Source organism: Nyctibius grandis, chromosome 10 (genome assembly GCF_013368605.1).
Source record: "Nyctibius grandis isolate bNycGra1 chromosome 10, bNycGra1.pri, whole genome shotgun sequence".
Taxonomy (NCBI): domain Eukaryota; kingdom Metazoa; phylum Chordata; class Aves; order Nyctibiiformes; family Nyctibiidae; genus Nyctibius; species Nyctibius grandis.
In genome coordinates this window covers 5052473-5123508 of record NC_090667.1, presented here as the reverse complement: position 1 = coordinate 5123508, position 71036 = coordinate 5052473, and the positions used below count along the sequence as shown (strand labels likewise).

The following is a 71036-nucleotide window of genomic DNA, read 5'->3' as shown; positions in this document are numbered from 1 at the left end:
TTCCATGTGCTATCTGTAGAACTGCTCTGGTTTTTTGAAGGTAAAACCGTGTTTTCCTTCAGCTCTGCCTTTTGTTCATAGGCATTGGTGCTTGAGGCAGAGCATTTCATTAAAGATTTATGTAAAGCAGGGGCTGGTCTCTGAGGCAGGAGGGTAAAGCTCTGCTCCAGAATGCTAATGGAGAGCTGGAGCAGTTTGAGGTGTGGATAATGCAGCACCGGTTGGCACGACTCAAGGTTTCATCCAGGAGAGGGAAACTTGCACCATCTTTATCTTTGCCACCGTGTAACTTTGAGGTTCATTCACGCTTTGGTTTATGTGAGGGAACAGAAGCACCCTGCAGGCAGACCTTGCCAGGCACCCTGAGTGTGCATGGGCTGGGAGGAGTGGAGGAGGTTTGGCTCTTGGAGCCGGGGCGGCAGTCAGCAGCCTGGAGCCTGCCAAGTACACTGAGCTGAACTTGTTGGGAGAAAACTGCAGCCATGTGATTTTGTTCTCTCTCTGCCCTATCCTTCCTTTTCCAGCTGGCAGGAGCAGGACATGAACCTCAGGTGATGTTTCCTTCATGGAGATCTCTCTGATAACTTCTGCAGTGGCTGAAATGGATGGAGAATGTGCCTTTTCTCTGTCCCTGGTTCTCCAGTGCTGTCCTGGTAGGATGTCTGGGAATCCAGAGAATCTGTCAAATATGGAGACACTTGTGAAAATCCACAAGTGCATCCGAAAGCATTAGCGCGGGTAGCTTCATTGCGTACCTGACGGTTCCTGCAGCTGCAATGCTGCTGGAAATCTGACTTGTGGGAGAGCACTTGTGTCTGTGCGGAGCTGTGAGCAGGGACTGTCCCAGCCCCACTGGCAGCAGCTTGTGCAGAGCCCAAGCAACCTCTGTCTGACAGTGCTAAGTAGAAATCTAACAGCATATGGAGCTGCCCCTGGGCTTCACAGCTGCGCACAGGAACCCACACGTACTTCTTCAAAATAGTGTGGTTTGTTGTTCATGGCAGGTGCAGCTCCTGGCCTCCGCTTTGCGGGCAAAGCTCCTTCCTGTAAGGATGCATCCAAAGCTCCCAGGGACTTGCTGTCCTTCAGACATGTGCGTTTATGTATCGCTGAGCTGTGTATTTGAATGTAAAGGCACAACAGGAAATGGGGTTTGTATTCATGGAAATGTAATTATGTATGTTGTGTAAACTGACTAGTAAAAGTAATTCTGGAACTCAAAACAGGACAAGATTTGAATACTTATTAACCAAAACAATGGTGGTTGCTGTGTACCTTGGAATAAACACCTCCGTGTCCTATAGGAGAGACTGTAAGTGTTGTCTCTTCCTCTCTATAGCTCTGACAGCTGGAAATGACACCATCCTGCAGACCCAGTGTAGGAGGCTTTGGCAAATGTGGTCTTGAATTCTCTCTGCTGTATGGAGATCCTGCAAGTTACAGGATAAAAGACTGGAACAAGCTTGCCTACGCAGGCAGTACGCTTTCAGCTAATCTCCTGGAGATAGGATCTGTGTGTTCCTTTGAAGTCATTCATGGAGAGCCACGATAATGTTGAAGTCTCCTGGACTATCTCCCTCTGCCCAGCAGCTCCAGCTGGGATCAGCAGCTAAACTACTGCATTGAATATGTTGAGAGGGAAATGCTGCTGTAGGACTCTGGGCATGCAGAGGGTAGTAGGTGGCAAATGACCTTGTCAAGGGATGAACAGAGTAGGGTTTGATTTTGCAAGCTGAAGTATCAGCCAGAGCAGAGTAACAGCATGAGTGTGAAATGGCTTTCTGAGTTGGACAACCCAAAGATAGGTGTGCGTTGCAAATGCTTCTTGTGGTGTGAGCTCCCAGCTTGCACCAGCTGTACGAAGCAATTGCAATCCTTGTCACTAAGGCGTCAGATCCCAGCATTGATCTGGCTTCACTAATTTCACTGTGTACCTGAACTAATAGAGCAGACTGTGACTGTCTCACCTGCAGTTCGTTTTAAGGTAGGGCTCTCCACAAATTGGAAAGTCCAAGTCACCGTCCTCTTAACATCAGTCATCTGCATGGAGGATGCCAGCCACGTGTGTGTATTTTAACAAGTACATACCTGGAGAAACACTCTCAGCTGATTTTTTTGCTCTGTGTTTGCAAGAGGCAGGTAATGCCAAGCTGACAGCTTTTATAAGAGAATGTTCTGAGAAACTTTGAATTCTTCTGGTGCAAGTCAACTTGGTCGCCATGTGAGTAGAGCTATAGAAAAAGATTGGCCAAAATTATTATCCTAAGCAAGGAATAATTCTCTAGTTCTCCTAAACTGTGGAATATGAACTGAAAAAATCCAAATCTATTTCTGCATTTTTGTGGTCTCTGTTTTTGGCAGCGCAAGGGACGTAGGACAGCTAAATGGCACTTAGCTTATCTATCTGCTGCAACTTCAGCAATGAGTGCAGGCAGCCATCAGCTTCCAGTCACTTTCAGCAGCTCTGCAAACAAGCACTGGAAATGGCTTTTGTGATGCTACAGACAACGTAGGGTCTAGAAATAACAGGTTGGCAGTGATAAGTTGTTGTTTCCCAGCAGCTTTGGAGGACAGGGTATACTTGAAATAAATCTATCAGGTAGGATTTCAAATTGGCCAGGGCTGTAAGCAACAGTTTATTGAGCTTATTTATGATGTTGCACCTAGGAAATGAAATGGAGAAATGTCAAGTGCTTTCAACACCAGCCAGCACGATTTAATGCCCCTTCCCCCTTGCTTGGAAGCTCTGTCTTGGCTTCATGCCGGAGGCATATTATTGTAATAAAACACATTCACATTCTAGGTGGTAAATGGAATTTACCCAATAATTAAAACTACAAATGAAATAAATTCATTCATCATCATCTTCATTCCCAGCGTAGCTTACATTCCTAGCACTATATATGGTATAAAAATGTGCACCTTGGGCTTTTTAGCTGTTCATGGTGTAATGACCAAATCCATCTGTGAGAGTCTTGGGAATCTAAGCTGAAGCAAAACCACACAAAAGCTGGATCTGAGCAGTTCCCTTAAATGATGTTTCCACAGTCTCTTCTCCTGTATTTGGACTTTGGCTTGGTCTGAAGCCCATCTTCTTCCAGACTGCTGGTTGTTACCCTTATACAAAGACAGAATAGCCTCAAGTTCCTCAGCTGAGTGACCATCTGTCTGTCCTCCCACATGGACACCTGAAGATGAGTTAATGTTGAAAAGAAAACGAATCATTTAAAGAATTTTAAAGCCTCAAATGCATCTTTCTACAATCTTGAAAGTTTCCATTGTGTTTTTTTTCATAGGTTAAGAGGATAGTTACATTCTTAGGGGTAAAGTTTGCTTGTTACGTTAAAATTATGGCATTCAGCTTGCTAGAGTTGCTTCATAATTGTGTGAAGGGTGTTCTTGATGCCTCTGTTATAATACATGCAGTGACCCTGGCACATTGACCGTGGGTCACTTGGATATGCACAAATGAATATTAGTTGGATTCTGTCCTGAGGGCCAGCAGCCCTTCTGCAAACCTGGGGCCAGGGAGGAGTGACACGAGATCTGCAGTCTGTTTTGCAAATCATGTCTCTTTGTGCAGTCTTACTGAGTAAAGTCTTAGTAAGCAGTCACATAATCTGGTACAAGTAGCACTACTGAGTGCAGCAGTTTCTTTTCAGAGGAGTGCTTCCTAATATTAGGATAAACTTACACAAAATAGAAAAATTAAAGACAACTTTGAAATAAATCCTGAAATGCAGCTAGAGGGATCTTGGATTAAAAACCTCTTGCGTGCTGCTTTATGAACAAACATCTTTATCCATGATAGATTGTGTGCCCCTAGCGTACATAACAAGGCAATTAAGAGAAAGCACAGTCAATGGAATAGTATTGTATTATCTTTTTGTTTCACATAAGTCCTGTATCTCCTTTCCACTGCCAGTTTGCTGTAAATTGCACCTTGTCATTAATAGGATTATTGATAACTCTGCCAAACACAGCTTCTGCAGCATTTACTGTTTGCTAAAATGCCTCCTTCGTCATTAAAAAGTGTTACTAATATGCTTTAAACATAAATCTTGTACAGTGTTAATGCTCTAGGTTACAGCCAGCAGCAAGTAAAGCTCTGCAGATTGCTAAAGCTGGAAGACAGGGACACATGCCTGCTTTGGGCACATGTCTCAAGCTGTTCGATTTTTTTTTTTTTTTTTTTTTTTCAAGTATGTAAACTATTAAAAGTGAATTTGCTGTTACCCCCGGGGCAAATTCAGGGGTAAATTCCACCCTGGATAAATCAGCTCGTGCCATGATTGAATGTTCACCAGACAACTCATTTTTCTTGCTTTCACCATCTCGCCCCGCTTGTTTGGAGGCAGCAGCCGTGGTGGAGGTGGCCCCAGGTTGCGCTGCTGGTGTTGGCTCTCTGGGGCCCTGTGCCTTGGGAGGTGGCACTGTGGATGGTTTGCACTGGCCTTGGCCGTAGGGACATGGTGATATGCAGGTTCAAAGTCTGATGGCCTTTGGGAAGTCAGCTGAAGGACATGGGTTCACATCCAGTAACAAAAAGCTGTTCATTGCCTGCCAGCAAGGCTGTCAGCAATGTGGCTAGCACGTCACACGCTGTCCCTCAGCCCGGACCTGGGATGGATGACTGCAGGGCTCAGGCTCGTTTTGGGCTAAAAGACAGCATTGTGGCTGGAACTTTCTCCAAACCACTTTTCTCTGCTGAGTAACATCACGTCTCTGAAGTTTGGGTTCAGTTTCAGCCAGCTGCTTCCTGGCCATCCATTGTCCTCCCCTGTGCAGTGCATCATCTTGGTACCTGCAGCATGGCTGTGCAGAGTGAAGGGCGGGCGGTGCTGTGTCTTCTCTGCCCTTTGACAGCTTCCTCCCTGCATGCCCCTTCATGTTGTTGTCCAGGAGGTGCTGAGTGGGATCCCACAGTGGGGCTCAGTAATGGAGGTGCCATTGCCCATTGCTCCAATTTATTTAGAAGAGCTGTGTCACAGGATTATCCTGAACTACTTTGCTTCTGCCAGGCTGTGCTTTATTGTTGACAGGTGTGAAAGCTGCAGAGGAGTCTAGAGGAACGAAAATAGATAACTCTCCCATCTCTGGTGAGACCCAGAGATCATCTGTCACTTCTTTTTCAGTCCCACCTTCACCTTGAATCCAGATTGTTGTCTAGAGCATCAGACGTGTTTAAGTGACCAGTCCTTGTGTGCCCAGTCTCTGTGTAGTGTTCTCTAGTGCTCAGCACAGCTCAGACTTAAATAACACAAGGGATTTAATCAGATCTGTGAGACATGATTTATTGTTATTTGATGGAGCTGTGATATCAATCTGGAGTTGTAACAAGGCACGAACAGACTTGCCTTGGTACCATCCTGATGTTTCAGCACGGTAACCAAATTCAGGCTGAGCAAGGACAGTGCAGAGCAATTCCCTGGGATTTTCACTAGCAACGCGGTGATGTTCAGATGTCTTTGAAGTCCAAGGCCTGCACGGAGTTGGAGTGGTGACCGCTACGCATTCTTGCGGCCCCTTCTCTAGCTCATGTAAAGCAGCGATTTGAGACAGCCTGCCCAGTCACTTAGAAGATGATCGTTCTCTCAAAGCAGCAGTTTGTCAGACTGTAATTTTAAAATTACATTGTGTTTTGCTAGGACTTGGCAGAACTTCTCCTAGGCCTAGACTTTTAAAGCAGTAGCCCCAAAAAAGCTCATTCCTGGTGCAATTAAAAACAAAAACAAAAGGAAGAAGGAAGAGCGATTTGAAATGAACTGTTTGTTTGGGAGGTGTTTTTAAGAGAATGCTGTCTGAAACTCTTGCTTTTGAAGATGTGTTCCCACACTGAGTCACGTCCAAGGTTCACACAGAAGAGCCTGGCTGGCGTTTTAGAGGTCGATATTTGTTGACTGCTTTAGAGTCGTTGCCAGTGCACAGCAGCGGTGTCTCGCAGAGAAGGGCTCCAGGCATGCCCTGAGATAAATTGATTCAAAAGGTAGGCACTGCCTCTTTGCTGCTTTAATTTCCCTCCCCCTGGGTTCGCTGTGCTGGTGTGATTACACCCGGGGCTGGGGTTGCCATCTTTCGCTGGGTGACAAGGGCAAATATTTTTGCCTTCAGAGAGACTGAAGGTTTCTCTATTGTGTGTCACTGCTGTCTGGGGAGCACGTAACTTCATGTCACCTGTGACAAACACAGCATTAGAAATAAGCCTGCTATGGTTTAAGAGCCTCTATCTCGAGGTTATGTGGCTGTTACGCTACTAAATGTCATTTTAACTTAGAGTCTCACTCCAGCCTTATTTCGCAGTGCTTCAGTTGGTGAGTGCGTGGTTTTGTTACTGCTACTCACGGAGTACATAACTCAGCATGAGTAAAGATGCCCATCTGAAATCGTAATGTACGACTACATTAAGCCCCATTAGTTAAGAGTTGGACCGGTTACAAACGAGGGTAAAATGCACTCTCCGTTACTGCATCTGTCTCTTTGTGTGTGTTTAATTTTCTGAACAAAGGGTGGGGAATTAAGAGACACCTCTTTGATACGTTTGCTGCCGTTTTGAGCCAGCCCAGATCTGGGAGAGCAATTGTATTTTAATCAGCTCTGTGAGTCATCACAAAAAACGCCAGCTCAGGTTTGGTTGCTGAGTCCCTATTGTTGCTGATGTGCGAGACATGAAATAGAAAGAACACAACGTGGTATTTAGCTGCAAGACTGAGCTCAAGATGCTGACAATTTGAAAAAGCTCGGTTTTGACTTTGCATGCCAAACAATTTTACCGTAGGAAGAACATGTTTGCCACACACTGATGTCATTTTCATAGAGTCACTTTACAGATAGTGCCCACAGCTCAGCAGAAGGCTTGGTCTGAATACAAAGACCTCTTCAGGATTCTTCTAAGACTCCTGGTTGGAAGAAAGCCAGTACTGATGTGATAGCAAAATGCATGCAGATAGTGAAACTACTCATCCGGTAAAATTCCTGCCTGAACTCACTTGCAAATCAAAAGTGTCCCTGGGCTGCCTAGAGAAGGTGAAAATTATCAAAGATTTGTGGATGTGTGAGAGAGAAAAAAGGATTCTAGAGAGGATGGAGACATGGTGCTGGACCAAAACCTTTCCTTGTGGGAGGGTTGTTTGGAAATTGGAGGCTTTTGTAGAAGTGAGCATTGAATGACAATGGGCTGAGCTCTGGAATAACCTCTTGACTCGGGCTTCTCATAGTGTGCGGTGTGGCAGTGAAGCGGAATGAAGAGCTGATGTAACATGAAAAGGGACGCTTTAAAAGGAGAGGATTTGGGAATTTTGGAATTGAGTTCCCACTGAGAAATGAGTCAGCTACAGTCCTGGAAAATGTTGGTGAATTGTACCATATATAAGATGGAACTTTTTTCTCCCCAGGTAATTATGTGGTAGCCTTCTAAATACTTATTATGTTAGTAAAAATCATAAACACAAAAGCAGTTATATATTTATGAATGACAGGTACACACTTAAAAATGCCCTGGACAATAAAGAAGACTATTCGTCATTAGTGTGGTAAAAGAGACATAATGGGCTAAATAACTTAATTTCCCACACCTTGTGGATTTGGCCAACACAAAAGATTTCACTGAAATGATCACAAAACAGAGTGAGATAATCTTGGCCAATATCCTCCTTTTTGACAAAACAGATTCTAATAATAAAATCCTGCATTTGATTGCTTAGTCTAATGAAAGGCTTCTAGCAGTCCTTCCTTTTCATACTGTTTAATAGGCTGTAGCGATACTGCCAACCAGTCCAGAGCAGGAAGGGAAGGAGAGTTTTGTGCTGGCCTTGGCAGGAAGGTCGGGGCACAGATCTGGCCAAAGTGCAGTGGCACTTGCAGGGACCAGCTGGGGGGATTATTAACGTGCAGAATGGAAGTGAATGGGAGTATTGGTGTGAAGGGGGGGTGTGGAAATCTTCACAGATATCTCTGTTTAGAAGATAATACTCGAACAAAATGCTTATTACAGCATGGGAGGAATTCAGATATGGGCAAACTCCTCATATTTCCCAAAAGGGCTCCCATGCCAGTATCGACAGGGACTCTCAGCCCTGCTGAGAATCAGGGAGGTCTCCAGGTGAGGTGACATGGCTGTGGGCACGCACTGCTTTTGATGTCTGCAGAGTGGGTAAATAGCCATTACAGCTGTGCTCTTGGACACTGCAGCTTCTCTGTAGTTTAATCTGTTAAAACTGCTTGAAGACCTTAAATACCCAGAGCTCTGTCTAAAGCTGAATTGCATCTTATCCCATTCTGGTGTTTTTGAGCAATCTGAGGGTTTTTTTTCTTCACTGACCATTAAAAAGCACCCGATGCCACCATGTTGTTTTAAAGCTTGAGTGTTTCATTTTTGTGGGTATTTTAAGCAGGGATCCTTGAAATCCCTAAAAAAACAGCTTGTTTCTCTGAGTCCCAGGCATGTCTGCTGAAAACACTGTAAATGTCACAAGAGGCAATTTCACTGTACAGGCTGCCCAAAACAGACATATTGATGTTATTTAGCCTTCACTTGCCAAGTTGAGCATTAGGATTGTGTTTTCACATGTGAAGAAGCTATCGGCTTTACAGATAGCCATGTTTCCATAAGCTGCATTTGGCTGTCACGCCTTCTCCTGTAGTCTCTTGATATGCAGACAGTTATATATGCTCCTGGCCTATCAACTGATATCCCTGAAGAATTCCTGATTATCCTTCCATTAACTTTTACTCTCCTCCATCTCCCTCAGGGAGGTAACAAGAAGTCTTTCCTTCATCATGGGTTTCCAGCTGGTTACCTTCCTGGTTCCCTCCTAAATAGATTCTCTCAGTAGTTTTGCATGTCACTAAGGAAATACCAACTGTGAAATTTCAGCACCATCTAAAAGTACAGCAGGGACTGCTGAAATGGGGATTTGAAAATTCGAAATGCAAGGAAAGTATCCTGGATCTTAAAGTGCCCCCCCAAAGAACAGAATAACCGTACACCACGTCGAAAGCGTGGTGTCGTAGTGCAACCAGGAGAAGGAGCATCGCTGTTTGTATACGGTGTTTCAACTCAGCTGTACTGCTGAAAACTTTGACGAAGGCTTGTGTGAGTCTCTGCCATTCTTATATTTTCTGGTCTAATTAGTATTGTTTACAAACCAACATTCAAACCTGTGTCTTGGTTGCATTGAACGCTGCACCCTTCATTACGTTCCTCACTTCCAGGTTTTCCTTTATGGAGTTCAGATTGTTTCTTAATCAGATTCTTATATCCTGTGTCCATTGTAGCTGCAGCTGGGGACATCCCAGCAAAGCATTTAGCAGTGAAATCTTCATCTCTCCTGTATCCAACCTTCAGCAAACTCCTGCAACAGTAAATGATTGTGTGAGTACAACCTGAGTCCTATTCCCAAAGACTGAGTCCGTGCAGGGTGTTTTGACTGGGAACCCATCTGTGCAAGTTTTGGACACACTGATGATGTCTTGACCACTACTATCTGTTATTATTTAAATTCCAAGTAGTACTAAAATAGCCTTTGAGGCCTCTCTCTCCTATCAAATATTCCTACTTGTTTTATATCCAGTTGACAATGGGCTGTATGTTTCTTCTAGATATTGCCTTAAATTGAACATAAACCAGTGTTTGCTCGTTCCTGTCAATATTCTTTGTTTGAAACAGGCTGCTGGCTCAGCTCCTTTAGAATTATTCAAACCAAAATGATTATTTAGCTGAATAAACGTTTCAAGACAAGTTGCATGTTTCTGGTTTTGGTATTAGCACTCCTAGAAAATTTGCAAATACCAGAGGCTGAATTTTTAAATGTGATGTCTAACCTTGTTGCTGTAAATATTTACATGAGCAATCAGTTGTATCTGGGGAACAGAGGTGACTCCCCTTATCTGCATGAAGCAGAAGCATACTTTTTGAATGGTCACACTGATTTCAAGGGCTTGTTGAGTTTGTGGCCACTGGACAGAAATCAGATGGTTGGAATATGGCCCCAGCTATGTGGTGATGCCAGACCTAATTTGAGCATGTGATTCATCCCATTTCCCATGAAGAGTAGAAAGTCAAGGGTTTTCTTCAATTGCATGTATAAATCCACAGGCTTGAGAGATTACAGGTGACATTAGACTCTTCCTTTTGCAAATCCTACATATTTGCATATCTGTACGTGCATAATTTTACCAGAAATTCCCCTACGGTGTTTAAAGCCCTGTTGTGTATGTCTCTGTCTGTGCAGGTCCGGAGTCTTGGAAGATTAAGTAAGGGTGAGACATTTAGCCACAGGGTAACAACTCTGGTGTACATTCAGATTTTGTATCAGGTAGTTGGTTATATTAATAAAATAGTACAATTTCGTAACAGTGGTAGCTGCTGCTTTAAAAAAACTCACTGTTACTCAAGCAATATGCAAAATTAATTAATGAATATAGCTTATTATGTTGGGCCCTATCCATAGACAAAAGCTGGGATTTTCACTGTGTCCCTCTATAGCATGTCCTTTTTCACGCACTACGGAGGGGAGTGTGTGTGTCCCCATCTGCGCTGCTTATACGCTGATCAAGCTGCTACCCCGCAGCCTTGGAGGTTGGGGGGAAGAAAAACCACGTGTGGTGTTTGTGGCTTCTCAAAGCACCAGAATAATGAGTTAAAAAAGCTCTGTGCTTTCTGACAGGTCACATATCTTTCTGATCTATAGGATTTGCACCCTTGACACCATCTTTTGAGGAGCACTTCCAAAAAGTATGGAATGAATGTCGATTACGTGGGAAATATCTCAGTAGTGTGCTCACACAGCTCGAGTCAGCACAGTCTCCCACTGTTAACTGAACGTGTCCTTTATGGAAATTGGCTTTGTAACCCACATTTCAACTGCTGAAGAGTTATGAGGTCAGCAAGTGCAGTTCAGAATTTAGCTCGTTTTGTGTATATCTTGGACCATATTCACCCCTGGGTTTTATACCACAAAAATCAATGGAATGAAGCCAAGAAAAAGTTCATCCCCTAATATTTGAAGTCAGCTCTATCAACACACGTGTATTTCACTCAGCTCCTTACCATAGCTCTAGGAAGGCTTCTGCTTGCTGGTTCGAAGGTTATAATTTTTATATGGGCACTGAGAATAACTAACAATAGCAGATTTTGGATGGATATTAAATCTCATGCTTCAGGGTATGAACTGTAACTACTCAAGAGCAGAAAGAGGCTGCTGTAGTGAGCAAGCCATTGTATTTCTGCCCTCTGCAGTGCTCTTACCCCTTTCTACGATGCATCCAATGGTGGCCAGGGTGAGAGGCAGGCAGGGGAGCTGGGTGGAGCGTGGGCAGCTTGCACGGGCAATTCCCATGTTTCTCTGAGAGCAGATTGTTGATCCCGAAGCCAGAGCACCACATCGCTGGTGCTTTGATAGGAAGCAAAGAACTAATGTCTGCAGTCCCATTCAATGACAGACTTTTAGCAGTGATGACAGAATTGTCTTGCAGAGTTAATTTTGGCTAATGAGCAATTAGTCACCTCGGGGTGACTCCCTCTTACCTACTGGGGAAGAGGTGGTCAGGGCTGAGCATGGTGCTTCCGTGGGGTGCGGGAGCCCCAGCAGGACCCGTGTGGGCCCAGCACCCTCACCTGCAGTGGTGCTTGGGCTGCAGCTGAAATTTCCTCTTTCTGAAGTTGGGGGATTTATTTTCCAGCTACAGACTTGCTGTGTTATCCTAAATGTCAGCAGAGTATCTTCTTTTTTTTTTTAAATACTTAACACAGCCAGAGAAAATCTGTCAGCAGAAGACTCCTTGCCTGCCCCAACAAAGGTTGAACTTGCGTGGGCTGAGCGTATTCCAGCGTGAATGTGTTTAAATTTGGGGACAGCTACAGATGACGTTTCCGCTTTCTCGCCCCGTGTGAGAAGCGGGGTCCAGCGAGCGCCCCAGCACCGGTGCTTGCCCAGCTGCCTTGGGTGATGCCGTGGTAGCGGGTGGTGGGACTGGGAGCGGGCGCAGATGGTGCTTCAGAAGGGGAAATCCAGAAGTTCACGAGCTCGTTTCTTTTAGAGATGCATCCATATGCCATCCATAGAGCACAAGAGCCTGCTCGTCAGTCTGCAGTGCTCCGGGGCTGGTGGAATGAAATAACCCAAATCTACAGCTGAGACCGGAGCCTGATGCTGGCTGCACTGGTGTAGCCCCTGCGCTCTATCCGTCTTCCCTGGTAGGGAGTGAAGTCCTGTGTTCGAGTGTCATCATGAGTGCCTCTCCAGCCCGGGGCTGAGGGGATGTTTGGGAGGAGTTAGCTAAGGAGCCTGCATGGCCAGATCCATCATTGATGTGCTCAGCTCTGACCTCTCAGTTTTCCTGTCCACAATCCTGTGCACAGCTCTCGAAGGCAAGTCGAGGACAGGGGATGTGAGCACCATAAATCGGGTGCTTGGTTGTCCATCCCTTTGGTTGGGCACTGCACACCGAAGCACAGAGGTGCTCACCACAAAGGATGCCTTGCAGTGGGATATAAATCTCAGGGATGCCTGCAGACCGTGGCAGCTAAGAGCAAAAATCTGAGAGACATTCGTGCTAATCTGGTAGCTGAGCATTGCTCAAATGCGTGTAATTAACAGGGGTGACAAATTGACATTGGTGACAGTCAGAGCTGCTCTTCAGAAGGCATTGATGTTTTCCAAGATAAATATTAGACCTTCTTCCGTTTAATATTTTAGTGAATTTGGGAAGGAAAAAAAGTCAAATGAAACGTTGTTCCACCCAAACTGGAGCAGTGATGGGCAAGTTGCTTGAACTGCTGTATTTACATATTGGGGAGGGGGGTGCACATATATAAAAATGTGTGTGCCTCTGTATAACTGCATATATATATATGTAATGCCCAAAATACATCATTATGCATTCATGTTCGCGTGTGGAGTCTGTCTGAGGATGCATGTGTATGTATGAAAACATGATTTATAGGTTTTTCAACCTCCCTGACAGACTTCAGGAGACCAATTTCTAAATGTATGCCAAGATTTTTGACTAAGAGACAGGTAGCAGTAGGTGCTAATAAATGAAAGAACTGCGAGTGAAATGTTGTGACATGCACCTCTCTGAACAACCTGCGGAGCGCTGGCAGAATCATCAAACCGAGCTGAGAGTAATCAGCAGGGACTGATAAAGCTGCTCTTGTAATTATTTGTTTGATATACAGCTTTCCTTCTTCCTTCTGCATAAATAGCAGAATTGCTTTGCTTGGTGTGGGAGGTGTTTTATTCCTGTCGGGGCTTGTTCTCACCAAGATGTCATGAGAGGAGGACTGAGGTCTGCATTTTTGTTTTATTTACAGGCTTTCCATTGTAATTCTGACAGCATGCAATGGAGACAGCATTCATTTAGGTGACGAGAGGTGTCCTTGCTCATGCAAAGCTGTCGGGGTTGCAGGGGCCAGACTCTGCCATGCTGCTTTTAAGCCGCTCTGATTCCTCCAGGTTTGGCCTGGAAGAAGCTGTTGCTGAGAGGAGGCGGCTGCTGAGGTCTGAAGGCACTCGCGATGTCATGCCTGTGTATTTAGATATTAAATAAAATTCCTATGGCAGCTTTCTTGTCTATAAGTGTGAGTTTGGTGATGCCACAGCCCAGACTGCCCTATAGAACCGCACAGCCCTTCAGATTGACAACTGTTATCCTTAAACACCTTCCTCTCCTCCCCAATTCTACTACCTAAGCAAGAAAATCCAAGCGCTGCCTGATTTCCAGGCAGGCACAGTGGTGGCCCGTCAGCAGCGACTGAACTGAGCCAGAAGGCTGCTGTTGATGTCAGTGGTTTCTGGGAAGGCTGCCTGCGTGGGTTTGTTCCGGGATTTCCCTCTCTGTCCGTGCCTGGTTGAGCTCTGACTTCACTGGGGGCGAATGTTGAAATTCCGTGTTTACCAAAAGGTCCAGTAATTCATTCCCACTCTCAGCACTCTCGTTTTCCTTCTTCCATTTACATTCTGTTTATCCTTTTTCTTTTCAGAAAAAGGATAATTTTTTACTAAAAAAAGAAGGAAAAAAGATCCTATACACCAGGGTCGTTTTTATATCACCTAAGGGTTTTATCAGGAACTTGGGAGGAAGGGGGAGGTGTAAGGGGAGAGAGGCACGTTAGAGCAGAAAATAGATTTTCTAGCCTAAAGTGAGAGAAATCCAGGCTGCTGCCTTTAGCATACATTTGAATACTGTCAAGGGCATCTGGAATATATTGGTAGGCATTTTCCTTCTAATGTTACTAAAAATCTGATAATGATGAGGCACAGATACGCCACTGGCCCTGTGCTTCACGTGCACACGTGGTATTTGGCAAGCATCTGACACACCGGAGGCTGCGTTCAGTCTCATGGCAGGGTCAATGCCAACTCGCTCTTACTCAGGAGAAATACCTCAGACTTGAACCAGATTAATGAGAAGAGAAACTGTTCTGAGACTAAGAAAAAACCCTTTTACACCCATTGCAGTTTTATGGGGGGTTGTTCCTGAGTGATTACGGTGTGTCCTTTCAATCCTTTCTGATTCCAGGCAATGATGGCATTTTAAGATAAATAGTGTGTTCGTGGCTCTGCTTGTTATTGAAGGGCTTTTATTATTGCTGATGTTACATGAAAAAGAAAGTTATTAAAAAAATGTGGCACTAACAAATTGAAGCCCCCAGGGAACTGTTGCCTGAATGGGATTTTGATTGGAGTTCAATTTAATTGGCCATAAATCTTCTCATTTCTGATTTACATTCTACTTCAGACCAGTCTACCAAATTCATGATAATCAGGTTTTCATTTTTCTCTATCGAACAAAATACTCCGACATGAGCATAAACAGAAATATTCCTTCAGCAAGGTGACCTTGTTCTTGCTTGCACCGTGCTGGTAATTGATTTAATGCCTCCTTACCTACAAATTGGGCCTCTTTCTGAGGCATGTCCATCAGATTTCGAGGTAATTGGTTAGCGTAGTTGTTTTTTCACTGTAGTATTTTGACTGCAAGGTATTTCTCATAAACCTCTAGTACAAGATTAGCTGTGATCATTCTCACTGACACGATGGAAAAAAATCAGCTGGTAGACGTATGCATGCCTCTCCCGTTGGCTGGCTCTGTAGGCAGGTATGTGTGTATCTCAGAGAATAAAAGCTCTTATTCTAGCCCGGAGTAAATGTGTGAGATGCAGAACCCAGTAATTTCTGTGGGGTTTGAGTTGAATCTTTCTCCTGTCACAGTGCAATGTTTTTAGGGGAAGGAAGTTATACTGCAGGCACCACGCGTGCCAGGCCGTTCTGGTTTGGAGGATTGCTGCAAAGGAAGAAGCTGGGTTCCTTTTTGTGCCTGCCATGAACATTAGCCTTTGCTCCATGACTTGCCCAAGTGCTAACAGGGAGAGGATGGAGGCTTCTCTGTGTGTTCTGGAGCAATGTAAATGCTGTTTTGGAGGTGCTGGGCCCAGTTTCTGGTCTGAATCTTTGGAATTACTCTTTCAGATTAGAATGATTTTTCATGGAGAAGTTGGAAAACCCATCAAGAATCACTTAGTGTGTGGGTTTGTAGCTGCTTTTTACAGCAGAGGTCACTTGAAAAACTGGATGAAGAGGGTTTGTGCTTTAGGTGTTTCCCCAGTGCCCCATGGGAGCTGCGGCTCAGTTGCTCTTGTAGCCTGTTCTCTCCTGGTCAGAGCTTCCCTGAGCAATCCCCTTCCCCACCTTGTGCTGAGGGCTGGGGCTTTGCCATGCCCTGCTTCTCCTCCCCAGGAGTGGGGATGGGCAGCAGCACTCGTCCAAACTTCAGGCTCCAGCAACTCCCAGGACAGTTCGGAGCACTTCAGTTTGGGCCAAACCAGATGTAGAGCAGAATTTTGTCATCCTCAAAAGAAATTTTACAGAAGAAAAAGAAAGAAGTTTTCTGGTACCCTGAGGCTCCTGGCCTGCATCCCTCCCCTGCTCTGGAGTGCTGTGCACCACAACCTGTTGTAGAGCTGTCCTCTCGCTCTCTGCTGCTCTGCTCTCCTTTCCCTTACTTCACCCAAGATTGCTTTTTGCAATTGCTGGTTTAGATTCATCAGGAGTTTTCCTTCCCCTCCTGATCTGCAACACCCAAAGGAGGCTCCACACAAGAGGACTGTGGGGGTGAATTCTTCAGGCAAGTGATTTGGGAGGGGAGATGAGTAAGAGGTGAGAACTAGGTGGGATCAAAGGAAGTAGAATTGTCATCTAATCCTGATTAGGTACCCAAACCCCTTAAATTCACTTGCTGCTCTTGCAATCTCATTCATCTCAGTAAAGTGCCTCCGCTGCTGCAAGGAATGGGTAGTCAAGGGGAGGGAGCCAGCCCACATCGAGATGTAATCGTTGTTATTGAGTTTGGAGAATATTGCAATTAAGTGGTTTTCCCCACATTTCCCGTCCCACAGTTCTTGTCCCTTGTGATTGTTTTGTGTTTCTAAGTTGTGTAGCTTCATTATATTGCTCATTTAACCATTTCCAACGGTGTTGGGATTGACAGGTTGAGTTTTCTGCAATCTCGCAACTTCATGGGCTGTAAATTGAATGTTTTATGACCTGGTGAAAAGAAAGTTACATCTGCTACCAGTTTCCTAATTACATCAGCATCAAATACGTTATGAGTTTGTTAATGGCAGGTACTCTTGCCGGAAAAACATTTATAACCATGGCCTTGACAACTGGAAGCAATTTGCAGTGGTTTTCCTTTTGTTTTCTGAAACATTAGAACTCTCTCTCTCCTCTTTCCTCTGCTTCCCTCCCTAGAAAAGAAATAGAGAAAAGTCTGAATTTTAACTCATTATGGTTATCTTCTGAAGTGTTTTTTTTGTCTGCAAAGATGAATAGCTGGAAAATTACTGAAAGTAAAGTAAAGAAAAACGAGCATCTGTTACTAAAGTTTCTGCTGACCCCCCCAGTATTTAGAGCTTTTATGACAGCGGTGGGCAGGTACCGAGGCAGATGAGACCCAATTGCATCTCATGTTGTCCTGGCTGAGAGCACGGAGCAGGGTTTATTCCCCAGGGACAGGGCAGAAAGGAAGCGCTTTAGGGGGAACGGCTGAAGGAGTCATGCCATGTCTTGACCCGCAGGGAGCGTGTGGCAGAGACAAGAAGAATCATTGATAAGTGTATTCATGCCAAATAATGCATCTACAAACAGCTAAACCCTTCTGGCTCTAGTTTGTGTGTTCAGGCTGTCTGTGAAGTTGTCAGTGGGGAGGGTTCGAAACTCGCCTGCACTGTGCAACCTGCTCCACAGCGCAATTGTTTCTGCTCCATCAGTCATTACCTACTTGAGTCTCAGTTCAGGAGTCGAAGTCTTTTCCAGGCTACCTAGATGGTAACTCTGTTTATGGCTTGGAAGCCAAAGCCCAATGTATAGGACTGGGAGCTGGTTCTTCTCCCACCTGCAGCGTTAAGTGGATCACCTTTGGCTCCAGTTTCCTATCCTACTGTTTGTCTGTCACAGTAGTGACTTTTGTTTGGGACAGGATTCACCTGTATGTGAATTAGAACAAATAGGGCCTTAGTTTTGGTAGTATTGCAACTAAACATTGAAGAAGAGATGTGTATGTCTGCTCTGAGCTGCAGGCCTGTGCGGCCCATTAGATTGTTTGGGCCAACATCCATCTAGAGAAGATGCTGGCTGCTTGTGATTCTCTTTTCCTGCTATTCTGTCCCTTAGTTCCTGATGCTTTTGGAGCAGAGGAAATCCTTCAGCAAAGCTCTTCCAATGTCACACAGAGAGATTCGTGATGGTTGGTTTGGTTATGAAAGCTGGCCAAGAATTCTCCAAGATGTTTTTCCAAAATGTTTTAGTGTGAACCATCTTTAGTTCCTTGAACTGCCTGGTTTTGGTGAAATGGATCGATAATGACTTCTGCAGCATTGAGATGGGATGGGAGTTGTGTCCCACCTCTGTTCCCAGATGGGAGTAAGAACCAGTCCAACTCACTCTAGATTAGGTATATTTGTTAAAGTCTGTGCCTTGCCAAATTATGCTTGACCTTGAATCTCCATACCTTTGATTTATCCCCTCCTTATGCTCACTGAGCACTGACTTGCACGTCCTGAGTTCTTGCGAGGAGGAGCCCACCGTCACAGTCAGGATAGTGAGTGAAACTGGAGCCTTCCCCATAGCACACATCGACAGCCCAGCCTCCACACCTTTCCTTACCATCCTCTCTGGCTCCTGTAATTCTGGTGGGAGATTGACAAAAGCTTGTGCCTTTCAACCCTGAAGTGGGAAGGGTTTTATTTATTTTGTTAATCTGAAAGTTAAGTGGGTGGGAAGATAAGTCTGCAGCCCTGCTCCATTCGTCACATGGTACCAGCTCTTGTTTCCCCTTGAGAGAGGCAGAGCAGATGGAAGGCAGAGATGAAATGAAGATCAAAAGTAAACAGTGTGATTAAGTTTTTGATAAAAGGATAAAACACTTATCACATCAAAGCTGCTGAAAAACACATTAAATGTTTCCTGAACATTTCATGTCCACGTAAGCATTAACTGTACTTGCCATGGGGATGTTTGTAACAGCAGATGGTGGAGTTGGGGAATGCTGGTGGGATATTTACCCTTGTGGCTCTGCCGCAGGTCACCTGGCTGGCACCAGGAAGGCAGAGCTTGGCAGCCTGTTAGCCAGCCTCTAGCGCATCGAACTTCTCTTGCTGCAGACTGATGTTAGGCAGTCCTTTCTTTAAGCCATGCCCAGCTCAGTTTTCCAGGTTTGGGCACTGTTTTTCCAGAGGTTTTAAGGCACTTGCAGTTGTAGATAGGTGCAGTGTTTGTGGGTGGCTTTTCTCCCAAGCATTGGTGATCGTTTGGTCTCATGCTTTGGCTCAGTGAATCAAGTCCTTAAATAATTTTGGGTAAGCAGCATAATTTGTAGTGAGCAGTGTCTATGGATTGCCTGTTTTCATCACTGTGTTGGAATACTTTGCAGTCCTGGCCAGTGGAGAAAGACCAAAAAGCACCACCTACCTTTTCTATCATCCAAACCACCATCAGATAAGACAAATCTCCTTGAGGTTGTTTGCTTGTTTGTTTTCCTCTCTCAGTGCTTCCGTTGTTGTTGTATTCTGCCAGGGATTGACAGCATAACCTCATCTTCTGCCTACTGCAGGCAATCACATATTTGGGCTGTTTCAAAGCAAGATCTTGTTTTTCTTTAGTGCTTTTGAGAAGAGTACTTTGTAAACTGCATGAACAGAAAAAGAAATGAGGTGGTGTGAGCAGAGAAGTCCCTGTCTGCCAAATACTAACGTTAGTTCTTATCAAACTTAGTAGTGCAAGAGTCTCTGTACAGTTGGCCTTCATCCTTCTGTGAGCGTAACAGTATCAGTCAACAGTGAGCAAAATGGCATGAAATTAAAACCTTCAGGTCTTCTTCAGTGGCAAGTAAGGTGGTAACCAGGCACCAGCTCAGATGTGACACAAACCTTGCTGGAAGACTTGAGATTAGACCAGGAACATCACCATAAAAAGTCAAATTTAATTGCGTAATGATACTGAAGACGGATCTCAGTGATACTTGTACAGCTGTTTTTATTCAGTTTAAAAAAAAAATGGTAACTTTTTCTTAAGAAGCATTACTATGTGTTTTGGCAAGATTTCTCATGTAATGAGATGCAAAAGTTCAAGCAATATCCTGTTTAGATACGTTTCTATTTGATAATAAAAATGGCATTGACAGTGAGGGATTGCACTGAATAAATTACTACTTCGAGTTCTGTTTTACACTGAAGCCAGGATGTGTCCTGTAAGTTCACAGCTGTGTTAACTTTTTCTTTTCCTCATGTAGACAGCTATATGTCCATGAGATTTATTTCTTGATCTATATGGACATGGAGTCCTTCTTGGGATTATTGCCATAGAAACAAGATGTAACATGGAGCGTGTTAGAAGTAACAAATAGGATTTGGCAGTCTTTCCCATTTACTACACAGAGTCTGAGCTGTGTACAAAAAGCAGCAATTACTTGCTCTCAGAGCCTTATTAACAGGCACATCTGCACATTCATTAAAACTAGATACTTCAACTTCCATTCTCTCTGGGATGACATTCAGATATTCTGGTCTTTAAACTAAACTGAAATCCCTGACATCTATTTTGTTTTTTAGTCAAGGCAGGAATTTGTTGGGTCTGACAGTTTGGTTCCTTCTTGTTTGATTGCAAATCCCGGAGGCAGCCGCACTCCCAGCCCGTGTGAGCCTCCCAGAAGGAGATAAGATGCAGTAACCGAGCCGCTGGCTCCTGGGGAGCAGTCCCTCTGAAGGATGAAGTCACCCAAGTTTTGCTCGTAAAGCCTGATCTCCCACAGTGCTGGGACTCAGCTCCCAGCCTCTCCCAGGGCTTCACACCCTGCCTGGCTTACAGGCACGCTGCCCTTCTCTTCCTCGGCAGCCTGAGGTTGCTCTGAGTTGGCAAGTTGCAGCAGCCTGAGCTTGGGGGAGTAGATGGGTTGTGCCAGGCAGAAAGGTGCTTTTGCAGGAGTAAGTACAACATCCTGTACGTGTAACTAAAGCTGAGCTGGCTGTCTGAGGTGACAGCACATTTACTGATCTATGTGAGGGGGAAACACAAACTCAAGTTTTTAAGCCAAATCCATGGGGCAGCTTTTGAAGTTGTGTGGGATGGTGAAGAGGCAGCAAACCAGACAGAACAGGGTAAAGACTAGGGCAGAGAAATATATTGGAAAATAAGGCGTATCTACTGCGTGGCAGGAGGAGGCGGCAGGCTGGGGCATAGCGGCAGGTAGGCAATGTCAGCCTGGGGCCCTGTGCCTTCCGACGTGGGAGGTCGGTGCCAGCTCAGCAGGCCGCAGGGTGCAGATCTTGCTCTTCCAGCAGAAGGAGGTTGTGCTCAGAAGGGAGAGCTGGAGTCCTGGGAGATGTTTTGTAGCTGCTCGGGGGAGTAGAGGTTGGCTCTAGGACTCTTCCGTCATCTCTTTCCCATCCTCCATCACACCAAGTAAAATCAAACTTAGAAGCAATTTGTCAGGTCACAGAGGGTTTCCTTTGCTGACCCAGGAATGAGCATGCACCATCCTCTTCCCTGTCCACATCCTACAGTGCTGCCTCTAGTTGAGAGTGGAGCAGCTTCTAGGGGGGAATTCAGAGGCAGCTGGAGATGCTTTAAAGCTCTCAGGGCAAAATCTGTCATCCCCCTGCACCAAGTCAGGAACAAACCAACTTTGCTCAGCAGAAGAAACATTTAAAGCTGATTGTAAGCCACAGAATCGAGAGGGAGCCTAGAATGAAACCCAGAGAGCCCAGAGAACTGACATACAGGGAGCTTGAAACTGAACTACATGCTCCGAGTTTGCGTGGCCTCCTTTTCAAAGCTGCTGAGGACTCTGCATCTCTAGTGAAGTCGATGAGTACTCAGGATCTTTTTGAAACATTTATTTAGTGCCTAAATATAGATCAAGGACTGACTAACTTCAGGCTCCACAAATAGTGCAGGTGTCTGCCTTTTCCCTCTTCCTCATTTCTCTTTTCTTTGCTCTTTAATCTCTTCTTCAGCTCCCATGTTCTCTGTTCCCTCCAACTCCCTTCATTTTTCCATCCTCCTCCAGTTGACTTCGGCTCCTGCTGCTACCCCTCACTCTGATGCCTCTTCTGTCCCGGAGGAGCCACAGAGCATTTCTCAAGGTCCATCCTGAGCAAGCCTGGGGCAGCAGCCCTTTTCTCACCCTCTCTTGCCCTAAATCCTCCCTGCCTCATTCTCAGGGGGACAGAGGTTCAAGCCAACAGCTCTGATCTGCTCAGGAACCTACTGAATTCAAGTCCCAGGTATCTCACCTCTCCTACATGGGACTGACCAGGGCTGGTAACAAAAGGGGATCACCACAGAGCTCTCGATTGGACTGGGAGCCCAGAGCAGCTGCTGTCCCTTTCTGGCCCAAAAGCATAAATGAAAATGTCCCATTTTCCTGTGTGTTTCCCATCACAGGCATGATCTGACAACGGAACAATAGAAGAGGTTATAATGAAGGGAACATGCTAATTTTGTGAACAGGAAGCTCTCATTAGTAGCTTGTGTTTTTCAAATCAACCAGAAGACAGATGTGGCTGTGAATCTGATACTCTTGTCCCTGATGTGAGTTTCTGTCTGTTGTAGGAAGGCATGCCCCAAACGCTGACTTCTACCAGTATGTTTACCCCATGTGGCTTCAGCCCTCATCTACATACTTCGAAAGAAGATGAACAAGGAGGACTGATCTTCCAGGATGGAAACCTTACCTCAGCATCTCTGGATGCTCTAATCCAGCATCTGATACCTACCACTGATTACTACCCTGAAGTAAGCAATTCACAGTATAATAAACAGTTTAATTTTGATGAATTGGGGCAGCACTTTATGCAAAAGTGCAAATGTGTTAAATTTTGAATTAAGAGGGCTAATTTAAAAGCTGCATACAATTAAAGCTTGGTAAATTGATACATTGCTTTAAATGCTGCTTCACTGCTCTATAATTGTTTCCATGAAAAAGCAGATCCCAGAGTTGATACTGCTTTTAAATAAGAGAACGGGGTGGCAGGGGAAAGCTGTGGTGGTGATGAATTAGTGATATAGCAGTCAGAGCACTTCAAAAATAGCAGTGCATCCCAGAGAGGGTTAGATGAAGACTGAAGCAAAAAACTTCAGGTCTGAACTGGCATTAAATTAGCTGAATTTCGGTAACTGCTGAAGTCATCCAGGTTTGCCTGCATGTACAAAGTATTCCCTTAGTGACAACAGAGATGCTTCTTCTGATGGGTTCCTAATTTACCTAGGGTTATATTCGCACCAACTTTCCAGGCACTGGACAGCACAGTCCAGATTCTAATTCTTGCTCCATCAGTGAATATTCAGTGTTTCTTCACCAGCAGTGTGAGGATCTAAACTGGCAGCAGGTTTATGGTCCTGCAAGCCATTGACTTCATTGGATTTTGCACATCCTCGGTGGAATTCAGGACGGAGCTTGACTGGAAGACTTTTAAGTGCTAATATATCTCTGTGGAAAGGCTTGTGTTTCAAAGCACAGAGTAGCATTGACTTCTGGGCAATTTAGAAGCCTACGAAAGTTATCAATGCAGAGCAGACAGCATGTTTTAAATTACCCGCAGCTCAGTTTCTGATCAGCTAAAAATAAGTAATGAAGCAGCATATCAATTAAAAAAAAAAAGAAGAGGAAGGCAATAAAAATAGGTAATGGACAGATTAGGCTGTGAGATTTTCATTAAGCAATGTGTGATATGTAATATTATACCTGCTGCTCAGGAGCATGGCTAGGTCTGGAGGAAAGAAGATAATTCAGGCGCCGGGAGGGGTTAGGATGCAAAGAACTGAGGATTCATGCATATATTTTAAATTCACTGCTGGAATACTTTACATAATCCAAGGATTTATCCAACAGGCCTGCTTCCCACAGCTTCACAGATGTGGGACTGCATATGATATGGCTTGGCTGATAGAAATGAATTTTGGTGAGTCAGTAGAATAAATGAAATATTCCTTAAAACAGGGTGGGTGAGACCTGCAGGGCAACAGCCAGGTGTGACCAATCTGGGGGTGTCTGCAGCTCACAACCCAGTACAACTCAGAGATGCCTGAGTGTCTACGCGTGTAGCTTTCACTGGCCTCCGTGCATCCCTGGTTGTGCTGTCTCCTATACCTGGGCTTGCTCCTGTACAGTGACCTACACACTGCCTTTGCTGGATGTTTGCACAGGGCTGGGCAACCAAAGGCTGGAAGTAGATGCTGTGGAGGAAGGAGATGCCACTGCCTCCTGCGCCCACTGTAACCAGTTCCATTTTCAGGGTCAGGAATCCTTATGTCTTCTAGACATAAAGGTCTGTCCCAGTGGAAATGCAAAAACCGTGGAGTTTGGGGCTTTTATGGCTGATGGTACCCACTGTGCAGCTGCTTACAGCAGGTCTGCTTTTCTTTCTCCTGCAGAAAGCCTATATCTTTACATTCCTGCTGAGTTCCAGACTCTTCATCGAACCCCATGAGCTTTTGTCCCGAGTTTGTCACAAGTGCATTGAGCAGCAGCGGCTGGACGACCCTGTGCTGGACAAGGTTAGTTTATCTTTACAGCAGAAAAATGTGAGATATTTTCAATGGACAGAGGAGAATTCTGGGGCCCTGGTGTGTGTCCTTTGTCTCCTTTTGGACTGAATGAAACTTTCTCATAAAGGATGACAGTTGCCGCTGAGATCTTGACATTGAGGCATCCTAGTATCCATGTCCAAGAGCAGTGGTCCAGGCACTAGTCACTTCAAATCTTCTTCTGATTTTCCCTTTCCCCCTGTCTCAGTCTTCCCAGGTGACTTTCCTTTTTAACTTTAAGGCTCTGATGAAGCTGTGGGATGCAAGGAGGTAGGACGTAAACCTCACACACTGTCAGTTGCAGATGTTGACACACCACTCTCCCATTTTTACTTAATGTGTCTGCCCTTTTGCTTTCTCGCTTCTGGTACAGTAATATTTCCTCTTGGCCTTACCTGTCACTTTGAACGCTACGTAACAGCATGCAGCTACCCACTAGCCTTCCTTTGCCAGCACTGACAGATCGTGCACAGAGCCGTGCTGTGGAGCAGCGCTGTCTGGCACACCAGGAGCGAGCTGCAGCAGTAGTGAGGCTGTGACAAGCTAACAGCATGAGAAAATCCAAGCTGTTACTGCGTCGGCACTCCTCCTGTTTTGCCCTAGGGACCGTGCAGACTGATACAGTGTGTAACAACACGTGCATCCTCTGGCAGTCCCACAGACACTAGGAGAGATGGATCCCACTGGATCCACTGTGGCAATCCCACAGACACTACGGTGGAGATGGATCCCACTGGATCCTATTCAGTGCTGGATTGCACCCAGGCTGTCCTTGATGCATTGATGAAGACCTATCCAGTACATTACCTGGAGCAGGAGATGCATCTTCAGTGCAATGGAGGAAAGAAGAACATGCATTAGTTACAACTTTCCAAAAAACCCCAAATCCTGAAATGATTCTCAAGATCAGCCTTTCCAGCTTTGAAACAGTATTTTTGGCATCAAATACTGAATCACCAACATCTGAACACGTGCTTGCTTTTGCCCAAGCAACAAGGAGGAGCTCTGCCCTCACTGTGGAGAGCAATCAGCCAGACTACATAGAAATCTGATACTTGGGTTGCCTGTACAGTCTCTGTTAATAGTAATATCTGTATGAGGTACAGCATCCAAAACAATTTTTCTGAGGTGTAATGGATTCTGTTCTCCAATGCTATGGCAGATGCAAATTTAGGAGGATTAAAATGTGAGCATTGTGAAGTTTTGCTGCTCATTAAACTTTGCAAGAAATGAGAAACATTATCTTATTATGAAGATCTCCCAACCTACCTGAGGTGAGTCTGCATTTTGGACTAGCCTGTAGTAACGCAGAGTTGGTGGAACACAGCTGATTTTGGGTTCCTGAGAGTGGGGCTGACTTTGAAACTTTGCACACAAGCGACCTCCCGTCCCCTGAGTTGTCCCCTGTGACTTGCACAAAGTCCTCTCCTTCAATTCATAATAGCAGTTTACACAGCTGGAGCAAATGTCTCCCCAGACCTTTGTAGTTTCAATAAAGCTTTCCCTTTAGCAGCCACCTGCTCATCTTTGAGCATGAGCTTAGTGCTAGCTGACAGCGGTTATTTTTAGAGATGTGGTTCACTGAAACCTGTTGTTGGTGGAAAGCTGAAATATGCATTTTAACCACCTTGGTTGAAAAGCAGAGAGCTGCGGAGCTCAAGAGTATAATTTTTCCTGATTACAGGGTACACTTTAGCTACAGTACGTAGGCTGCAGAAGGCGGCTGTTTGTTTTGGTCTGTATTTTCTGTAAATAAAAATGCAGTTTGTTGTTTAACGCAATTTCCTTTTCACGTGCTCTTGGATAACGGAAGATGGAAGCTTTGGATGCATCTTTTTGGCCATCTTTTGAGTTAATACTAATGCACCAGTTGTGCTGTTCCCCACGTTTCCCTCCTTGCCCTGTGTCTTCCTGACTATTCACACTGCTGCATCCTCAGATAAATCTACACCAAGAGTAAAGTGGGCATCAGCTGTGTGTTATATGAGTGGGTGTTCTTGTCCTACCATGATCTCGAGCCCATGTGGGAAGAAAGCAGTATTATGAGTAGCCCGAGTAAAGGTACTAAAATGCTGGTGTTTTATTCGTCTTTTCTTCCTCATCTTATACCTGCCAGTGATCACTAAGCATTTTTTTTCATACAGGCAGAAAGCAAAAGAGTCACCTCTTTGTTGGTCAAGAAATACATTGCAATCAGTTTTTCAGGATAGGATGAAAAGATAGGAGGGTTGTAAGTACAAAAGGGAAGAACATATCGTTCAAATGAGCAAAAAGGCCAGATGTTTTTAAAAAAGCTATAAAGGTTGCACCAACAAAATGTCCATCCAACCATAAACTGGCCAATGACACATGCAGAATATTTAAATCTGCGTGTAAAACACACATTTGTGCATGCATCTAAGTACTGGTATATTTTGCATGATAAAATATATCATTTGTGCACCATGCTATTTGTTTGCATGTGTGCAGATTTTGCAGGTGCAACCATCAATTCCTTCTTTGAAAATCTGGCTCCACTTTCAGTGAGATACATATTTGCTGGGAGACTTCAATGAGTAAACACGTTTCAATCCCTCTCCATCATTCTGGTTTCTATTTCAGGCACGGATCAGAAAATTTGGACCCAAAATCTTACAGTTGCTGACAGAGTGGATGGAGACATTCCCATACGATTTTCAGGAAGAGCGGATGATTGGCCATCTGAAAGACATGATTCACAGGATAGCCCCATGTGATGAGGTGAGGATGTCTGACCTGGGATGTTGTGTGGAGGTGTTATGTTTATTTTCCCACTTGGTTCCTCCTTTTGCCACATTCTGTTCCATGCCTTTTCCTGGGAACTCTTACAGTTTTGTTCTCCTCTAACAGTTAAAACCTGTAGTAGCTTCCCTGAAAGCCTCTTCTCTCAGCTTAAGTACCCCTGTGGCAGTGACATGGGGACACATTGGAGTGATCAGTGGAATTTATCTACTGCACATCAGATTGTAATAGAATAATATTCCGGTTTTACAGATGGAAGATCTGAGGCATAGCATAGCCTGAATGTGGTGGTCACAATTCAAATAGCAACAGAGCTGTGATCTTCCAAGTTATAGTCTAGCAGAGGAGTGAAGTACCATGACCTGAGACCAACCATGCTGGCCAAGCAGTGGCTCAGGGAGCGCTCCAGGATGTTCAGTGAATGAGGACTGGAGCAAGCAGCCAGCCATCAAGCGACTGCATTGAGAAGCTAAAAAAGATCATGTTGCCTGAAGGTACCTGACGAAGGCTTCCTTTCTCTAAGAAAATGAGTGGTTGTGAAAGAGTAACCACCAAAGGGCGTTTATGGCCCTTTTTTGTCTCACCTTCTCCATTTGCTTATGTCTTTGATCACCTGTGCTGAAATCTAATTTTCCATTCCTGACTTTCCATGTCTTCAGTCTGGTAGTTTTTTTTAAAACAATCTTTGCATTTTGTCATCTTTTTCATTAGTGAATCTGACAAGGATTTGGCTCACACCTTCCTGTCCTGTGTAGAAGCGTTCACAGGCCCTATGCTTGAGCTGGTTGATGTTGTAAAGCAGGGACCAGAGAGGAGGCAAGCAGGCACAGAGCAGCAGACTGATCACAGTTTGACTGATGCCACTGGAATCCTCATCAAAGTTCACAGGATTTGCAGGCCAAGAGATAGCTCCTGTTGAACCCAGCCTGTTTGGGTGATATGGTGAGATAGCAAGAGACAGTCCTTACATTTCAAGAAAATACAGGTGCTTATGGATGTGTAGCTTCTCTGGGAGCATGAAAGTGGCAGAAGACAGCAGTGTGTGGCCTGCTGGGCAAAACTGAGTCTAGATGGCTCTATGGTCTTGGTGTTCAAATGCATGAGCGATGTGTGTGGCAGAGTAGGACACAGTGAATGGAGTCTCTGGGAGACCTGCTTGCAAATTCAGGTGGGTAAATCCCATAAAGTAATTCAGAAACATTAAAAATACCACAAAACCCATGAAAATAATAAGGATAAGCGCAAATAGTACATAGAGTCTATAATTACTTCTAGGTTAACCATGGGATGTGGAAGAAATCAATTCCATTGGCTACATCAAGGCCTGGCTTCAGGCCACAGATGGGTGCAATTCAGTAGAACAAAAAGCGCATAGCCATGTGTCCAAGAAAGAGGGGTGGGAAGAAGAGAGGAGGAATTAGCAGGGTTGCAGCACAACGGAAATTAAATTGGACGCTCCCACCCGCATGAAACATGAGAGAGATGGAAACAGCTGCTCTTGGGCTGGACTGGCATCACAGCTGGCACTTTTGGGTGGCTGTAAGTGGCACGGCTTGGCTGGCTGGGCTGGCCAGCCTGTGGGAGAGAAGGGGTGGGAAGGGGAAGCTGCGTGACGCTTTGATGGCGGTGAAGGGAGCGCAAAGGACTTTCAGAAGGAGCCAAGGTGGCCTCAATTCCATTGACCAGAGCAATAGAACTTCTCCCTCAGGAGGAAGAGGCAATGAACTTGCTTCTGCCAACCACCAAGAAGGGTGCCTTGCAGCCCTTCTGCATCTGAAGTGAGAGAAACCCATATAGACCCACCAAACCCATGTCCGCTGGAAAGAAGGAACCAGCCAAAAGGCCAGAGAACAGGGGCTTTAGGGGTGCTCTTTAAAAGCAGTAGCTGCCCTGTTGAAGAGCCATAAATGCTAAACCCCAACTTTTTGCATACAAAGCAATCGTTTATTTGCCTAACCTGAGCAAGTGCTGCACACCTTCTCTCTGGAGTGGGCATAGCTGTGTACCAATGCTTATGGGTGCCCTGGGGGGCAAATCATTGCTTTTCAAATATTACTAGGCGCTATAATTGCAAGTGATTTGCCTGAGCAAAATCAATGATTAATTTAAGAAACAGCTCATATCTTGCAAATGCAAATTTTCTCTTTTAAGGGACAGCACAGAATGGGTGGTGCCCATTAGTTTTTTGGAAGAAAGTTGTTCCTGTTGTGGATCATAGAAATTAAAGATTGAAAGATTTGTGAGGTCACCTAGTCCATGTAGGTTAATGCAGGATTCTCCCCTCCAGTGTATGCTCCTGTCCTTTCTGGAGTCCACTTTCTAAAGGCTCTGTGATGTGCTTATAAAGGTGCCCATGCTGAGAAGCATTTCTTAGTAAGTGCTGTGATTTGCATTTAGAGTTAGAAATTTTAATTAAAATTTGAGCTCCTAAGCCACCTGCTGAGGCCTGCCATCTTCAGAGGAACTTTCCCAGTTAAGAACGAAACATTTTCTTTAAATATTAAACAGCAGTACGCTTCTTTTGACTGTTAATGTGGCAGTGAAGTGAAATCGGTTGATAGAGTCCAGCATGCAGCCCCTGTACAATGGGGGGTCACTTTGTGGCAAGGTAATTACCAGCATGTGTAAGGTAATGAACGATGTTGTTTTCACTTAGTGAACATAGTTTAAAGAAAGCAGGAAATGCTTTTAAAAGGGCAAAAGCAGGATTTTTTGTAATTTGTCCCCCAACACACAGAGAAAAGCTTTCTAGGCAAGGGTGCACCCAACTGATTTTCAGTGAGTCTCTTCAAGAACTCTAATTTCTGAACAATCTTTTTTGTGTCCATTAAGTGTCTCTCTTATTTCATTCTTTATTAGGTGGTTGGCTTACCTGAGTCTTTGTTTACTGTTGTCTATATCTGTAATATTATGCCATATTCCCTACAAAACCAGGTGAAATTAGATCTCTTGATAAAGATTTATCAAAAGACTGGCCAATATGCATGTCTTTCAAGCAACTTTATGCTGCTTTTTGGCTTTTCACCCAAACAGCGAAGAATTTGATACTGCACAGACATGGCTGGTCCAAGATTTCTCATCCAAACTCCTTTTTGAAAGAGAACTGGGTTTTCAGCTAAAAGTTTTTTAGCCAAATGTTTTATGTTCTGTAGAAGACTTGGATTTCAGTGCCGTGCCTGCCCGCCCCCCCGAAATTAATTCCCCTGTTTACAAAATATGTTCACAAATTACCAAATATGTCGCTATTTGAATTTCCACTAAAAAATAACATTCTATTCATAAAGCTTGATAAGCTATGCTGAGATTTGCAAACACACCTGGATGTAAACCAGAGAAATATTTAGATGGTGTTCAGTAGTTTGGGTCCAGGACAGTCTTTGTAAGTCAGAAGTGTGACCATCTGTTTCATGAGGAATTATGTGAATAAGGCCAGTAGTCTCTCTTCCTTGGAGCTAGTATACATCAGGAACAGATAAAAACTGAAAGAATGTTTTTTAATTTTCTAAAAATTATTTAAATTATTTAGTTTTACATCTTCCTCAATTTTCACTCCTCCTGTGTGATTTGCTTCCAAATATAACATGTGTTATCATTCTCCAAGACAAGTCCCTCCTGCCTTCTAGGTACTTGCTTCATTTCACTTATCAGCTCTATTTTGCAAAAAAGCCTGACTACATCCTGCTTATCTGGCCCGTGTTCCAGCCCAGCTCAAGAGAGCATCTTCCTTGAGCGAAATGAGAGGTTCCTCAGCAATGTGAAACCTTCTGCTGGAAAAGCTGTATGAACTTTACAGTGTTGTAGCAGAAGTTGAAGCACTTGTGATGTTCTGAAGGTTTCCAGCCTCACACTGTAATGGAAACAGGGTAGACGTGAGTGTGTTATTCTTCACTGTGAAGTAGTAGGAGATGCTACTTCCAGTGTGCAGATGGGATCCTGTGTAGGTGAGAAGAGCACTGACTCTGGCTTCTGGTACCTCGAACACCTAAAACGTGAGTGCTGTCAATGCCTAACGCTGAAGACTATCCACAGTCTACCAAAGTCTGAAGAAGACAAAGTCTGTATCTAAACCATGAGATTCAGGAGTACTTCCTAAGACTTCCCTTGGGCTGCATCCAGCTTGGGATGCAACACAGGTGTATGCTGGTCTTCACAGGAAGGCACACTCCAGCCAAGTCCCTGTTGTGATGATGAGGACTGTGTGGAGGGTGCCAGGGTGTACATCTGCTGCGCAGTGCAGGTGTAACAGAAGAGGGCTTCGTGCCAGCTCAGGTTTCACACTGACAGATTACAAACTGATGTTACTGGCAACTTGACGTTACTAAATTCTGTTTGGATGGGGAGTGAGGAGTTATTCCACTTCTGAGCAGCCAGAGGATCGCTCCACTGTGTGTCTTTGTGCTGGAAGAGGAGCTGATAGTAGGCCAGCCTGCAAACGGTTTTCCCAAGTGACCGTGCTCTTTGAAATTGAGCGAGCACCCATTGCATCACAGAATCACAGAATGTTAGGGATTGGAAGGGACCTCGAAAGATCATCTAGTCCAATCCTCTGCCGGAGCAGGATTACCTAGATCATATCTATGCCTGATGCTCCTTTTTCTGACTGGAAAAGCCCACGAGGCTGTGTTCCTCAGCAGGGTATACCCTGTGCTCCACGTGAGGCTTTTGCCCAAGGACATTTCCAATTAAGCTTTGTCTCTAGAGCCCATCGACCAGTTCTCTCAGTTATCTCAGTGTTATGATGTCTGCATCTGTCAGTCATGAAGAGTTGAATCCATTTCTTCCTGCTGATCCTCCATGGCCAGCGGCTCCACTCATTGTCTGTAAAGAGCTGCTCCAGCTTGGAGAACAACCTGAGCAACTTAGTAATGATCATCCTGCTGAGCACATGGCTGTGCTTGGAATACGATATGAGCTTCCTTCAGTAGCAGTTAACATTTTGGATGTTAAATACTCAAAGCTACATGATGCTCAGACCGCTCCAACTGGGTAGCAAGTAGCAGCATGCTTCTGCTGCTCTCAGCTCAAAAGGATGAAGAGAATAGTGTTAGCAGCATTGCTTATTCCTAATAAATACGAGTTGACTGGGCACCACTAACAGGTAGAGTTCTCGGCCAACACGTAGCTGTCATAAAGGATAGGTACTGAATGCTGCTGTGCTCCAGAAAGCTGCAATAACTCACATTGTAGCATTACCTCTCCTCTGATCCTGATGTTGGCAGGAATATGCGAGTATCAGTGCCAGACCAAGCCACCAGTGCTGCCTGCCTCTTCTCTTGACTGCAGTCTGTTTCTGTGGTCCAGAGCACAGAACTGTAATTAAGCCAACTGGTTATTCTGAAATAGGCTTGTTGAAAATAAAATGGTAACCTGTTGCTGGCTTAGGAGTATTTTGCAGAAGGGAAAATTCAGCATAAAAACACTCCTTTGTCAAGTTCTGGGGGTGGTTTATGTTTCTTTCTCTCCCTGTCTCTCCAGGCCTACTGGAAAAAGATGAATCAGCTTTTGCAAACCCTGAATCAGAAGCTTGCAACCCTCAGCCATGGGCAAGAAGGGATTGTCAAGATCAGTGCTGCTGTCTCTGATAAGCTGGTTGCCTTTAAAAGTAAACCTCCATCAATTCAGAGAGAAATCCTGAGTGTCTGCAGTGACCCTTACACTCTGGCTCAGCAGCTGACACATGTGGAGCTGGTAAGTGGGAATGGTTCCCAACTTCTGCAGTCAGATATATTATTTCAAGCCATCAGCTGCTATAAGTATTCCAGACACAACCAAAAAATGCCTGCACTGCTGCAGCACATCCCAGAAAGCAGAGTTTGACAGGTTAAGAGATGCTTGGGAAGCAAGCTATGTATTAGCGTGTTCCTGTGCATCTTGGGGTGGGTCACTTTACCTTTTCAGCTTGCTTATTTGTGAAATGCGAGTCATAGTCACAGGAAGGTCAAGGGTTTCCACTTCTGTAAGGTGCTCTGAGCCCCACAACCTGCCAGTGCTATTGAAATGGCTGGTCATTAGCCCTTTTATTAATTTGGAAGAAATTTTAACAGTTCAAATCTGTTCCTACTGATGCACAAAGCATCTGAATTGTCTGATGTGTTTTTCATTCTTCCCTTTGGGACTTTGTGCATGAACATACAAGGGTGTGCAAATACCACCCACACGAAGTCCTGCTGTTTCCCTCCTTGGGCTGCAGTTCACTCTCAAACAGGCTTTTGATGGTAATCACTCCAATTGCAGTACCAAGATGTCGGACAGACTGTTGTGTTGCACACCCTTCTCCCAGGTTCAGGTCCTCCACGTAGACCTCCTGGCTGTTCACAGAAGAACACAAAACATTGCTGCCATCTGCAGATCTCTTGATGCTGTAATGATTCCCTGCTGCCTGTCCTCCTCTAGACAGTGTTCATCCTTGAGAGAGAGGAAGGCTGGAAAAACAAACCAGGAAATGGACTGTGAATTGGAGTGAATATCATGGAATTAGCCTTGGGAATTCTGAAGGTAGTTGATATTCTATTTGTCAAGATGTAGAATAGTTCAGAAACCCCAAATTTAGTATCATCTTCTCACCTTGGTTAGTTTTCAGAACATGCAATTTTGGCTCTCTTTGCTTTATATAACTTAAGCCAGAGAGTAGAAGTCCTTTTGCCTGGAGTTTTTTTTCTTGCTTTTCTTTTCCTCCACAGTACAGCTGTCTTCCACGGGGAGATGCCCTGTAACTGGGGCACTTTTAAAACTGATGCAGCTAGAGGTCTTCATTCCACTTTACTGTAATCCGCGGTCTCTACCTTCTCTTTCACTTACTGCACCCGGTACACCAGCTACTCTGCACTGAAACTATCTGAAGCTTATTTGTTAGTGAGAATTACTTTCCATTTATTTAATAACAGTTATTTGCTAGTGAGAGTCCTATACAGTTATCAGTGGCAAGGTGAGAAGCCGAGAGAAATAGCATAGGAGTAGCCATAAAATTTTCACTTATGCAAAACTACCATTAATTTTATTGTTGCTTGAGTGTTCTAAGTTTGGGCTGTAGGAATTCCAAAATACCTCCTCTGAAATAGCTTTGTGGCCTATAACAAATATTTCTTACCTAATGAACATGTTTAAGGGAATTGAAAAGCCTAATAAGGCGGCGAGTGGTGTGGCTGGAACTGCCAGGTTTGTTCAGGAGCTGGTGGAGGTGGACTGTTCCTTACTAAGATCTAGATGCTTTATTTACTCTTGGTTTGGGTAAGACCTGGGACACTCTACAGTGTAAGCAATGCCTTTAATGTAAGCCTGGGCATCTTCAGTGCCTTCCTTCCCCAGTGCCACAGAGCCACCACCTTGGGGCATCACCTGAGCTTCACTGGGTAGGGAGGTAGGGTCAGGGCACTGCGTGCAGATGAGCAACAGATCGCTACGGTTGCCAGATCACAGCATTACTGCCATTTTAACAGCTGGGAAACAAAGCTATTGAGTCATGCTGGACCACGGCAGGTCTGTGGCAGCGCCAAGCACAGAACTGAGGTCTGCTGGCTCCCAGATGGAGCCTTGCGCATCCAGCACCTTTCTCTCTGCACAGTGGAGAGGGCTCTTACTGTGGTTTGTCAGTAATGAGACATATTTATTCTCATTTTCTTCTTTCTGCTGAAATAACTCTAATTGTTCGTATGAATTTTAATGTCTGGTGCTAGTTGGCTTTCTACCAGTTCAGTAACACCATTCAGAGCTGCCATATAAGGAGGATGTCTTACCAAGAGAAACAGAAGAGATTCTGGGTGCTTTCTTATTTCTTCCTCTCTCTGTTTTTTCCCCCCTCTAATAGGAAAGGCTGAGTCACATTGGACCTGAGGAGTTTGTGCAGGCGTTTGTACATAAAGACCCTCTGGATGGCACCAAGGTATGATTTGTCCACATGCAAAGTGTCTCCTATGATCACTGTTTGTTCTAGATGAACTGATGTGATGAGATCCATAAGAGCAGGGCCTGGGGCATGTGTTGACCATGGCCAGGCCAACTGATGACCTGTGTTCTCATGGCAAGGATGGGACCTGTTGGTAGAGCTTGCACTGGCTATAGACCGGTCAGCCTCACCTCCGTCCCCGGAAAGGTGATGGAACAACTTGTCCTTGGTGCTGTCTCTAGACACATCAAGGATAGGGGGATCATTAGGGGCACTCAGCATGGCTTCACCAAGGGGAAGTCATGCTCAACCAACTTGATAGCCTTTTATGAGGACGTAACCCGGTGGATAGATGATGGTAAAGCTGTGGATGTGGTCTATCTTGATTTCAGTAAAGCGTTTGACACGGTCTCCCACAGCATCCTTGCAGCTAAACTGAGGAAGTGTGGTCTGGATGATCGGGTAGTGAGGTGGATTGTGAACTGGCTGAAGGAAAGAAGCCAGAGAGTAGTGGTCAATGGGACTGAGTCCAGTTGGAGGTCTGTGTCTAGCGGAGTCCCTCAAGGGTCGGTACTGGGACCAGTACTATTCAATATATTCATTAATGACTTGGATGAGGGAATAGAGTGCGCTGTCAGCAAGTTCGCTGATGACACAAAACTGGGAGGAGTGGCTGACACAACGGAAGGCTGCGCAGCCATTCAGAGAGACCTGGACAGGCTGGAGAGTTGGGCAGGGGGTAATTTAATGAAATATAATAAGGGCAAGTGTAGAGTCCTGCATCTGGGCAAGAACAACCCCATGTACCAGTACAAGTTGGGGGCAGAGCTGTTGGAGACCAGCGTAGGGGAAAGGGACCTGGGGTCCTAGTGGACAGCAGGATGACCATGAGCCAGCAGTGTGCCCTTGTGGCCAAGAAGGCCAATGGCATCCTGGGGTGTATTAGAAGGGGTGTGGTCAGCAGGTCAAGAGAGGTTCTCCTCCCCCTCTACTCTGCCCTGGTGAGGCCGCATCTGGAATATTGTGTCCCATTCTGGGCCCCTCAGTTCAAGAAGGACAGGGAACTGCTAGAGAGAGTCCAGCGCAGAGCCACGAAGATGATTAAGGGAGTGGAACATCTCCCTTATGAGGAGAGGCTGAGGGAGCTGGGTCTCTTTAGCTTAGAGAAGAGGAGACTGAGGGGTGACCTCATTAATGTTTATAAATATGTAAAGGGCAAGTGTCATGAGGATGGAGCCAGGCTCTTCTCAGTGACATCCCTTGACAGGACAAGGGGCAATGGGTGCAAGCTGGAACACAGGAGGTTCCACATAAATATGAGGAAAAACTTGTTTACGGTGAGGGTGACTGAACACTGGAACAGGCTGCCCAGAGAGGTTGTGGAGTGTCCTTCTCTGGAGACATTCAAAACCCGCCTGGACGCGTTTCTGTGTGATATGATCTAGGGAATCCTGCTCCGGCAGGGGGATTGGACTAGATGATCTTTCGAGGTCCCTTCCAATCCCTAACATTCTGTGTGATTCTGTGATCATTGCCATTCCTTCCTGGTGACAGTAGGTCCTAGCCTGAGACTGGCGACCACCCTGATGTTCTGCTTTACAGCTTGTTCCTCCTAACCTGCTTTGACCAGGGCAGGTGGCTTGTGGCTGTACACAACCAGGGAATGTCTGTTCCCAGCGTTGAAGGCATAAAGAGTTGGGATGTGATGTAATGCCCCTAGTGTGTGCCCAGACACCACAGTAATGAGTCAGTGCGTCATGAATCAACATACTCTTCCCTCTCTGCACAATAGCTTTTAACCCAAAGCACCACAGGGAATGGAGTGCCTGATCAGGGCTTCATCCAGAGTCCATGGAAGCCAGCTGGAGTCTTCCCACTGATTCCAGTGGGGTTTGAAGCAGCATTTCAGTGAGTGCCTCAATAAGGAAAGAGACTTCCTGGCTGGAGAGGGAGAGTTGGAGATTTCACATACTGCCAGAAGAGAAAGAGGGTGGAAAATTCTTCCCCAGAGCTGCATATGGGCTCCCACTGAGACCATACATCAATGGCAGAATTTCATCATTGGATGCTGAACATAACAGGAAGACCTCTGTTTATAGTGCTGCCCAAAGAGCACCAGAATAGCTTGTAATAGTGAAAAAATGGATGGATAGATAGGTGGATGGATGAATGAAAAGTGCAACATTGGGCTCTTTTCTTCTCTTATTGGAGTTATGGAGATTCAGCAGTTGGTTTCAGGGAGAGGGGAGTGGATAGAGATGGTGTTTCAAGTATTCTGAGCATTGATCACATCCTTTAGGAAGGAACCCCAAGGCAGCAAAGAAGATATGTCAGAATCTTGAAATACCAAACCAGACACAGTGAGATTTCAGGAACCTGCTGCAAACATGAGGGACAAGACTGAGAAAGAACAGTCGTATTATCTGTTGCGAAGGAAAACGAAAGAGATCAAATGAGGGCAGTAAATTTGAGTGCATTTTGGAGGAGTGGGAGGGAGGCAGCAGTGAGTGAAATCAAATTGCATAAAGCCATAGAGGGGAAGGGATGCTAAGAGGAAGAAGGAAATGTTCAGTAATAAACTAGTGTATGCACAACAGCTGTAGCTGTGTCTGGAATTTCAAATGCTGGGCCAGCACAGAGTACCACCAAGATGTGAAGAGAAATTGAGGTTACAATGTAAACATAAGGAAACATCAGCTAAGGTGGACGGGAAGGATTAGAATGAGAGTCAGAGAGCCTGAAAATAATGGTGGGGTGGGAAATCCGAGCAAATCATCTTGACAGACTATGACGACCTATTTGACAGTTATGCATGTTCTTCAGATGCAAATGGGAACACTGAGGTGCTGCCCAGTAACAGTTCTGTGACTTCAATGAAGCGCATAATAACAGAGAAAATAACGGGCGCGGAGCAAGGCTGCACCGCTGCAATTGCCTTTTAACTTCAAGGCAATGACTTCCCCCAGGAGCATCTACTTAGTTAAAGCAAAACTGCCATAACATTTTCACACAAGACACGGCACTAACAAATTATTGGGCTTCAAGTTAGCGAGGCTGATGAAAGAGGTCGTCTGCAACTTCTCTCCACCCTTTCCTGGGCTGCCCAGAGGTCCCAGTGATGATTTAGCAGAGCCCCCGCACCAGGGTAAGGTGTAGCCGAGGGATCGTGTGGGACCTGGCAGAACATTGTACATAACAGCACAAACCTTACGTGGAGTGACATATTGTTCCCCGACCCATGGAGACCACCCCTGTTAACCACAGGGAGTTGGCTCTGGTCTGAATTCCCTCCAGCTGGAGATCATATTAAACATCTTTCTTGCATGAGGGCTTCAAAAGGCTTCACTTATGAATGTTTATCAAGCGCTCTGAGTTGCAGATGGAAGATGCTAGGGAGGTGCTAAATATTGTTGCCATTTATAAAGCTTACCCTTTACAAAGCAGTCTGTTTCAACTTTAACTGTTGCACATTTTTCACAAGTTTTGGAGTATTAGCTCTGGTTCTTGTGCCCTGGCACAGGGCACCAGTGTTGGGATGGAAATGCTATATTCAGAACAAAACCTACATTTCGTGTACTTATGAAGAACGATACCACAGAGCACAAGAAAAGCAACTACTATGGATAGACGGGGGCTGGTTTGGGTTTCCTTTGTTTTGTTCGATATTTACATGCTGCTTGCTGACATTTACTTTTGAAATGCATTTAAAATATATATTTCTATTGTCTATGTAGTCTACTCATAGAGTGGCTAGGAATTTCAGGCTTTTTAAGATTTGCTCCATAGCATGGTACTGTGATTTCTGTTTCAAACATGCCTGCGTACAGAATCACAGGTGAATATTTTCTTACTCTGAATTACCTTGGGAATCATACTAAGCCCCATGTCTGAAGGGGTTTTAGTCACTTGTTTAACTTACATAATATGGGTAATCCCGCTGACATTAATGGATCTGTGTTTATACATTATGGTTTTCTTCTTAGTGGCATGTATTTAGGGCAGCTCTGGGAAATGATCAACTTCATAAACCAAAAAAAAATCCGTGTTCTCTGATACCCTCTAGTGGATGTTAATGCATGTTCAAATAAACCCTGGGAGCTCTAGAGAGCAGTGTGACCTAGACAGACAGTCTAAGAATTTAGGGCTGGGAAAAGGACTTGAATTCTCATAATCCCAAGCAACATCATCAGGCTGTGTGAACTGCCCTATCACTCTGCTGAAGTCAAATTATCTGTTGATGTCAAAGGAACTGCGAGAGTTCAGCCAAGTATCTGCTCCCACAGCCTGTATCAGTTATGGGAATTTATGTTAAGTTTCATACAAAAAAAAGGGAAAAATGTGCTGCTTGTGAAGGCTGTTATCAATGAAGTATCTCTGGCATGTAAGTGACCTGTTCAAGAGCAGCATCAGGACAGAGCTGGTCACTAGAGAGCCCGTTATCCTGAAAACCCAATAAGGGAAACAGTTTTTTCCATAAAGAAGCAACTAGAACTGTGTTTTCTTTTGCTTATCTCTTGTTCACTTCGCTAAGTTATGGTCTCTCCCCTCCGGAAGAGGGCTGTGGGTGATTGCATTTACTGAAGTGAAGGAAGACCTGGAATCAAAGGCACAACCTGAGCGTCCCGTGGCGGACTGTGCTTGTCTTACTTGTTCTGCATATTGTTGTTGCTGTGTGAATCCTGCAATGCCCCGGCTGTTAATATCCCAGTGAACGAGGGTCAGTGCAGACTGTGTTGGTGAACACTTGCTCAGGCAAAACGGGGCTGTTTTCTGTCCTCTAGTGTGAAGTGTGCGGTGTGACACTCAGCCAGACCCTGTGCATCTGCCAGCCACCCACCTACCCAGTGACTTTCTGAACTTAATGCACAGTCTGCCATGTGCATGAGAGAGATGTGGCCAAGTAATTACCTCCCTGTAGTATTTATCGTAGCGATCAGGCAGCTAACTGAAACGCAGTTATATGTCTTTCTGTGCTTTTTTTCTCCCCAGACTTGTTTCAGTGAACAGAAGAAGACGAGTAACCTCGAGGCCTATGTGAAATGGTTCAATAGACTCTGCTATCTTGTAGCAACAGAAATTTGCATGGTAAGTGAAAAGTATGTGGCGTGTTTCACCATGTGCCAAAGTACCACTTTGAGATAGTACATTAACAAGGAAACCTGGGGATTTATTTCTTATGACCTAGCTAAGCATCTGACGGTAAATTTTAGTATAAATATTGCACTTGCAGAAGCGACCTGATAAATGACAAACATAGTGCAAAACAGAGCTGGCGACACACGGGGGATACACTGTTCTCTTGATGTAGTAGGAGCACAGTGTGGAATAATGAACCCTGCAGGGAATAAGAGAGGAAAAAAAGCCTTGAATTATCCTGTGAGATCTCTGCTGGAAAAGGTTCTAGTGGAACAGTATTTGTTATCTGTCACCCTAAAGCTCTCTGAATTCCCATTGCATGGCTCTTTGTCCTGCTGCCCATTACTGTAGTTGTGACTAGTGGTTTTCTAACTTGGTAGTGAGTTTAGTTTGTTTAACTTGGCCCCATCGAAATGAAATGAGTGTTTTCTCCTTTGAAAAGAGTGTGGAAGGGAGGAATAGTAATGACATAAAGAGCCTAGATAGCCCATGACTCAAAGGCATTACCACTTGAAGGTCATCTTTGGAAAAGGTGGGGGGTTTCCAGTCCAGTTAAAATGTGATTTAAAATGCAAGCTCCCATTTGTCCTGGCCATCTTGCTGAAAGGGCCAGAAGAGAGGAAAGGGACTAATGCAGTGAAACAAAGTCTTTCTGGGTCAAAGATGCTGCTGTTATATGAGTGTGAAATCCTGCCCTTAGGAAAGTCTATGCTGATGTACCCACTGACTTGAAGGAGGCCAGGAGGGAGCTGAGCTGCTTCAGGGCTGGTTGGGCTGCCTGTTCCAGTGCTAAGACATTAGCTGAGGCAAGCCTGGGAATTGCCATGAATTTCTTCTGCGTCGCTGCAATGAAAACGTTGATTTTAGAGACTGCCAGTCACCAGCATCCGCTGGATTGCTGGAGCAGAATTAGGGCCAGTGACTGATAGCAGATGGCCCAAGCTGCGCATGGACCCACGCTAGGGATGGGACAAATGCCTAAGATGCCCTCCATGCTGCATGTGCTTATTACGGATATTCATTTATTTTCATTCGCAGCCTGCAAAAAAGAAACAGCGAGCGCAAGTCATTGAATTCTTCATTGACGTTGCCCGAGAGTGCTTTAACATAGGGAATTTTAATTCGCTGATGGCAATCATCTGTAAGTACAGCTTCTAACCAGGTGTCTCCATCAGCTGTCTCAGGTGCAAAAGGAAACCTGCCTCTTACCCATTGCTCTCTTTTCTTCTTTCTCACTCGTAGCTGGAATGAACATGAGTCCAGTTTCCAGGCTAAAGAAGACTTGGTCAAAAGTGAAAACAGCCAAATTTTTCATTCTTGAGGTATAAAAAAAAAAAAAAGATGCTGATACACTGCTTGAATTATATTCTGGATTTTTTTGTTTGTGTATTTTCACATTGTTTTCCACGTATGAGATGTTTGCAGACGTGTTTCACAGGCAGAGGGCCCGATTCTGTCTGAAGTTTCCCAGGTGTAGTGAGGAAGGTGTGAAGCTGCTGATATGTAGAGGGGAATTGGAGCACTGAAATAAATAGGAGGAGGAAGAAAACCAAAAATATGAGCCTATATGCAAGCCATAGTGCTTCCACTGATGCCAGCTTTGTTTGGCCGCAGACACAATGCTGAGTGTAAAGCTCCCAAGCTATAGCTTGGATGTTGAGTGAACAAGGCCCAAAGTTGTTTTTTGTATTGAGGATACCAGGATTTGGCATATATAAAATGTGCAGTCCTTGTTCTTCATGTAAAAGCTCAGTAAGCTGTTACTAGAAAAATCAAAGGTACAAACAGCCGTGATCTGTAGATCTCTCATGGTATATTTGGTTCATGGGGTTTTGTGTGTATATGGATTTTTGAAGGTGTAGGCTAGGCTCTCTTCAGGGTTTGCTACAACTGAAGGTAAAGTTGTCTTCAGAGGACCCAGGTTGCTTTCTAACCAACATGTCTTCTTGTGTATCCAGCACCAGATGGATCCTACTGGTAACTTCTATAACTACAGAACAGCATTGCGGGGAGCTGCTCACAGATCCCTCACCGCACACAGCAACAGGGAGAAGGTAGGTGTGACCACATCCCATTTATCTCCAAATGGATGGTGTGCATTCCTGCTGAGAGTCCATGGCTCAGAGACTTGGTGCAAATGCTCTCCTTCCTTCCATGGGTCACCAGTGCAAGGCTCATGCACTGCTAAATGCAGCTGGAAATGTAAATCTGTGGCTGAAAGGAGCCTGAAATGGAGCACAGGGCTTTCGTGGACTTGCTCTCAGACATTGGGGAGCTAGAGAGGGCAGGACACACAGCACGGAGGACTTTGTTTCAAGCATTTCTGTATCCCTGGAAAATTCACATTGTTTAGATTGATAAACCTGATGTAACAGGTATTCCAGACTAAAATGGTTTTTATTTTGATACGGAGCATCAGCCTGGCAGGCCCAGGTGGAACTGGGCTCTTGTTACAACTATGCCAGGCCTCTGTGCAGACAAGCCCCTGTTGTGTAGTGCGTGATTTGAGATGGAGAGCAAAGGGCACAGCACTCGCAGCTGAGGTGGTTCTCCATTTGCATTAGGGAAAGATGACTTACCACAAGTCCTGCAAAGAAGTCTGGTCTGAATCCATTGCAGCAAATGTGGGGTGAAATTCTGTCCTCATGAATTTTCATCTCATTTGGTTGTTCCTGTCATCTCAGTGAGCAAGAATTTGAAGTATTTTATCAGTGTTTGTGGCAGATACGTAGCTTTCTGAGATGTCACTGACGCTGCAAAAATCAGATTGACAAGATGTTAGGGCAGGATCCTCCTGTTTTGTGCCCCAGTGTGTTTCTTGTTAATTTTCTTATTTCTCCATTCAGTTCTCTTTGTTTCGTTTTATGAAAGAGGGTTTGGTTTTAACATTGCAATTGCACATAGTCATAAATACGTAATCTCCGCGCAGAGCATGGCCAAGGTAAAGTAGATACTGCATGAACAAGCCCAATATGGAATTTAGTATTCATTCACTAGAGGAGCCAGGCCAGACGTTAATCTCACATCCCTGTAAATTTGATGTAAATCTGCTGAAGCTAATGGAATCTCACAGCATTTACAGTGAAATGAGATCAGCATCTGGTCGCGGGCTGACTCAGCTGCAACGGGACTACGCTGAGTTGTTCTGAAAAGCACTTCTCTGTGCAAAGAAGAAACGATGGCTTTGGATGTTTGTGACTGGCACAGAAATTCTTTTAACTCTCACACACCGCAGCGAGGACCTCTCAGTCTGTGATGCTTCTGCAGTTTAGTTCTTCTGCGACCACTATATGTATTAAAACCAGTTGCTTTATTGTTTGACTTAATTTCCTGTGGAAGTTAGCAATCTCTGTCACACCTTTACCTCTAGCTGGTTAAGACTGAGGGCATAGAGGTTATTAGATTGAAAGGAATCTATTTTACATAAGAAAAAACCCATATTCTGTTTCCCTTGTGTAGATAACATTAGTTCAAGAAAATGCTCAAGCATATGATTTGGTAGCTGCTCACACTGGGTATTTTACAGTGTCAGATGCAGCAGATCATGTAATTCTTGCTGTAGGAATTAAGGAACTTTGTTTCTTTTTATAAGCAAGATTATCAGTTATTTGTTTTAATGAGTTTGAATAAAATAGAAAGAACATTATCACTTTTTTGATAGAAAATGTTGTTTCTTAGCAAACTTTTAGCAAAGCTTACTCTGAAGAAAATTTTTATCTTCAAACTGAATTGAGCTTACAAGAGTTTGAGATCCCAGTCCCCTCCGCCCCTCGTTTCGACGAGTGGCCACCCCAGAAGCATAGATGGAGACTTCAGGCCTCAGTCTATCTGCTTGGGAAGGAAGGTGCTCTGGAGGGAGCACTCTTGTCACAGACCAGCAGAATAAGCAGTGGGTTATGGCTCGCAGGAAGAAAAACTGCCTGTAGGCTCAGAGGGGTGATATTTAACTGGCAGCCTCACCAGAAACATTATTCTCTCCTTGGGGCTGGTGTCTTGGCTGCTGAGTTTTGCAGAGCACTTGAACAGAAGCACAGCTCAGGGGCTAAATTACATCCTCAGAGGGAGACAGGGTGAGCCAGCGACCTGGGGCACCCTCCCTCCTCCTACTCTGGGCACGCATCTCGCCCAAATCCCCCCGTGACACCGGCCTTCTGGCACAAAGAGCACTGCCCAATTTCATCACCCCCTCCATCCTCATCCTCAGCGTACTCGTGAGCGACTGCAGCCCAGGTTGAAGGAGAAGGATCTCAACATACCCACGGAGGATCCCCTGACCTCAGTCCGCACTGTTCTGATCCAGCCCTTCTCCCAATGTGTAGACGGCACAGTTATAACTGCTCATTACTTGTTCACGGGCAGGCATGTAAAAAGGCACGGCAAGGCAGCTCTGCGAGCTGAGAGAGGCAATACAGCGGCAGAAATAAACCTGCCAAAGTGCAGGTGAGAGAACTGGTAATGAAGAAGGGCTGATGTTTCCTGCAGAATTCAGAGGGGTGTACTTGTCAGGAACTAAGTCTGGTTTTATCTATGCAGTCAGCTGACCTATGCCATCTCCAAAATTAAGTCGTTCCACTGGGAAACCCTGCCTTGTGCTGGTGACATGTCTCTGGCTTTGAAATGTTGGGAGTGTGTACAGTGCAGTACTGTGTGTTGTTGCTGTCTGATACCATGGAGGAAGAACATGTCTGATCTCATTAGCTTTCTTCTTTCTGCAGGAGGCAATTGTCCTTCAGCATGTGGGTGGGTTGGATGGCACGGGGGGGGGGAAATCAAAAGGGAGTGAAATATGAGTTTCTGGCACTAACCCATATTTTATGCTAGCAAGGTGCCTGGATTGAAGCCAACATTAGAGTGTAACTATATCCACTTCTGTTGCTTTTCCTACAGAAATTTGGAAAACAAAACATACAGGGTAACGTATTTTTATTGGGGAAATGTGACCGAAAGACAGAAATCCCCTGGAAATGTGTAGAGAATTGGTATCCTAGGGTATGTCTTTGACAACTTTTGGATGCAGATGAGAACCAGCACTGCCTGTGCTCTGAGCTGACTGGTGGCTTTGTAGCCGCATTAGCATGGCATTGAGCCCACATGATATACCTTCCCTCTCAGCAAGGCTTTTCGTTTAGGTTTAGTACCCCTAATGATGGTGACCTAGCTCCCAGGCAGTGTGAAACAAGGCAGAACAAGCTCGCATCTGCCTGTAAAAAATACGTAGGCAGAACCTGGCAGTAATTTCTAGCTGGGGATCAGTGTCTGGCTCCAGCTCTCTGTATCTTTCCACCTTATAAGGCCACACTGGTTACAGAGTTATCATCATTTTTGGTAGAAAACAAACCACATAGACTGAATTGTATTCTTTACCTCGGGTTGATTGATCTAGTTTGGATGATCTAAAAATGAATCCTGAAACACATTTAGCTCAGTTTGACTAGAAATTGCTCCGCCTCACCCTGACAGGAGGGCTCAGCGTTTTGGGGGTTAGCCTGTGCTTTGTTCCCATTCCTATATTATATCAGCGGGATGTATCAGGATAATGTCAGTGGCTCTGGGAGTGTCAGTCCAGGGTTTTTATGGCTATTGCACTGACATTACAGAGCGTATCTATGGCTGTCTCATAAAAAAGCCAGCACAGATGCAGATCTTTAGCAGTTTACTGCGTGTGATATTTTAGCTGAAGCGGAAATTGGCTTCCGTTTTCACAGCAAGAGCTGGTAGTGGCTTTTGGACTCCTTGCCTCGGTGTTTTCGCGTCTATGACTTGCTTGTACTCACTGTTGCATCGTGAAGGCTGTAGACAGGAAAATAACAGCTGCCATCCTGCTCTAGGTCCATTTCATATCCCGTTACAGCTGATGTACAGCATGAGATGGAATAACAGTACAACGTTGAATCCTTAACTAAAGGATTGCTTTGTGGTCACCAGCTCCCTTGGCTGGTCTTGCATGCCATGAAGGCACCTTAACTTTGGTGCACACTTAACAAGCTACAGTTCAGTTCACTTACAAATAGGCCAGTGGCAACATTTGGACACTCTACCATGCGTTGTGCTTTCCTTTAAATTCATGGTGATTAAGTTTATCCTTAGTGGCTTAAAACACGGGTGTTGCTGCCACAGGAAAATGCTCACAGAGGTGGCTGCTGACCTTCTCGCTCAAGTGGCCTTTTTTCTGTCACAGTGCCGCTGCTGGAGGGGTGGGTAGACTCAGATTTGAATGTTGAATCCCAGAGCCCTGGGGGTCACCTTTGTCATGGACTGGTCCTTTGTGTTAGCTTTCTTTTCCCTTTGAGTCGTGACACAAGAGGACCCGGAGGGAGTCTGCTGCACTCTGAGACTCTGCTGAAGTGCTGGGGATGTGCTTCAAGAGCACTGTTAATGCTTTCTGCTGTAGAACGTCTGGCATTAAATTTATCCCTGCTGTAATTCCATTAATTTCAAGAGTCTTACCTAGAAGTAGACTTTTTCTGTAGCAAATTATGACCTGAGTCTGATGTCTTAGAGAGAAGGCTTGGATCACTGCTATATGCCACTTTGCCCTGGATGATGCCCAGGGCTTATTTTGAGGGCTACAATGATCTCTTTGGCTACTGTTGACAGTTTCCTGTCAACTAACTTAATATTTTCAATCCTACTGTCTGCAGGTTAATTTGGAGAAGCAGGTTGTACTAATCAGGCACCAGGAAGGAAATTATATGCCTCAAGAGATAGCCATGCATGGAGCTGTTGAAAACAAAACAGCTCCTGATTAACTGTTTGTAGACAAGTCCTTGGTCATCAAATTTTATTCTGTCTTTACTTGTTCAGGGACAATATGGATTCTTTGCTTCCCAGCTGTCTTTAAATTTCTCGATTTGTGTATTCAACATATTTTTTTATAAAGACCCCACAGGGAAAGGAAGAGTTCTGCAATTTTGTTTTGCTCTTTGCTGTCTGATCGTGTCATCAGACAGTGATGCTGTTGATAATAAACCAGGTTATTAGCATTTTCTTAGTCATGTTGTTCTGCTCAGTGAACGCTGGGTTCAGTTCATATTAATTTGGGTGTACGTTCTCCTGATGGCTGAAGGTGTCTCTATACCCTCCTGCCCTTTTGCTTGCCTGTCATCGTACTGCTTTTTAAGTGCACAGCCCACTGAAAAGTTAATATTTCTTTTTTCTCCTCTCTCCTGATTGAGTTCTTCTTTCATGCAGAGAAAATACTGAACTGGAAAGATAATAGTTATGTCATTTCTCTTCACAGATTGTGATCCCCTTCTTCAGCCTGTTGATCAAAGACATTTATTTTTTGAATGAAGGATGTGCTAATCGCCTTCCAAATGGACATGTCAACTTTGAAGTAAGATCTGAAAAATGTTTTTATCTATCCCATTCTGATAGCACTATCAGAGACCGTACGCCTGCAATTTCAGTGCAGACGAACAAAGACTGAAGATGCCAAAAGGGACGATCTCAAGCGAGGTGAAGGTTAAACCAACCCCAAAATGTTTTTTAGAAGAATTAATATGTATATTTTATATAAACATTACAAGCAGATCATCCTAACTTGCTTGATGGCAGTTGGCTGCTAGAAATATAGCATCAGCAGTATAAATGACTATACTTACCGCTTGGAGGGGAAGACGACTTTTTCAGAAAACATGGAAAACTATTTTTCTTACACACACAGAGAAACAAGTCAGTATAAAATGCTTTATACTTTATTTTATCTGCCTTTTTAGCCCTTTCTCATTTTTAATAAAGGAATTTGGCAAAGACAGACATAAATTACTTGTGGTCATTAAAGGAGAGTTAGAATACAAGCAGAATTATGTATAGAGTACAGAGTCACTGTGTCCAGAGGTAAATGTCATGCCGCTGATGTAAGGATTCAATGTATTACCTCCTGCCCTAGGTTTTACACAGAAGAATTTCTATCAAATGCAGTAGAAGGACTTAAATTCCCCCACAGCCCTGGCACCAGGTAGTATTAGTCACGTATCCTGAGTAAGCCCAGTTCTGTGCTGGGGCAGATGGTTTTACACTAGTACAACTTGTTGCTAGTGGCAGTGTGCAGGCACGCAGGTGTTCTGCATTGGGCTCTGCTTTGTGATGGCTGTTCTTGTGTTCTGGTGGAGATCAGGTGCTTCTGAAAGAACTGCCCAGTGTCAATGAGAAAATAGTTGTTCAGCTCTCAAATTCATTGTAAATAATTTCTTCAGCATCACTTTGGTTTGTTGCATTAAATTTCTCCTTCAGTTATTGGCATTGTGAGATAGTGAGTAAAGCATAAAATACTGAGCCTGGCATCCCTTTAAATTATATCAGAGTAGTTTTGCCATGTAAGTTTACTGTTAGGCCTAAAGAGTTGTGAGGCGTTGGAGTTACTCCACTTCGTAATTTATATCTAATTCTGCTCCATCAAAGTTTGTCTTCTAAAGTGTGTGACCCATACCTTTGTTCATGGATACATTTTCATTTAAGTACAAACTGAGACAGCTTGTAAGAAGGAACACAATGCACCTTTCCTCCCTCTTTCCACCGTAAATGAACTGTGAAAATGTACCTGTCTAAAACATAAAAGGCTTTTTTCTCCTAATGTCCTTGTGGTTGGCACGAGGGGTCCTGGATCCCGGCCTTCTGCTTGGATGTGGTTGTTTTAGTGAGCTAATCTTGCTGTATCTGAGTGGAATGGTTTTATGTTTACAGAAATTTCTGGAACTGGCTAAGCAAGTAGGAGAATTTATAACATGGAAGCAAGTGGAATGTCCCTTTGAACAAGACCCTAACATCATCCACTACTTGCATACTGCTCCCATTTTTACTGAAGATGGTAAGACTCTGTACAATCTCTAATCACTGAAAATACGTCTCTATCACTAGTAATTAACACCCTGATCCATGCTTCGGTGATCTCTCTCACTGACCAGTCCTGGTTCTTTCCTAGCTTTCCTATCACGCAGCTTGTTTATCCCCAGTCTATCAATTTGGTTTTGCAAATAAAACCTTCCGGCTCATGAAGCTGCTGCCTGATTGCTTTTCTTTTGTCCATAACTTCTCTATAAGGCACCGTCTAGGAAGCTGCCATTGTGGCCCTATTTTTGTACCAAAGAAAAGAGGCCACACAACCATGAATGGCCTGCTATGAATGTCAGCTGTCCCTTAGCCACTCATTCTGTGATTGATGGAGCCAGAACTAATCTCTTCCACAAACCAACTCTGTCATCTCTTCAGTGAACACAGCCCAGGGCGATGGTCGTCCAGCTGACCTCCTCCACTACAGCAAAGAAATAACGTTAACTACAGAAAAGAATTTTTAAGAAAATATTTTCTATTAATTAATTTAAGCTGTAGCTATGAAAGCCCTGTTCCAAAATTATTTCTCTGATTGTCTTTTTATACTTATCTGTCCTCTTCAATTTGGCATCCAGCGTGTCAGACTGTGTCATTTCATATTGGTTCATGTCAGTTCCCTCTAGGTACATTGTCACGCACAGGACTGGCTATAGCTGTATTCCCATAAGCTTTACTGGTGTTGGGTTTATTTTTTCTTGATTCTATAGGCAGTCTTCTGTAGTAATCCAAGTTAATCACATCAGGCAGTTTTTATTTCACAGACTACTTCAGAACACAAAATACTGCTTTAAAAATCGTGCCTAAATCCTAAGAAGAATGACTGCCAAAATAGAATAATTAATGTGATTAAAGTAATAATGTATCGAAAGGAGACAGGATGGAGGTATTTATTCTGGTTTTAGGCTCTAAACGGACAGAAAGTGGAAGTCAGGGATCAAAGTACAGTTTTTGGGCTGCTGGACCAAAAAAGGGTGACCTCAACCCACTAACAGTTTGCAGATTTTCTCTCTCATGCCCTCCCCTGTATTCATACTGCTTTCACGAGCTGCCCTTTGCAGAAGCCGCAGCAGGCCTCCCTGTTACCCAGGGCAAGTGCAGAGCAGAAAGACCTGCCCTGAGTAAAAGGTGGGAGAATATATGAGAGAGATGCAGCGGTGGTATGTGAAAGGCAGCTGTGCTGTGCTTGTGGCAGCGTGGCGGAATGGTGGGCCAACACTTGGATATTAAAATGCAATTGAATTGTAGCGCAGACTTGAATAACTGAGACAGTTCCAGCATTAAAGAATAAAGCATCGCTAAGCATTCAAATGAGGAAATGTGTGTGAATGCAAATCACAGCCTACTTAAAAAAAATCTGTGAAGACAGTGAGATATTAATGCACCACCAGCTTTTGCAGAGGAGACACTACAGCCTAGACACATTTTGGTATCATAAAATGCATCCTACAGTGCAAAGTTTTGCAGGAAAAAAAAAAGACCTATTTGTTTTCTTCTACTGTGTTCCTTCTCTGGTTTCTGTAACTCGTTCTTACCTTGAGGGTGTTTTGCATCCATTTAAGATACCATGTCCCCATGAGCTTTAAAAAGATTGAGGAATATAAAGTTGTGTTAAATGATGGGAATATCCTTAATTTTATAAAGGTTATTTGTTTAGTTGCCAGTTCGCTCACTCTTTTTTTAATGTTCATATAACACTTTGGTAGCAGTGCTGTGATGGAGTAAATAGGTTGAGATCTCTATGTGCAAAACCAGAGACCATTTAACTGTTTAATATTGTTATAAGGTCATGATAACATATTTTAACTCTGGGCTCCGTTACTGTTCCATCAAAATTAACATAACAGCTTTCCAAAGATAGATGTGAGCTGAACATCAGTGTTTTACTGCTTACCAGCTACCTGGTGGACTATGGGGTTTTGTAAAGTTTCTCTCGCTATGTGGTACAATATAGGACCTACAAGAATGCAGAGAGATAGGGGTTACTGTTGGAATAACACATATTTACCTTTTCCAGGTTTGTATCTGGCTTCCTATGAAAGTGAAAGTCCAGAAAACCAGACAGAAAAAGACAGGTGGAAATCCTTAAGGTAACGACTCGTTTTATCAGCTCATTTCTAAAGTACCTCCAAAATGCTGCACTGATAGTCAAAGCTTGTAAAGTGCTGGCGTTTAAAATGTGACCTCTGATGGAGGTCTTTTCCATGTAAGACTAATCGACAGAGCTGAGGCTGCACTGATAAAAGCTAATCATAATCTCACGTTATCCACCATTTAAAGAATATCCTCCACTTGTGCATTTATACAGTGTTGTACCCCTGCACAAGAGGCCTGGTGTAGATGAAAAATGTCCTAGGTTAACTGGGTCTTCCTACAGTTTATATCTTTTGTAAGAGATGTATAATGGTTTGGTGTAAGTGAGAATCTGAAGAGAGTGATTTAAAAAAAAAACAACCTATCTTTATATTTGCTTTTTTTTTTTTTTTCATTGTTCTTATGTTTTAAATTTACAGATCCACTATTTTAGGAAAGACTTGAAGATGAAGAGATTATTGCAGTAGGTCAAGGTAAAGAAATCCGCAAACATTTTGCACTACTGATTCCAAAGATGCCTGTTTGGGATTTAGACAATTTCTTTTGTTTGAGTTTTTTGTTGGGTTTTTCGACTGCCTACCGTGATGGATGAACTGGATTCATCCACTGAAATCAACAGAACTGTGTGCACAATGACGCTTTTCTAACTATGATACAGAGAGAGGAAGGACAAACAGACTATTTGTGGCTGTGCCCAAACTGCGTCAGGATCACTGTAACTTTTGCCTCTGAAGGAAAACATAAGGAAATGTGGAGCATGGAGAACCATGGTACTGCAAAGGAGAATGGAAAAGTATAAAAAAAGGAAAGCAAAAAATAGACATGAATATTTCAGAAGCAGGTGCTTCAGCCAGCAGCTCTTTAAACCCTCTGAGGATTGTAAAATTAAATCAAACACAGACAGAGCAGCAATCTGGTTAATTGCTGAATGAAGAAAGAAGAAGAACTTAATCTTATATTAGCAGTCCCCCAGCCTTGTTGAACAAAGCACTGACTGCTACAGGCATAAGCTTCCAGCGGATGAAAACTGACATCGCTCGCTCGTATGTATACATGTATGTCACATATAGACCACATCAGCATGGGACAGTTGCATAAAGCCCATGAATTTTTACAGAGAACAATCTGAAGTATGACTATTGCTTAGTTATTCTTCCCACCACTGTCGTTGCTTTTCTTACTGTGAATCTTGGCAGATCTGAGGAGGGCACAGAGTGTAGATGGCATTGCTTAAAGACCCCCTGCCCACCACATCTAAAGTTGAACTGAAGAAGCAAATGACTCTGGACTCAGCTTACCTCTATTTAATGTACGTAGTGTATTCCCTAATTTTGTTGATGCTGAGTTGCATCTTTAAGAGGGTTTTATCATACTTAAAGAAAAAAGATACTGCATTACCAGTTGAAAAAATCTGTCAGGTTTGAATTAATACAGTACTGTTTATTTTGCAACATGATACTAAGAAGATAGGAAGCGGGGGGTAATTGCTCTGAATTTGGGAACTACATGGTATGCTTTAAAAAGACAAAGGGTTTCAGACTGGAATGAACGCACTAAAGAATTTGTCATTCATAAGCAGATAACCGTTTTTCTCTTTTTTATTTTTAGGATCTAAACCATGTTCACAATTTCCTTACAGATAATATGAAGTAGGGACTATGTTTAAAGTTGTACAATAATCAAGGTGCTACTGTAACACGTATTAAATGATAACAAACTATATGGATATTCGATTCAAAACTAAGCCGCAACAGCAGACTCATTATTTGTATGTGGAAGGAATGTTCCTACCTGCCCCAGAAAAGACCTCAAAAAGCTTAAATGAAACCAAAATGTGACATGATATTGAACTTTGCATTTTATTACTGACTTGATGCTGGCCTTTTTAGACATTCCAGTCTGTCTACAACAGAAGGACGTTACCCTTTCTTTGAGATCAGTAGTAGTTTTATTTCAATACAGAGTGATTCCAAGTGGCTGTAGTGTTTTGAAAAATTAGGCTAATCACAAAACCTGGCTGTTTATGCATTTAGCCAGAAAACTGGGACTGTTCCTGCCCTCTGCCAGGCCTCAAAAGTTATCCATGCCTGAGTGAGCTGTTAAAATGTGAGGCATTGGTGAGCTAGTGTTTGAGGGCAGCTCTGACAACTGAGCTGATCGGGAGTACAGCAGCCTGAGACATGCTCTATGTGATATGCTAAAGGTTTGTAGTGTCTGCAGTGCAGTTCTTAAATTGGGTTTGGATCTGTAGAAACCCGTGCAGTCTGGATCATGGCCACCTGGAATCCACTGCTCTTGCAATTGCTGAGATGATCAGGACACCTTCTTCTAGATTTGCATGTGTTGGGGCCTGAGGCAGAACTTCAATTCTCCTTTTTGAATAGGTTTATGAATTCAAGCAGGGGGAACATAAAAATGTCATATGTTTACTTAAGCTTTGTATGGAAGAACTAAGTGTAAGAATGGTACAACATCATTCCAGCCAGGGAATGATCACTATTCTGGTGATACTGTTAATATGCTGTTTGTTAGTTTTTGTACATGAGCTGAGAGCTATATAGAGAAACGTACACACGTAGCCATTCCTTCAAGCAGAACCATTTCCAAAATGATGCCATTAAAAGCCTGTTAAACTCTGACCAAATCCAGAGCAATAACCATAAACAATCTACAACAATGCTAATGCTTAAGTGTGTTTGCTAAATGGTCATTTTTTTCTTAATGTCTGCATCTTTTTAACAGGCACAGTGTGACTTCATAGTGGAAATGGTTTTTTTATTTATCTGAAACCCAATGTAGATGGATGGGCCCTTTCTTAAAACCTGCTTTTTAAAATGCAAATCCTCACTCCTTTTCTAATGAGCCAATAGAGTATGGTACAGCTGAGATTATAACACCCTGAAGATGAATCAAAATGTGATTTCTCATGATAATACTTTATATTCTTGGGCACCTTCCATGAATTCAGGCAATTTTGTAGGTATGAGTTAAATTAGAGCTCATAAAGTTTATCACTGTTTCAAACTAAACCGCTTTCATAGTCCAAAACTTTCAAACCTCAGTGCTTAAAAAGGAAGCATAAAGGTCAGGTTTAGGTAGGTATTAAGGGCTTAGTGGGACTGTCAGGAACACCAAATTATCTTTAAGCCTTTATGTAGTCACACATTTAAAAGGTCTTTTTTCAGAGGTGCTAAACATCCTCATCTCTTGGTGAATACTGAGGCAATTATTGCTTTATAGAGGTGCACAGCATACTGATCCGTAGTATTCGATCTCCAGAGATGCTGTCTGCTCTTTGCAAAACGACTTGGAGATGAGAGTACACAGCACCTTAAAATTAGAAGGCAGCGCTTTTAAAAAAGAGACTTTAAGAAGCATAGCTTGCCTTCACATAGTTGTGTGGCTGAAATCCTATTGATTTAAACAGAAACAATGTAAAGCCTTAAGTTTGAGCTGTCAGTTGCATTCGTAATTCATGTTTGGCCTAACTAGGGTGTAGAGCTCCAGACAGGAGACTGGTTAGAGCCTTGCTTCACCAACAGGTTTTACAAAGCATGAGTACAACTGAAAACAAAGGATGAGAATTTGAGGAACAGAGTTCTTCCAGAAATGTATTAACATTACTTGAAAATGCGAAAAAGCACCTTCAATAATTCAATGTTTTCTTGCTATAAATGTGTGAAGAGCTCCTGCCATGTTGAAAAGAACGCAATATCACTTAACACCAAGCACTAAGCCACCGTAAGGCATGTAGTCATTAAACTAACATCTAGACAAGGTACTAGTAGCAATGTCACAGCTCTCTAGTTCCACTTTTTTCAGTGGATTTGCCTCCCTGACTGCTTGAACTAATGCTACACAGAGAACAGAGCAAAACTAGACCCATAGGTCTGTAGTGTTAGTATCAAAATCCTAAGCTAGTAAGATGTGAATATGTGATAGAGCCTTTCAGAAGCATTAACTTAGCTTCTGTGTACACAGCAATATTTTAGAAGACCCAAATACATTAAATCACCTCCTCTAATGTAATCAGAGTGGTAGCAAAAGTCCTATTTTTTCATTTCTTGTGTGCCATTCTGCAACGCGGGGCTAGATAAAAAGCCCAGTGAAAAATAATGAGGGAATTGTGTGCTTTCAGCTTGTGTTGAAGTCAGTAGATGAACTTGCTCAATGCCTTTCAAAAGACATTTAATCATACAATCTTGCCCTCAATTTCACATCAGCATCAATCACATTACCTAGTTAAAGGTGGATGGATGTAGGTCTGCTGGGCGTGACTGAATTTTGAGGGCAAAAAACTCTTGAAATGAGTCTAGCACACAAGAACTCTGTGCACTGGAGCAGTCTGAGCTTAGCATACCGTTACTCCCTCTGTTAGGCAGATAGCACAGTCCTGTCATGCAGCTGGGTGGAAGCTCCCCAGGTGGAGAGAGGACACGCAGACCTGGAAGCAAACTGTGATCCCAGCCACTGCTGAGATGGCACTTTAACAAAGTGTGGACACGGCTGTTAAAGCACTTCAAATAAGAAGAAATTTAAGCGTAGTGATATTTTTCTCAGCTTGAAAATATTTTATAATGTGGTCAGTGGTGATAAGATAATCACTCAAAATCAAGCCAGTCCCGTACTGATACCTTGGTTACTTTGTCAAGTTTTATTGCAATAGTTTACGCACCTTTTATTAAAGCACACGAGCACTGGTTTGCACGTGACTGTAAATCCAGTTTAGAACAGAGCTCAGATTACTGAATATGTAATTGGAGTTATGAAAAAGAAGACAGGTTAGTAGAAAAGGTAGTCATGCATAGCAGTGTAAAAATGTTACAGTTAACAGTATCTGGCCTAACAATGATGGTGTTCCATAGAATGAGACTGATCCCAAGCACAGTGACGTGCCAGAGGAAAAGCTCCAACTGATTTTGATGGGCTTTGGAGCAGTCCTGCAATTATTAACTATATTGTATGTTATTCATAGGGATTAAATTGCATTGACAACCGATATAGTCCCTGGCCTTTCTTTTGAGCCAGGTGCAACCCTCAGATGGGCAGGTTCCACTTCACAGGGTGAAAATCCAGCCTTAGCAAAAGAGTTATTTGACATTGTTGAAGTTTCAGCAGCAAATTCAAGGACTAAATCTGATCCAATGAATTAATTCATGTCTGAGAGCAAAATTTCACTTTCTGGCTTTAAGAACCTTTTTTTCTCTTTAGACTGGTAGAAATTAGCCTTACTGTCTCAGGTGTCTCTCTCACTGGAAATTAAAACCCCTTTTATTGTGAACTGATTATTTCCATTATTGTAATTGCAGAATGGGATTAGGGAGTGACAAGGAAACAAGGAGAAGCCCCTTTGTCACTGCTCAGAGGCTCAACTGTGGGCCAAAGACTTTCTTTTCTTTTGTGCTTTTTAACATTAGCTGTGGAGTGAAATTACCTCAGTAGTTGGTGCAGGGCATTATTGAAATGTGGCTGGGGAACAGCGTCCACGTATCTGGTGTCCGTATGGCAGCATACACACTAACAGAGGGATGGAGAAGCGATTAGATGATCCTCTGCAAAGCTGACATGCAAATTCATATCTGAACCTGCATGCTTAGGTTTCTGATGCTGGGACACGTCCCTTTTGAAAGGTAAGAAGTTCTTGGAAGTTCACCTGGGGCAAAGCCTGCTTCCTTATCCATTCGACAGAATGATTACAAGAAAATTCTTTGAACTAAAAGAAGTTCCTCTAGAGAATTTGGAACAGTGAAGAATTTATTACTTAGTTGACAGATTTTAAGATCTAAGCAACATGGAAAAATAAATACTTTAAAAAATTATGAGAAATGCCTTGATGGTTGTTAACTTCCATATTTCACAGCATGGCAGCAGAGTGGAACAAGATATCTGTGCATATCTTCCTATTAATATCAATGGCAGCTGGGCAGGCTAAGGCAGGAGAGAATACAGTGAAATACTGATGCAGAAAGCTGTACCAGTACTTTTGGTTTAATGTTGGGTACGTTGGACAGGAAGCACACTGCCTTAGAGCGTGTCCCTTTCCCTGCAACCACTGTTAGCTGCTCTGTGGGGCAGCTGAGCTCTGAGCTGAGCAGGAGGCAGCAACCAAGTTACCTTTTGTGATGGAACAGATCTGGAGGCTAATCTGTTTTGTATTAATTTCTTTTGCAATTCTTCTTGCATATTTTCAGATACATGAAAAATACTGAATACATTAATCTAATGCTCATACAAGGCATCACATCCTGCATTTTTACATTATGCAAGATGTAGGTAAAAAGCTAATAGCTTGTATGGGTGGTATTTCATACCCTCTGCATGTGTGCAAGACACTGAAACTCAGGCTATAACCTCAGCTACAGAAAAAAGCTAAGTATGAGTAACTCCTGCCTAGATCCCTTGCCTTGCACTGTGACCAGACGCAGACTGTAATGCTGTCAATTCAGACTGCTCGCTCTTCCCTTGATGCTTTTCCCTCCACAGAAGCAGTATTTTGCTCCATAAACAGCTCTTGCAGAATGCCATAGGAACATTTTTCTAGTTCTCTGCCATACAAGGGCTCTATAATCATACTCCAGAGCTGTCATAATAGAACAGGAGTCCTTCTCTCTTCATCCCTGTGGCCCTAAAACTGCCAACCCAGGCTAATACTGCAGTACAGCAATGTTCGCAGGCCTTCTTGACGGCAGAAGACTTAGAGTTCAGAGCTCATGAGTCCTATAAGTTAAATATCTGTACAGGAAACTTCCTTCTAAAATGTGCAAAGCCCATTTAATGGACTTCTGACCAGAAAATTCCATAGTCCAGCTACCTTTCAGAGAAATGTGACTTCCTTAGTGAACTGTTACTGGTCAGTACTACGTCACTGCTTTCAGTATTTAATTATGCTTCTAAAATTCCAGTCTTTTTGAAACAACTAAGCATATGATGGTTTCTTGATGTTTGGCCCCTGGGTGAACAGAGTTGAGAAAACGGGGGCTGTAGTCGGGACAGTTGACGTCATATGTATTTCCGTAACAGCCCAAATTGGGTTATCACAGTCTGTCCTTGCCCTGAACTAGAAGGAATTGTTCCAATAGAATCCTCCTAATTATTAAAACTTAGTGAAAGATGTACACACAGAGCTATTAAGTTCAAGGGTTTCAAGATATGATTCTTACAGATGTACAAGTACTTCCCTTAGAGGTCTGTCTGTAAAAAGACCATTGCTAGTACGAACACAGATGGAAAATAAATTACCCTCTGCGTTCAGACCTCTTAGCAAGTGTTCATCAGCTTATAAAGATGAGAAATCAGATTTTAAGATTTTTTCACTTTTAGTGACAGTGATAGTACCAGCTGTCTTTAACCTAAACTCCAAGAACATACTGTTCTAAACCATTTAGTCACAGACCTAAAAGCACAGAGTAAAAATGGGTAAGCAGAACTTTCCTTATTTTCAGATTGAGAAATTCAAAGGTTGAATGACACGTCCAGGGTCGCCTGGGAAGCACGACCTCTCAACAAATTACCCCATAAAGATACCCAAATTTCAGTTTTACATTTATTCTAGTGTAACTCCTTTTTACAATTGTGCTTAGAAAAATGGGAACTAAATTATGATTTTAGTTTTTAGAAAGAATCAAGCTAGGAAAGAAATATGGATTAGAAGACTGGTATATACTGATCATGTGAGCGATAGTAATGAGGAGCTGTGCTTTTCCTCTGTCTTTTTCTTTAAATTAAGCAATTTCATGTTCTGATTAGCATTTTCAGGTCAAATTGAAATCCCTCTACCATCCATAATACTCAAACCATGTAGCTTTGTTAGAAGTCTTCAGAACAAATATCGACACTTTATTAATTGCACAGGCAGGAAACAGTAAAGTTACTTGAAAGTGGCTGTTATGGTTTTGTGACTGTACATAGATCTTGCAAAATGTTTATGGTAATATGCATCCTGTACCCCACATAAACACCGCAAGAATAGCATGGTCATTGTTACGCTTTATAGCTGTTGTGGAAAATGTCTTAACCTGCATTCATGATTATAGTGCCCATCCTATTCCCATGCCTTTTTATACAGTTGTGGTAAGATTGTTATGAAATCCTTTTGTCAGTCATGTTCAAGCTAACTTACCTATGTATAGAATTTATATATTAAACCCCCCTAATTTATACTGTGTTTTAACAGTTTGCCTGAACTGTCTATGGTTTCTAAATTTTGTAATGTGAGTGTCAAATAAGAATAATAATAAAAAAAGAAGACTCAGGTGTGTGGATTTTTTCTTCAGTTCTATTTGTAGTAGAGATTTCAACAACTACAGATCTACAGAATAGGCTGTAAAGAAACTCTGGTTGCTTTGAAACTCCAGAAATACAAAGATATCAGTGACTCTGCACGGCAATTCATGAATATGCGTATAGGCACAAAAGTACCTGCGGTTTCTGCTCTTCCTCTTGTTTCCTTTTTACTGTTTCTCTCTTCATACTCACATATTCAGAACATTGCACTGCATGTACACTGTAAGGAAAAGAGACAAATTCTCTTAGTTCCCAAAATATTTTCCCGAATAGGAGTCATAGACTCGAAACTTCTTCATAATGAGAGGAAAAAGCTGAGAATGAGCCTGAGTATTTTCAGTCTGTTCCGATAAAAGTCCCTGGTACAACTGATGTTTAAATGTGTTCTTATTTGTATTGCAGTAAACTGAGAGCTTCTACTGAGATGAGGGACCCGTTTCAGTAATAATGTCCAGTAAGAGACATCCTTGCTGCAAGTAGCTTAAAATTCTCAGAGGGGCTCCGAGTTGAAACTCCTGTGTAGGCATCAAGTGGTGGAGTTTCCTTGATGTAACATCAGGTATCTGCACCACATCACTTCTGTGAGTGTGTTACTTCTATTCAGCACAGCCTGGTTCTGCCTGCTGTTACCGAGCGAGGACTTCTGCTCTGTGTAAGTAGTGTCACTGGCTTCACAGCTTCCACAAGTGTCATGTGCAACCTCCTTTCTCAGCGCAGTTTTCTTACAGCGTCAGAACTCTTGCCAAAAGGGACTGCTCAGTCATCTGGCTGAATCTCCTGTAAACTGTAGTCTATTCAGGCTTCCCAATGTCAAGCTCCCAAGTCTTTATTAGGCTAAATAATTTCAATCCTCAGAAGGCTCAGTCCTCAGTTGTGCCACAAATAGAGAGTGAGAAAAGCCCAAGTTTCAGCTGTCCCTGTGAGCCTTGCAATAAAAGGGAATGGATCAGGTCAGCTCAGCCCAAGGTGATCCCAGCTGAACAACCACACTGTGTAGTACCAAAGTAAAAACCAGTCTAAACACTGGAGAAAAAACACCTTGCCTGAGTGGCAATCTGCCAGCCTTTGGAGGCCTGGTGCTTTGATTGCCTTTAATAGCTTAATACAGTGTACGAACATGCTGAGGGCAGGGTAGTCCACTCCTGTCTGCCACCAGTCACAGCTCAGAGAGAACCATCATATTATTTGGCCACAACTTTTCACCAATGCATGTGTGAATGAACACAGCTGCCCAAGCTCACACAAAGTTGCTGAGTCACTGCCTTGCTAAGAAAAATTCTAATAACTCACTAACAAGGAAAATGTGTCCCTGAGCTATAACCATGTCTTGTTCTTTTTGACCTGGCTGAATATTTGCATTTTTCTATTCTACTGCATAATTGCAAAAAAAAAATCTATTTTAAAATTATCCTTTTCAAAAATAAACTCTCATGGAGTGGAAATACTACTGTCAGTGGGTTCTTGCTTTGCCTTTCTGCTGATCCACCCATCCAAGCTCCTATTATCTCTTTGAATTTACACATGCCACAACAATCTAGGACACTGGCTGCCTTGATCAGTAGTTATAGTGATTTGTGAAATTAATAATATATTTTCCCTGATATATCTTAGAAATGCTCCTGGTGGTTTTTCCATCCCCATTCAGTTCAGTCCCTTACAAACAGACAGTATCATCATTACTCTGTCCCTGAGCTCCCAAGCAAAGCTACAGCTGGTACCACCCAATCGAGGGGAGCTATGAAATTATCTCCATCAGTATCAAAACCAAACCATGGAACTGCAGAAATCCATAAACAACTAAAGGCAAAGCACAACTACTACTCAGCCACCCTCTGACACTAACCAGAGGGAGGAAAGACAAAACCAGTATATCTTTAATTAAGAGAAAGCAAGTACAACACTGAAAGCCAGGAATTTTTGGCTCTGCGTTGAGTCTTTCTGAGGCTTTGGGCAAGGCAGACAACCCCTGCTTTAAATTTTGTATCCAAACAATGAGTAAACTAAATGAGATTTAAATCTCCTGAATGGCTGCTGGGAGGATGGATCACCTATTGTTGTAAAGCATTTGAAACAGGGACCATACAAAATTGCATTTTGAAGCAAATGTTTTGAAGGAGGCTTTTCATACCTGCACAAACATGTCCCACCAGGGTAATTACACTGAATTTTAATGTATTCTGCTGTACAAAGCAATCTAAAACAGCTGCATTGTGTGTTACTCTCTCCTCAAGTTGTGCATACATTTGGTGTTGTAAAGTCTAATTAAACAAGGAAATACCTCACATAAACAACAGTGAATACCATAAGGGTTGACAGCAGAAGTAGCTGTAACTGCACTCAAATAAGTTTCCTTCCCAGTTTTGTAACGACTAAATCTCTCTAATTTGATTCTTCACCGTTAGATTATTCCCACCTTAAAAATGCCTATTTCTAGAGGGGCTGTTGCTTTGTTTGCACTACATAACCCAGGCGTGGCCAGTGAATTTCTCCCGACCTTACCCTTCTCTGAGACACCACTTAAATTCCAGCTGACATCTCCCTACTGCTGGGTCTCCACTGCCACCTCCTGAACAAGAAGGAACATTAACTGCTTTCAATACTGCTTTTCTTTTGAACGGCTACAGAGGTATTTTTGAAAGCACTTTGTTCAGCACGAACAGCAATAGCTGAAACTGCTTTGCAATCTGTCTATAGAGGCTACTTCCTATAAAATCTGTTTTAAGGCTTTTGCTTCAGAGTGAAATTTCTTTAGTTTGCTTTATGTGTGTTTGATGTGAAGGTGGTACAACCTTTACACACCACTTTTATTCTTCAAAAAGGTTCAAAATGAAAAGCTAATTATTCTTAACTTCTGATAGATTTGTTCCTCTTTCAATTGTCAGCTGAAAACCTCTGACTGAAAAATGATACATTTTTACTAGCTCCCATTCATTGCATTTTCATAATGAACAATAGTTATTTCCACCTCTTTTGTTCCAGCCTGAAGATCCTTCTTCCTGACAGGAGAGAACCGAAATCCCCTAGAACCAAAATTTTCCTGCCTCAAGGTAGTCAGTTCTGATAGTCTCTTCAGCATTAGCTCATTTTTTTCGCATTAAGTGGGACTTCCCCAAATTGTCCCTGAGCTGCTATACCCTGTTCGAGGGTCTGTCAGCTATTCAGATGGGAAGACAAAAATAGCAAAGGTGAGACCCAGTAAAACCCTAGAAGAGGTAGTGAGGCAAGGAAGGCAGCTGACGTGAGCCTGTCACATACCATCTTCTCTGACCTGCCAGGGATACCAACCAATGGTTTGTCATCAGCCTTTCAGCAAGAAATTTTCCATAAAATCCAGATACCCTTCCTAGACATTTCTCTTGGAATAAGAAATCAGTGAGAAACTGTAATTATCTCGTACAGTTGGCTAGTGTCAGGTCAACAGATATTTTCTGCATGTTCACAACACTTCTGCATGCATATTCATGTGTCTGTGTTCACTCTCTGTATATATAATTTTATCCCTCTCTTTTTTTCTGCTGCTTGAGGTCTGAGAGAATTCCTTGGGCAGGGGCTGTATCAGTGGAAGCTGGGAAAACTCTTAACACTTTGCAGATGTTATTGCTAGCTGTATAAATAATAACTAATCATTTACATGCTAAATGAGAAATAGTAAACCACTGGCACCAAAGCCACATTTGGCATTGACAGATTTGGTATACAACAAGGACTAGGAGGTAAAAAGTTTTTTTAAAAACCACATGACAACAAACAGCCGTCAATGTTCCATATCTTAGTTTCTTTTCTTAAAAAGAAAAAAAAAAAAGAAGAGAAGCAGGATCTCCACTCTAATGCAAAACATGCTTAAACACTTATCTTCAGCTCACTGGCAAACAAATTTTAATGAAAATTTTAAAACCACAAAATCAAACATATGTCTTTATTTTAGTACTATTTGCTAATACTTTGGGGGACTGACATTAAAAAGACACTGTCACTCGTTCAATAAAAAGTACACTATACTTCAGATATTCTGTTTTTTGCTTCAGTTGCAAAATCTTGCTGTATTAGAGGTAAAACTTGATAAAACTATTCTGGGAAAGAGTCACCAAGTTAAGGAAATTTTCAATTTAGCCACTAACCTTCAGAGATTTGTAATTTCCCCCAGCAAAAACATTGTGAGTTAATAAATCTTAAGCTTGTGTTTCAGTTCCAGTTTCCCCTCACTTTTGGGTTAGTTTTTTTACTTTTTTTAAAAAAAAATCTCTTTGGGCTTATTAAATTCTCTGTCTGAATGACTGCTAGAGGAGCTGGTAGTATTTTTCCACTGTACAGTACTGCGTTAAATCAGACCCGTGACACAAGGGTCTCGCTGTTCTCGGACTGAGCAAGTATTTGTCTCAGCCGGAAGCACATCACTGAGCGTGATTCACCGTCATACATTTCTACAGGTATGAAAATCAATTTTATTAGGCTTTTTTACTGTACAGCCTGTCAGCGTCACGCAGGAATGACTCCCCTGGGGCTTACCTGCGAGTTACTCTTAAACATTAAGTGTGAGCATGAACCCAGGCCTAACAGTGGCATCAACTTGGACACCGAACTGCTTAAACATAACGTGTGGTGAGTTCATTGGGAGGAGTTAATTGGCGGTGCGATTTCTGCACTGCTCCACCCGTCTGACGAGGCGAAGCCCAGCACCAGAGGAGGGCGGCCCTGGCGCCTTTGAACCCGGGCTCGCTGCTCGAACCCCTGCATGAATCTGGGTCCCTAGTTTGGGTCCCTGGCCCACACGGCCTCAAGGTTCTTAGAAGTTTCCTCTCAGAGGGGCTTAGGGAAAGGCCAGGCCGAGGCGTGCGGCCTGGGCCGGGCCGACTGCTCCCCGCGCCCCTCAGAGCGACCGCCATGGCGGCTGCGGCCGCGGCGCCTCAGCGGCGGGGCGGGGCCTCTGCCGCCCCCTCGGTGCCTGTCGGGGCTCGGCTCTTCCCCCCCCCGCCTCCACTAGGCGGTGGCCATTGTCCCACGCCCGCCCGTTGTGACGTGCGTCTGACGTCACGCCGCACAGAACCCGCGAGAGGGGAGAGCGAGGAGGAGGCAGTTTCTCGGCGCTCGGTCGCGGCCGCCATTTTGTTTGTGTGCGCAGGGCGGACGCGGCGCTCGCTGGCCTGTTTTTTCAGCTGTAAGTGGTGGAAGCGGCCTTCTTCTTGGGGCTCTTTTATTCTTCCCTTTTTCCCTCTCTCCTTTACGTTTCCAGGGGGCTGAAGAAGCGGGGAAACGGGGCGGGGGGGCGCAGAGGGTTGGTGACGGAGGAACAGGGTGAGCGTAGAGCCCTGCGTGAGGAGTTGATTGTGGAGGTGGGAGGAGGAATCCTCGGTACAGGACCCCCGCGGTCAGGGTTTCCTGTGGCGGAGAGGGCCTTTGCGGAGGTGCGTGTGGGGGCTGGGGCGGGTAGAGCTGGGGCCTCGTGTGCGTGGGTCCTTTTGGGGTGGGGGCCGCGCAGCTCGGCTGTTGGGCCGGGCCTGCACGGAGGTGTCTGGCGCCTGCCCAGATGGCAACGCAGACGAGCCCTTCCTTCCCTCCACGGCTCTAGAGGCCTCCCAAGGGGACACCGGCGTGGAAGTGGGCTTCCTGGCCGCGGGTTGGGGTAGTGGGTGTTTTGTGTAGGGCCTGCTTCTGGGTGTGTGTCCCCCAGACGCTCCCATCGGCGCGGCCCGGCGGACTTCGGTCATCTCAAAGGAATAAGCCTTTGACCTCTGCCAATTCGTGCAGCGTGCCAAGTTTTCGGGGAGAGACATTTAGAAATTGCTGTGTAGGCAGCTTATGGCAGGACGTTTGTGGCCTTCCTGAGGCGCTTTATGTGTGGATCTTTTACAAAAGGTCCGTGGGTCCTGGTTGAGAAACCTTATGGCAAAATGTGGAGTGAAAACGGCCTGTGATGCGGATTAGGACCACCTGCCATATAGGCATGCATATGTTCTTGTCACCTGCCAGTATTACATAAGTGAAGTGCTTCAGTGCATAAATTTTAGAGGGAGGGCATAATAGTCAAAAAATCTTAAGGTGGCTCCTGTAAAATGGGTTGTGGCCACTTCGGGCCTTGCACAGACCGACTCTGACAATTTCCTACTCATTTGCATTTACTTGGCTCTTTTAGGGACAGAACGTGCAACTTCCGTCTTAATTGCAGTAATTCTGTGTGCCGTTGAGTGCAGTTAAGCAGCAGTTAGTCTTCAGCTACGCCTTTTCTCCAGTTTCCTGTGTCAAATGTTCATCCTTCCACCCTGAAGCCCCCGTCTGCAGAACACTTCAATGGTGATTTTGTTTAGATATTAGTCCACTATACAGCATTATTGCAGCCTGCCTTCTGCCAAATGGGGGAAAAAAAAAGGCAATCATAAGTATCAGAATCAAATCTTCAGTTCACCTATAACTGAGTGGGGTGGGGGAACTCTTCACCCTGAAAGTAGAGTAACTGAAACCTGAGTGTGTTTCATAATTTGAGTTACGTAGGTTGAAAATAGAGGAAAATGGCTGTGGAGTTGGGTAAGAAGAGAAGAAATTTAGGCATGTAAATGAAACACTGATCGGCTTTAATTTTGTCTTGATCCTTCAGTATCGAATGTTCGTCATTCGATACATTTGTATTTTTATTTCTTATTAATGTGTTGTAAGTGAATAAGGCTTTTGCGAGTCTTAGATTGTGACTGACTCAAATGGTGTACCAGTCACTTATTTTTGCACAGTTTGCCCCTCTGTTTGCATTGTGTTTGTATTTTAAAAACAGATTTCTGTAAAAAACATTGGTGCAGGTATCTATTGTGGTTTTTTTTAACTACCAGCCTGTCACAAATATTATGAAACTATCAGAAAACCTCTTTTTCAGAACAGGCTTGCCATTTACACATTCTGAAAGTTTCCTTCTTAATACCTTCAGTTGGTATAGAGGCAGCCGACGTTCTGTGTAAATTTACACAATCATGATTTTTTTTAGTGCTGTCTTTGCTTCTAAAATACTTTTCTTGCTGTCACTGCTTACTATGGAAACTTTTTCTTGTCCTGTATTAGTTCATTCTTCATTCTTCAGAACATACTGAAATAGATATGTAAACTTTTTCTTATTTTCAAAACTCCTGGCAAACAGGAGTAATCAAATAATGGTTGGTTTTGTTATACTCTTAATTCTACAGCTGTGCTTTAATTTCTTTTTTTTTTTTTTTCAGTTGTGCATGTACCTGTTTGAACACAGAATTCCTGCATATAACATCCAGCAACGGAAGCTGGTGGGTTTTGTCTTTGGCGAATCAGCTGAATTGTAAAACACCCGCATATTTGCATGCTAGTAGGGTTCAAAAATTGTGGCTGACTCATAGTACTACAGTGTCACATGTTAATATGTCAGAGTTCACTGTGATTGTTGCCAAAACTTTGTAAAAGTTTCTGTTTAACAGGGATCTGTAAATAGATTTGTGAGAAGAGTTTTTAGACTGATTGTACATACTTGAGTTTCCTGTAGTAACTTATTTACAATATAGTATGGAGAACAAAATCCAGGTTTTGTCACAGAGGTTGTTTGAAGATTAAGGCCTCTCTCCAACAGAAGGCTCTTTAAGGAAATGCTTCTGTTTAGTCACTTGAGAGTTTATTTAAAACAGGCTTTAATGACATGTTTGAAGCTATTAAGTGAAGATGAGTTGGCCTGTTTAACCTTGATTTGTGTTTCATAACAGTGTTACAGTGCTAGGATGAGAAAGCTACGTCTGCTCGCCAAACCAAAATAATACGTGGGGGAAGCTGAGGAAAAATAACTATTTGAGGAAATGGGTCTTTCTAACTCTGTTATATTTGATCAAACTACAGTAGTTGACTTGCATCTACAAATACCAGTGTAATGCTTGTGTCTTTTATATGTTTCTATTGATTTGGTTTTGTTTTTTTTTAGTGGCAGATGCGGCATTCAAAACAATCTCATTGTCCTGAATGGGACGACAGAAAGAGCTGGGATGAACAAAAGCACAGTAGCAGCCGTAAACGCAGGAAAAGGTCCCACAGCAGTGGACAAGAAAGCAAGCACTATAAACCAAATCACATTTCAGAAAGGTATAAGACTCTGAATTGAGTAGTGCTAATGTTTCTTATCATGTCTAAAATAAATACATTTTCAGGATAAGAGTTTTTGAGTGCCTGAAGTTGGTACTTCCTTAAGGTTTGGTTCACTTAAGACAAGCTTAAGAGGTAGTTGATTTTATTAACACAGTAGCTGAACCATTAAATAGATATTCTTTAATAAAAACAAGTAAATGTTACTTGTTTGCTTCACTGTTGTCAGTTAAGTATTGGTATTGAATACATTCAATATTAAATTTCAAGTAAAAAGTATGCCTTTTCATTAATGTGAACAAAAGGAAGAGAAAGTTTGTTTAATGATTTAATACAGTGGTAAGTATGAGTTTCTCTTACTAATTTGCAGGTGGTTTGCTTTTTCTCCCACACTGCTTTCACTGGAAGGATGTGTTTTTCTGGTTTTTTTCCTTGAGAAGATCCCATTGTATTCTTTTAAGAGCTCATACATGTGCTTAGAAAATGCTGGAAGGGGTAGGTGTACAGCAGTATGGGGGCTCTTTGCCTCAGAAGCTTTCTTAAAGGTTTTTTTCTGTGCAGAAGATCCTTGATCGAGATACTCTCTGAGGTTTTTAATGCTTAATGCAGAGCACTAAGAACAATGCTATTTCTCTCAGTCTCCAGGTTTTATTTTTCTTTTTTAGTACTTTGAGCTTTGAAAGCATAGGAGGGATTTATTGCTGTATTGAGAGTGCTTTATCCTGCGACTTTGGAGATTGTAATTGAGTTGCTCAGTATATTTTAGGAAGTGTTTCTGCTTTTTGAGTCTGAGTTTCTTATTTACTGTGCAAACTGTGGACAGATTATATATTGTTCGTGTGGATGGCTGCTATGTATTTGAGACTGACAATGTTATTAGATTCCTAATAAAGTAACATCAAAAGTTGCACTATTTTTGGGGAGGGAGTCAATTAAAAAACATTCTTGGTGTAAAGACAGATACTATATAACTCTGTAACTCAGCTCAAGTCACTTATCTTGTTGGAACCTCAAGTTTTTGAAGTGGAGAACATTCACTTAAAATATATTTTCAGTCATTATTTGGACGATAGAGCCATAAATGAAAGAGACCATCATGACCGGAGATATGTTGAGGAATACAGAAATAACTTCTGTGAAGTGTATGACAACAGGCATTATCAGAGAGACTATGAAAAGAGTCACCATCATCACTATAGCAAATCCTCTGGTCGGAGCAGGAAAAGTAGTCATAAAAGGAAGCATAAGAGACATCATTGCTCCAGTCACCAATCGCATTCGGTATGAGTAATTTTTAACTTTATTATTAATGAATTAGTGGTAATAGACTTAAGTGAGCGCTAGAGCTTCAATTCCTGGTCACAGTACTTTAAGAAATACCATATTGTTAAAAAAGAATTTGTAGTTGAGTCCATCTGTGAGCATGAGAGTGTGTTGTTAGTTGAGAATTTTGGATCAGTGTTGGGTGGGGGGTGTGATTATTATCAGTACTAGTTATAAAATGGGAACGTAGGTGGCCGGTAGTTAAGATCCCTGAGATTAATCTGAAAAATGTTGTCTCGAAATGGAAAGCAGGTAACTGCCCTATTTCAAAGTACAGTTTCACTTTTTAGTTTTACAGCATAGTGAACTGTTTTTTCAGGCAGACTGTGAGTTGCCATACATCCTATTACTAAAAGTAATTGGAGTGACATGCCTGTTTAATGTAGGCTTAATTGGAACTGTGAGACATGCATGTCTGGTAAATTGATAAGAACAAGCTCTACAGTTCTACACCTGATTCCAGAAAACTTTGATAAGCCACGTGCCTGGCTAATAGCAGCTAATGTCTTACTGAAGATGGGATGAGTTTGCTGCTTGCCTCCTTTGAAGGCATGCTCTCAGATTTCTCAGTATTGGCATGATGCCCACTGATACATCTTCAGCTCCGGGTGTTTTATGTCACATTTCTGCAATAGAAAACAGCAAGTTGTATTAGATTATACAATGCAAATTAAGGACTTCAGGATAATTTTTCTTCTCTCTCTAAACATGAGGGAAGTAAAAATTAATTGATTTTTTTTTTAGATTCTATAAAGTGTGTATTTTAAAAATAGAAACATTTCATCTGACTGTAAGCTTAGATATGTAAATAAATACTGTTTTATGCTATTTGCTAGCAAAGTATTAGAAATAGTGATGTTGCATTCTTAATCTGTCTTCAGTTAAGCCACTGTTTAAGAGACAAAATTGTGTTGTTTTTTCTGTTGCTTTATCACTTTAAGTATTTATCTGAAAATCTGTTCCTTGCCATGTTTTTCTTCTGTAACATAAACTGTGCCCTGTGAATTTCTGGGGACTGAATTTGAAATTGCTCCTGCCAACTGTTCGTGGCCTGGTGTGTAACTGAATGCCTGAATATCTCCCCGCTGAATGAATTGCGTAATCTACCCTGAATTCACTCTGATATATTGATTGGCTGGACGATCTTGGTGCCGTTTCCAGAAGAGCCATCGAAGGAAAAGATCCAGGAGTGTAGAGGATGATGAGGAGGGTCACCTGATCTGTGAAAGTGGAGACGTTCTAAGAGCAAGATGTATAGAATATTTTTCAACACTTTTTAAAAACTTTTCAGCAAAAAATCTGTTTAGAATAGTATGTCAGAGGAGGGGGGCTAAAGAAATCTTCATTGCTCTTTTTGTTGTTTTTTTTGTGCTTTTCTGTTTTTTTGCATATCTTCTTTTCCGTAGAATTTAAATACTGTGTTCAGAAAGTTTCAATTAGTAAATGAACTTGAATCTTGAGATTAGAACAAGAGATAGTTTTTTGGCTAACTGTTTTCATGACATCTGTTGAATAAAATAATGCATTCAGATGCTGAGATTTAAAGTAATTATGCTTTGTAATGTATTTTAAAATCTACATTAATAATATTCGTTCTTGTTTAAGTAGTTTTATAATTCTAACTTGTGTTTGTTCTTTTTAGATGAAATTGTTGCGACTTTAGGAGAAGGAGCTTTTGGAAAAGTAGTGGAGTGCATAGATCGTGATATGTAAGTGTTGGTTATCCTTATAAGCGGATCTCATGATAAAAGACACGACTTAGCTCAGAAGTTAAAGCTCAGGGACGTTTTCTTTAGAAGAAAGTCACAGTTCAAATAAAGTGTTGCAGTATATTTAAGAAATAAATTATACTGCTTTTGAGAGCCACCTTGTAAGCTTAATTCCAGTTTAAAATTTTAAAGGATTTTCAGGTGATACCACAGCTGTCCCTGATTGTTTTTAAGGTTCTTCAGTCACCTCTTCGAATACTATAAATGTGTTTTTTTCCTCTGTTGCTATGTGAAAGGCCCTTGGATGATATTGACCTTATACAAGATGGTATAGAGAGAAATACTTTGTTTTTCCTCTAAGCTTTTGAGAATCTGCTTTTAACAATGAACTTCCTTAACCTCGTTTGTCTTGGAAACATCTGCCTAGAGAGGGTTTCTTTAAAAACTAAACCTTTTTATAACTATACTTTTTTTTCTGTACGAGCTGTATAACCACATGTATAACTACTGACTACTAAGTAGATGCCATCTGCCCTTTTTAAAGAGGGAGAACTGTGTTTTACTTCATTATGTTTTGCTGTTGGTTCTACAAGTGCAGTTGCCATAACTAGAGAATGTGAGGGTGTGTAGAGTACAGAATTGATATGGGAGACTGACTTTTAGAAGATGATGCGGTGAGATGCTGAGAAAGTTTTGCTTCTTAGTGAAAGCAATTGCTTGGAATTGGTCGAGCTGTACATTTCTTTTCTCAGTCTCTGTAATCAGCATTATCCTTTGAAGTTTTTCTGAATGTAAAGTACTCCTGTATCTAATCCTTTTTGGATGGAATGGTTACTTCCATGCAGTGGCATGTTTGGTGGAAGA

At 43.2% G+C, this 71036-nt stretch overlaps 2 protein-coding genes across 7 annotated transcripts in view; both read left to right on the top strand.

The window, feature by feature from the left end:
• The first annotated feature begins 22109 nt into the window (after positions 1 to 22109).
• On the top strand, positions 22110 to 51277 carry RASGEF1C (RasGEF domain family member 1C). 3 transcript variants are annotated; one of them, XM_068409148.1, is made up of 14 exons: positions 22116 to 22292; positions 23931 to 24053; positions 26685 to 26822; positions 28806 to 28808; positions 32319 to 32531; positions 34648 to 34722; positions 39715 to 39810; positions 40900 to 41002; positions 41104 to 41183; positions 41820 to 41915; positions 47102 to 47197; positions 48547 to 48670; positions 50708 to 50780; positions 51204 to 51277. In XM_068409148.1, the coding sequence occupies exons 1-14, from the start codon at positions 22116 to 22118 to the stop codon at positions 51226 to 51228; spliced, it is 1422 nt and encodes a 473-aa protein (XP_068265249.1). In that variant the 3' UTR covers positions 51229 to 51277. The 3 variants fall into 3 exon arrangements, with proteins under 3 accessions (XP_068265248.1, XP_068265249.1, XP_068265250.1); XM_068409147.1 differs by lacking the exon at positions 28806 to 28808 and having other exon boundaries at positions 22110 to 22292; XM_068409149.1 differs by lacking the exons at positions 23931 to 24053; positions 28806 to 28808.
• Positions 51278 to 64118: 12841 nt separating this feature from the next.
• Positions 64119 to 71036, top strand: part of CLK4 (CDC like kinase 4) — a 12342-nt gene continuing 5424 nt past the window's right edge. Inside the window, exons 1-7 of one of the 4 annotated variants that reach the window (XM_068408674.1) lie at positions 64119 to 64222; positions 65198 to 65355; positions 66264 to 66323; positions 66983 to 67140; positions 68196 to 68421; positions 69625 to 69715; positions 70106 to 70172. In XM_068408674.1, the coding sequence (XP_068264775.1) occupies positions 65353 to 65355; positions 66264 to 66323; positions 66983 to 67140; positions 68196 to 68421; positions 69625 to 69715; positions 70106 to 70172 (605 nt within the window). In that variant the 5' untranslated portion in view covers positions 64119 to 64222; positions 65198 to 65352. Of the gene's footprint in view, positions 64223 to 65197; positions 65356 to 66263; positions 66324 to 66982; positions 67141 to 68195; positions 68422 to 69624; positions 69716 to 70105; positions 70173 to 71036 lie in introns of those variants that run through there. The other 3 variants (XM_068408675.1, XM_068408676.1, XM_068408678.1) reach the window with 3 other exon arrangements.

Bases quoted from the DNA above. Each gene is read 5' to 3' on its own strand.
- RASGEF1C (XM_068409148.1), top strand. From the start codon at position 22,116: ATGCCCCAAACGCTGACTTCTACCAGTATGTTTACCCCATGTGGCTTC. The intron at 22,293-23,930 runs GTAAGCAATTCA...TTTCTCCTGCAG, and splicing joins CCACTGATTACTACCCTGAA to AAAGCCTATATCTTTACATT. The intron at 48,671-50,707 runs GTAAGACTCTGT...TACCTTTTCCAG, and splicing joins TCCCATTTTTACTGAAGATG to GTTTGTATCTGGCTTCCTAT.